Source organism: Rissa tridactyla, chromosome 12 (genome assembly GCF_028500815.1).
Source record: "Rissa tridactyla isolate bRisTri1 chromosome 12, bRisTri1.patW.cur.20221130, whole genome shotgun sequence".
NCBI classification, from domain to species: Eukaryota; Metazoa; Chordata; class Aves; order Charadriiformes; family Laridae; genus Rissa; species Rissa tridactyla.
In genome coordinates, this window is record NC_071477.1 from 18,962,898 (window position 1) to 19,032,875 (window position 69,978).

Consider the following 69,978-nt stretch of genomic DNA (forward strand, 5'->3'; position numbering starts at 1 on the left):
GCCCTGAAGCCCATGGGCTTGTAGCCCATGGCACCCCCTGCTCCCCGGGGAGGGCTCTGCGTCCCCCTGCTGCCAGGCAGGGCAGCGAGGGATCTGGGCAGGGTCAGACCCCCCAAGCAGAGCCCCGAACCCCTGTGCCTGGCACAGCGGGGCACTGCCAGCACCCATCGCCCCCCCGTCCCGCCCACAGCGCCAGGTGCTACTTACGGGCCAGGCACCGACATGTCGAGGGGCCGGTCGCAGGACAGGCAGTGGAAATGGGTCAGCAGCGGGCTGGAGTGGGGAGAAAAGGGCTGGGTGAGCTCCTGGGGGGGACACAGGCAGGCAGCTCGCAGGCAGCAGCGAGGTGTCCCTGAAGCCGCCGCCGTCCCCAGTGCACTCACTTCTTAATGCCAGCTGCATCATCAGCCCCTGCCTGTGAGCCCTTCTGGAGCTGCTTGAGGTTGCTCTCCCAGTGCCCCTCCAGCTGCTTCTGCAGAGCCCCCAGCTCCTGGCAGCCCAGCTGTGGACAGGTGCCCACCCTCAGCCAGCTGCCCCGGGATGGGACATGGTGGTCCCCGGCTGGGACAGCTGGCAGAGGGATCCTCGGAGGGATGCCAAGCCCTGAAGGAGCAGGTTTTGCGTGGCAGAGACGAGACACCCCTCACCTTGGAGACCACCTCTTCACTAAGCTCTTGCTGGACCTTCTCCTGGCCCGTCTGCCGGCTCAGCACCTCCTCGAGCATCTCAGTCAGCCGCTCCATCCTTGTGTCGAACTCGCTGCGGTTGACTTTGCCAGCCAGGCTGGTTTTGTCTGCTTTCTAGCAAGAGGGAAAGGCAGGAGAGCGGTTGGGAGAGGACGAAGGTAGCCTAGGCAGGGCCAGCTCGTGTTGGGAGGAGAGGGAGAAGTGGCTACGTGGCCCTGCTTGCCCCATCACCCCCATGGGGTTGGTGCCAGCAGCCAAAGGGACCCATGGGGAGACAGAGGGACCTGGCAAGGGACGCGCAGCCAGTCTGGAAATCTTCCCTCCCCCCAGCAGGTTCTGCCACCAAGCACCCAAGGGACAAGGGGTGATTGTCACTCTGCCTGGGACCCCCTTGGCTGGTGCTGGGGACCCTCGAGGCCATACCACATCGAGTCCCAGCATCAGGTCATTCTTGTCCGCTTTGCCCTTCACCAGCTTCTCCAGGGACTGGAACAGAGCCTGCCAACACAGAAAGCACCCCATGATGCCACGGCACCATCGGAGCTGCCTCCCGGCCAGCTCAGCACCCCCCATCCATCTCCCACCCCCCTTAAAAACCTGCGGGAAAGGGACAAATCCCTTGTGGTGCCCAGGCTCTGCCTGGAGGATGCTCTGACCCCGTGGGCCTTTCAGCCACCCACCTTGGTATCTTGCTGCTGCCGCTGACTGTCACGCAGGAGGTTCCCCACGATGGAGCTGAGCTTTTCGTAGCTGCCTTGCACCTGCACAAGGGTGGCCCGGACGCGCTTCAGCACCTCCTCATCCTGCTGCAGGGAGGAAGATGACAGGGCGGTGCTGTGCAAGGGGGGACTGGCTGCCCCGTGGGGACAGAGCCAGGTTACTTGGACGGTGGCCAAAGGCTCTCGGTGCCAGCGGGACATTTGCACCAAGGCTTTCATTTCCTTCCATGCTGCTGACTTGTACAAGGCAATGTGGGGAGCAGCGAGGGGTCCCCCATGTTACAGCACAGCACGACCAGCCAGGGGAGTCCCGGCAGCCCCCTCCCAAGCCCCCCATGCCGACATCTCCCTACCTGGCTCTGCCTCAGCAGCTGCCTCGGCACCTTGCCCACTGCCCGCCGGGACATCAGGGAGTCCACCACCTCCTGGAGCTTCTCATAGCGCTGCAGGAGCTGCCCCACCTGCACTCCTGTGTCCCCACAGCAGGCAGGGCATGCTGCCTGCGTCTCTGCCTGCTCCTGCCCTGCGCTCTCCATCGCCTTCAGCTTGTCCTGCTGCAGGAAGGGGAGAAGGGATCGGCTCTGAGATGGATTGGATGCAGCCAACAAGCCAAGGTGCTGTGGAGGCTCGATGTCTGGAGCCGGCCAGGGGCCGTGGCTGGGAACCCTGCCAGGACCCCCCCACCCAGCCGGCGGGCAGTGGGAGCACTCCCCCTAGACCTCACCTGAGCCTGCATCAGCTCGGCCACCTGTCACCAGCTGCTTCAGCGTGGCCTCGGGTCATGTCCTGGTGTTCCCCCAGCTCCTTCAGCTCACGCTTTATCTTCTGTAATTCCAGCTCCTTCAGCTCCAACACCTCTCGCTTTAACTCCTGCCCTCCCAGGTCCTTCAGCTCCAGCACCTCTTGCTTTAACTCCTGCAGTCCCAGGTCCTCCAGCTCCAGCACCTCTTGCTTTAACTCCTGCAGTCCCAGGTCCTTCAGCTCCAGCACCTCTCGCTTTAACTCTTCCAGTCCCAGGTCCTTCAGCTCCAACACCTCTTGCTTTGTCTCCTGCAGCATGGACCTGGCCAGCAAGATGGGCACACAGGCAGGCTTAGCCTCATCGGGGCCACTCAGGGGGGTGTCCCTCACGCGCCAGACTGGGATGCTCCCAGCCACTGGGCTCCCTTGAAGCCCCATGGGGTAGCAGACGCTCTCCCGTCCTTTTACCCCAGTTGCAGGGCGATCTGGTCGCTGCCATCTGCTCTCCAGTCTGCTCCAGCCACCCACGACTATCCAAGGGCATCCTCCAGCTGCCTGATCTGGGAACGGCGGTGGTGGCTGTGGAATAAATACTAAATTGGCTAAAAAATACAAAAGTACAGCATTGTTCACACCTTAAGGAAAAGTATAAAATCAAGAGGCTTCTGAGGTAGAAAATAGCCGCAGCTGGCATGAAGGACACAACATCTGTGGTTCCCTGATAAGCTACATGAGGTACAGGACGGGATGCAATTATTCCGTGGCTTTACCTTATGATGTATAGCGGATACAGGAATGGGATGATACCATGAAACAGATAAGCTGCCAATTAGCTGCCCGCTAGATGCTCAGAGCCAACATTTTGTCAAATTTTGATGAAATGCTGTCCTTTGTGCGAACTTTGCTCATTATAATGTCATTATAATACCAAAACACACCTCCATCCCGAAGTCTACCCGCCTCCAAGGTGCGACCACTACTTGACTCTGAGCCCTGAATTTCTTGTAAACTCTACCTTTAATTGTGAAGCAAGAGAAATTTACACCAATCATGATAAAAGTATGTATTACTAAAGTCACTCAAACTCCACCTTGAAGATAACAAATAGTATAAAAATAGCCCAAGAGAGGGGGGATACCCAGGGAAGACACCATCACAAAGAATTACATCACTGACTTCTGGGATCAGTCGACGGGCTGAGCCTCTCTTCCCCCCATAGGGACGCCTTTGGGTAAGACTTAGATTATACCGACTGCTTCCTCGGGAAACTTAGAAATTTCTCTAGAGACTCTTTTCTACATTTAGAGCCAGGCTGTATCGTTTATAACTTTGTCGCGCGTTTTGTATATGTAACAATACTTTCATTTGCACGTGCTTTGCAGACAGTGTATTTATCACCGGCAATCCTAAGAACCTGTATATCTGTTGTTTAAATAAACTGCACTTTTTTAAGTAGCTAGTCGTTTTGGTTTCTCACTGAACGCGACCAAAGACTCGAGAGTGGCCATGCTAGTTCATGAGCACGACTAGACTAGTGTATCCAAATCGTAATAGTTTAATACATATTAAACGCGATTGGACTGATAGTGCTGAATTGGGCATCACTCAGAATTTAAACCTAGCCGCACCTAGCCTCCCACCTCGGTGAGGAGTGTTAGAACGCAAGGGGGTTTATCTTCTGCTAAAACCGTTTTGCCCCTTTTCACGCAACAGTGGCAGAGTCAGGGCATGGCACCCTGTGCTGTCCCTTTTTGGGGGGGGCCCTTTGGCTGCCCCCTCCCTCTCCAAATCCCCCCTGGCATCCCTGCAGCCCCCTCGGGCACTGCCACCGGCTCACCTTCTCCTTCACTTCCTGCAGCTCGCTGGCAAGGCTCTGCAGGGAGGACACCTGACCCTGGAAGGCGATGCTGTTGTCATCTAGAGGGACATGGTCCAAGGAGACATGCTGTCAGTGAGGGGGTCTTGCCCTTGGGGCCAGGCTCTGAGCACGATGAGCCCCCAGCCCAGGGTGTTCCCACGCTAAACACCCCCCACCAGCCCCCTCAGGGTTCCTACCTCCCTCCGGGAAGAGCAGGTGCGTCTGCTCACGCTCGGTGTGGTCTGACTTGGTGGCTTCCAGGTGGGCCACCTGCTCCTTCGGGTGGCCAATCTGCCCAGACTGGCGGAGAGCCTCCACCGTCTCCATGCCAATGCAGTGGCACTGCCATGCAATGCCATGGCACTGCTGGAGGCTGAGGACCCCCAGGGCATTGCTGGCTCTTGCAAATGGGACATGCCGGGGGATCCTAGGTGCACCACTGGGATGGCGGTCCAGGTGCCAGGGGACCCTGGCTTCTCTCCTGGGCTGGTGGTCTTGATTACAGGCAATGCTGGCTGCATGCCCGGGGTGGTGATTTGGGTGCTGGAGGGTCCTGGCTGCGTCCCTGGGGTGGTGCTCTGGGCACCAGGGGACACTGGCTGTTTTCCAGGGCTGGTGGCCTTAATGCCAGGGAATGCTGCCTGCATCCCTGGGGTGGTTATTTGGGTGCCGGGGGAACCTGGCTCCATCCCCTGTGTGGTGTTCTGAGTGCCAGGGGACCCTGGCTCCATCACCTGTGTGGTGCTCTGAGTGCCAGGGGACCCTGGCTGCATCCTGGGGGCTGTGGCACTGGCATCAGAAATGCTCTTCCCATCTGAAGGAGCACCTGCCGCCTTCTCAGGGCTCACTGGTGCTCTGTGTGTCCCTGCTTGTGTCTCCTCGGAGCCAGGCTGTGTCCCGGGAGCCCCCCTGCTTGTGCTGGGCACAGGCTGTGCCCCTGGTTCCTCCGTCCCCGGCATGGAGCTTGCCCCGTGCTGGGTGTCCACGTCCGCCTGGGGGGACTCGGTGGGGGAAGAAAGGCTGCCACTGCCCTCCTGGGAAGAGGAGGCCAAGGGGAGCAGGGTTACAGGCAGCCATGCAGCGGCAAGGACAGAGCCCAGGCCCCCCCGCCATGTCCCCACTGCCTGTCTCCAAGGCACCGCCTCCCGGGGCCAAACTCAAGGACACCACGAGAGCCCCAAGGCAAAGGCTGCACCCCCCGCACAGAGCCCCAGGGCCCACGGCCACAGCCTCCCGCAACCTCCCCAGCCCCTTTAGTGCTTTGCTGGCCTCTGGGCCGGCAGCGTCTGAGCAGTCGAGCCTGGGGAGCGGCAAACCCTCCCTGACTCCCCGGGCCACAGCAGCGAGGCCTTTTGCTCTCCAGCAAGGGCATTCGGTGCTCCAGGCCTGCTGCCCAGACCCGCTTCCCAGCCCAAGGGGCTGCGCTGGTGTTTCAGGAGCAGCAGCCCCCAGCGGGATTTGGAAACCATCTCACAGTGCCAAATGCTGGGATCTGCCCCCTCCTCCTCCCCCTTCTGCTTCACTGCCCACCAGGCGAGCCACCCCCCAGCACCTCCCAGCCCACCATGCTGCGCACCTCCTCCGGGACTGGGCTGAGGCTCCGCATTTCCTTCAGGCTTTTCTGGGGAAGGAAGGGATCAAGGGCTCAGCCCGGCCATGTAGCTGGCAGGGACGGCCCCCTCGGGGACAGGACCCCCCAGCATCACTGCCCAGCACCCACCACCCATGGACCATGCCCCAGCACAGGAGGGATGGTCCCCCCAGGGGAGCTGGGGACACAGCTACCTCCTGTCTCAGTGCAGGATCCAGGACCCCCCGCGGCCATACTTCACCACGACACTTCTTGTGACGGGGGCCTGGCAGCTGGCTGGCGGTGTCCTGGAGTTTCCCCTGGAGCAGGGAGAGGACAGGGACACCAGTCTGGCTGTGGGAGCACATTTCAAAGGAGCATCCCCACATTGCCTTGGGCACAAGAGAGAGGGGCGCTGGGAAGGGCTGTGCCCAGGGGCTGTGGCTGTGTTGCCCGGGGCAGAGCTTTCTCGCCCTCCTTCCCAGCCCCCAGGTGTCTTTTTTGATGGCTCTTTGGTTCCAAAGCGCCTGAGCATCCCTTTGGGTGATGGCCACAGTTCCTTCTAGCCCCAGCCTGAGCTGCAGGCAGTGGTGCCCGTTTCTACCCTCCCTGGGGCCGTGCTGGCGGGCAGAGGGTGGGGAGCTCTGGGTGGGGGTGGCTGAGCTGCCCTGCTGCCCTCCTTGGTACATCCTTCCCACTCTGCCCTCCTGGTGCCCTTCCTGCTGGGGGACAGGGAGGGCTGATGGCTGCGGGGCAGGGGCTGGGGTGGTGATGGGGAGAGGGGCAGGGAGGGGGCGAGGGCCCAGCTCCCTCTCGGGGCACTGGTGGCAGCTCACCAAGCCGAGTGCCTCCTGCATGGCCCGGAGCTCCTCTTCCAGGTGGGACTGCGCCTCCTTCATTGCGCCCATCTCCTGGAGGAGCTCCTCGGAGAGAGCTGTGGCCTGGCAGAAAGGGGTGGTGGGGGTGAGCCCCAGGAGAGGGTCCCTGGGGACCAGGACCATTGCCGCCGCTGTGGCCTGCCCGGAGCCGGGGGGCAGTGCCAGGCTGGCAGGGCAGCGCGGGCAGCACGTCCCATCCATCACATCTTCAAGAGCTGAGATGGGGCAGCAGCTCCCAGAGACCCCCACCCCTGCCCGGGAGGGCCCATTGCACGGCCCGGCTCAGCAGGGACGCCCCCAGCCCTGCTGCCCCTGCCAGGCTCCCAGTGAGATCCCTGCAGCCCATCCAAAGGGCAAAGAGCCGCTGCAGCCCCCTCGAGCACAGCCTGGCCAGGGCAGCAGCAGCCACTGCTAACAAAGTGGCCACCATCATCTCCAGCTGCGCGGGGAACCCTCCCTGCCGCCATCTCCCGCGGTGTCCCAGCCCTGGCAGAACCTGGCCCGGCAGTGCTGACGGTGGCTCTTTCCTTCAGCCCGAGCTTAGTTCTCCCCACAGGGGATGCTCTGGCGATGCATGGTCACCAGTGGCTCAGCACCATGCAGGGTGAGGCCCCTCTCCGGTCCCCACCAGTGCCGGCTTTAGCCCGTGGGCAAGCAGTGGGAGATGAGGCCCATGAGGTGCTGATGGAGCCTCTCAGCTGCCCCAGGAGTGGATGCGGTACTGGCTGAAGGTCAGGAGCGGGCAAGAGAGGGCTGGAGAGGGTGGTGGGGCCGGACCTCCAGGGTGCCGAGCCTCCATCCAAGGGAGCCAAGGGCACCAGGGACTCGCTGGGTATCGGCCCCACCAGGACCGGCAGACGGCAACGTGGGGAAGACCCAGAGCAAGCGGAGCAGCATTTCAGCCCCAGCTTTTCCTCCCCAAGACTTCACCCCTTTCCTTCACTGAAGCCCCACGTGCCACCCTCAGCTCAGGCTTATACCAGCCCTTGGTCTAAGGGCAGCACAACGGCAGCTGGACCCTGGAGGATGGGGTGTCGGCAGCTCCCCCCTGGCCCTTGTGGGGGTGATTTGGGGTGATTGGGCAGCGCAGGGAGGCAAAGCCGGGTTGCGGATCCGCGGACGGGGGTGATTGTGCCAAGGCTTTGGGGGCTTTGCCCCGAGCCCTGTCCCCGCGGGAGGGGACGCTGGCCAGGGTCCAGCCGAAGGCCTGGCAGCCCTTGTGGTCGTGTGTGTCCATCCCCTCCCGCTCCCCAAGGTCTGTCCTTGTCCCGGGGGCTCTGTGCTGCTTTCTGCGTGGGGCTGTGTCCGTGGGTCCGGCGGGGACCCGTCTGTCCTGGCTGCCCCTGGGGAAGGGGACAGGGGAGTCCCCCCCCGCCACTGCCACCCCGCTGGTGGTGACTCGGCCCTGGGGGCAGCTCGGTGCTCTTCGGGGTCCCATGTGGGGCTGTGGCACCTGGTGGGGGCCGATTCCCGCTGTCCCCCACGCTCCCTCCCCTCCCAGACAGGCACGGAGCGGGGATGGAGGAACAACTTTTAATGGAAGAACACAGGAGAAAAGGTCCTATTGAAGCTACTCTAACCCCCCCTCCCTCAAACGCGACCCCCTCCCCTAAACACATCCCTCCCCCAAATACACTGCTCACCTCAACCTTTAATGGAAAAACATAGGAGAAAAGGTCCTATCGAAGCTACTCTAACCTCTCCCCTAAACCCACCCCCCCATCTCTCAAAATACACTACTCCCCCTTTAAATATACCTGCCTCCCCTAAACACACCCACCTCCCCAAACACACTGCCTGGTACAGCTTTTAATGGAAAAACAGGAGAGAAAAGGCCCTATCGAAGCTACTCTAACCCCCCCCTCCCCTAAACACGTCCCTCTCCCCACCACCCCCAAACACACCACCCCCCCAGATACAGTCCCCTCCCTTAAATCTGCCCCCCCACTCCCCTCCCCTAAATACAACCCTCCCCCCACCCCCCAAATGCACCCCCCCTCTGCCCCCCATCATCTGCGTCTCCTCGCTGGGGGCCGTCTCTTCCCCCCCGCCACCCCCGGCCTGTCCGCCAGAGCCCTGTGCTTCCTGGGTGGCAGCATCGGGGAGCTCGTCCCCCGCTTCATCCCCTGCTTCGTCCCCCGCTTCTCCGCCATGGTGGACTGGGCCGGCGGCAGCTCCATCCCTGTGTCCCCACATGGCTCCTGGGACTTTGTCCTGGAGAAGATATCTTCTAGGACAACAATGGCCTTCCGGGTCACCTCCACACCAAAGTACTTGACGGGCACCTCCTGGGGCACTACAAGGTGGCTGGCCGTGTCCCCGAGGGCTTGGCTGTGGGGGACAGCAGAGGAGCTGCTGGGGACGTCACTCTCTGTCCCGTAGAGGAATTCTTCCAGGATGCGGGCACCCTCCAGGAGCTCCTCCATGCTGCAATTGAGCATCAGCAGCTCCTCGGGCAGCGAGAGGGAGTCGATGTCGCAGACCGGGGTGGCTTCGCCAGTGTCACCGGGGTCACAGTCCAAGAGGCTCAGGGCCTCCTTGAGAGACTCCGCGTGGGGCACGGCAAGGTGGCCGGCCGCGTCCCCGAGGGCTTGGCTGTGGGGGACAGCAGAGGGGCTGGTGGGGACGTTGCTCTCCCAGGTGTTGTCGCTGCTCGAGGAGGTGTCACTCTTTAGGGAGATGGTGTCATACTCTGTGATGTCCTGCTCTGAGTAAGTGATGTTCTTTGGGGAGAAGGTGAGCTCTGGGAAGATGTCGCTCTCGAAAGAGATGTCACTCCAGGGAGAGATGTTGCTCTTTGGGGAGCTGATGGTGCTCCAGGGGATGACGCTGCCAAGTGGTGTCTGCGCGGGGGAGGCCCTGCTGGAGCTGTTGATCTCTGAAGACCATTCCTTGGTGTTCCCGAAGGTAGGGATGGATGTTGGCAGCTGGGTGGGTGCTGGGGCCACCACTCTCCCCTCTCTGATGGTGCCACCTGGGTCCCCAGGCGTGGTGATGCTGGTGTCAGGGTCCTGGGCGACCTCCACCGCGTCCAAGGTTGAACCAAAGAGCCAGAGGGGCTCTTGGAGGAGCATCTCCTCAGTCACGTCAGTGTTGGCACCCAGGCCGCCAGGAGCTTCTTTTTCGGGGACAGCAGTGGGTCTGGGGGGGACTCTGGGGGGGACACAGGTGCCCATGGGGACGCAGCTGGCAGGGGGTAGCCCCACGGGGGTGGCCGTGCCGGAGATGTTGGTGCCTGCAGGCTGTCCCTTGAGGTGCTGGCGTCTGGGGATGGAGGTGAGCAGCAGCGTGGGGGCTGTGGGCACCGCTGTGCCCTGGTGGCCGTAGGCTGGGAGCTGTGTCACTTGGGGTGGTGGGTGTTGTCCCTGGGGGGTGCCAGGGGCTGCCCAGGCCGGGAGGGTCCCGCAGCCCCTGGGGCCCCACAGGGCAGCGCCTGGTGGATCAGCGGCGCCGTGTCCAAGGATGGCAGTGGCTGGCGCAGGCCCGTTGGTGGTGGTCCACTCGACGTGGAAGAAGCTTGGGTCGAAGCAGCAGCAGCCGCATGGGGCCCTGTGCAGCCCTGTGTGGGTGGGAGGGAGCCGTGCTGGGCCGGGGCCACCCTCCAGGGCACCCTCTGAGCCACCCCCCATGGCCATCAGGGTGCTGATGGTGTCAGGGTGGCAGAGGGGACAGGGGTGCCATACCTGGTGGTGGGGCCTGTGGGGCTGCCCCCAGTGGGGGTGCCCAGGCTGCAGGGAATGGCTGCTGCTGCCCGGGCGGTGGCAACAGGGTGGCTGCGCCTGGAAGAGAGACAGGAGCCATGGTCACCTCCTGTGCTCTCGTCCCCAAGAGGTGGCCCCAAGTATTGGGGAAATTCTCAGGAACTGGGATTCACTGGGCAGGCGAGGGCAGGGACACTCAGCCGGGCTTGCTGAGCCCCCGTGCCAGAACTGCCGGGGGGGGAACAGGGGAGGTGGGATGGTGAAGGTGACCATGGAGAGGGGAGGGGGAGGCTGAAGGTGCCCAGGGTTCTTGGGTGCCAAAAGGTGTTGGGGTGGCCGAGGGGACAGGGGCGCCATACCTGGTGGTGGGGCCTGTGGGGCCGCCCCCACTCGGGGTGCCCAGGCCGTGGGGAAGAGCAGCTGCTGCCCGGGCGGTGGGAACAGGGTGGCTGCGCCTGGAAGAGAGACAGGAGCCATGGTCACCTCCTGCGCTCTTGGCCCCGAGAGCGTCCCCGGGCTGCGGGTCGGGGTCGTTCCCTGCCTTGGGGGTAGAAGGTTTGCGGGAGCACGAAAGCCTGAAGGCTCTGGGGCGCCGGGGGTGCACGGGGGCCGCGCAGTGGGAGCCACCGAGGTGGCAGCGCCATGGTGGGTCCCCTCAGTCTCTCCGCTGCTAAGGACTCTTTGGCGTCTCCAGGATGGAATGTTGGGGCTCCCTGTGCTCCGCCCCCTCCCAACGGCCCCCCCAACAGCCCCCCCAGCTCCTGCTGGGGAGGGAAGGGGCTCGGGGGGGCTGGGTGTCCCCGGATCCCACCAGGGGCTCTGTGTGCAAGTGCTTTTTGCTTTCAACAGTATTTTTCAGGGGGCGAAAGGACCAAGTTGGTTCAGCCGAGCTTTGTGGGGACGAAGCTGCACCCGCAGCCTCCTTGTGCCACACGGCAAATGCCTCTGTGACTGTCGCCTGTGCTGCGCTGCCTGGAGTGACGCAGAGACAGGAACAAGGACCTGGAGGGTGCGAGGGAAGGTCACGCAGCATCCCTCGGTGGCACGCTCCCCTGCCCAGCCCTCCCTCAAATCCTGCTCTCGGGTCTTTTAGTCTCCTCATTGGGAAACAAGCAGCTCTGGGTCCCCCTCGGAGGGGGCTGTACCTTCCCTGGGTGCGTGACACCGGGAGGAGACGGTACCCACCGCTGCATGCTCCCAGAAAAGGCCGGGATTCTGCACAACATCCGATGACGAGATGCTGGGTCTCTTTGTGCTCTGCAGGACCCCAGGGACTGGGTTAGTTCATCCCCTCCTGGCACTGGGGAGGATTTGGCACTACCAAGGACACCCCGGTAGGAACAGAGGCCTCTCGCTCCCGCTACGTGAACAGCGTGTGGCGTGGGGGAGCCGGGACAACTGGCGTGAGCTGGAGGCCAGAGATCCCTCCTGGCCTGTATCCTGTTCATTAAACAGATTGCTCTCTGTTAGCGAGGCACCTCTGGCTGCAAGATCGTGTGAGACCATCTGCTGTGTAACTTGTGGCAGGGACCGATGCTGGGGGCGTGAAGGCAACTTCTAAAAATGTAAAACTTTTATTTCATTTCAGAGCGCAGCTGAACAACCCTGTTCCTCGACACGCATCGTCCTAACGCCTCCTCTTGACCCGACGCCACGGGAAAGGGCTTCCTCAGCCCTATCTGTAGGAATTTGCCGTGTGTTTAGGCAGGAAGGTGAAGTTGGTAGGTACGGCTCCCAGAAGCAGCTCACTAGAAGAAAGAAAAGAACAAAAATGTCGTTTCAGTCGGGACGGACAAACGACAAGACTCTCCTTGAACAGTTCAGTTAAGCGCACTCTTTATTACAAACTTGGCTTTCTTATATATCTAATCTTTTGTTCACGCTCCGTTCACGCGTTCTTTCTACGGATTCAATTGGTTAGGTTACATAGCACAGGCGCTCGTAGCTACAATACGATTGGTTATTGAAATCCTGTTCACATTGCTCAAAATCTGGCTTTCTCACAGCCTAACTCTCCTTGTTCTCTGAAGCAATCTTCTTCTTTCTCCTTTTTGTTACGTTGTCCTTATACGACGCAACTCGCGGCCTTTTTATGAGTACGCTGCAATCTGTCTCTTCTGTGAAGGGGTCTACAGACCCACTGTATCCCCCAACAACTCCCCCTTTTTGTATTTGTGCTACAAATGCAGCCCCCATCACCTGCTGCAGGGCCCTTTGCAGTAGGGAGATGAGACATGGCACCATCATTAGCACAACTACAACTATCAACAATATTATTAATCCTGCTTTGACTATTGAAACCAGCCATCCCGAGAGTCCCCAATTTTGCAAAAGGTGATCAAGAGAGAAGAACCCATCCTCTTCTTTTAACTTTTTCGTTTGTTCCATCAACTCCTGTATGCGTGCATGAATAGATCGAGAGTGGTCTGATAAATTCATGCAGCACATCCCATCAAAATCTTGGCAGCCATGACTTTGAGCCAGCAACAAAAAATCTATTGCAGCTCATTTCTGCAGTGTGGCATGTCTAACTGAGTCTACATCTAACAGTAAACTACTCAAAACTAGAGAAGTAGCATTAGATTGCTCAGCCAGCCAACATCCAAGATTGTTAAGCACAGCGAGCGCTTTAGCTGACACCACCCCGGGGGCTAAAAATTATGCTGCGATTATTTCTCCAGGGGAGAGGGGATACCAGGCCATGCTCTGTCTCCGCAGATGAGAGAGATTCCTGCTGGCAAGCGAAGAGGGTGAGGAGTAGATGCAGAGACATTGGTTGATGTGGAGTTGCAGATCCTATGTTACAGGTATCTGGTTACAGATCTGGTGACTGTGTTACAGGTCCTGTGCAGGTTACTGTGTTGCAGACAGGGTACCCAACATCCCAGTTATCAACTACCTCACCCCCTTTTGTCAAGTGCTTCGGAAACTCCGGCGCAGGCCAGGCGTCTAAGGGCTGTCCCACCAGACAGGTTGAGAAGGGATTCTCCGGTGATGAGGCTGACAAACAAAGCGTGTCCTGGCCCGTTAAGTTAGCCAGGGTGACCCATACATTATTCTTTGGTTGAGGTGGAATCCAAACCCTTGAGGAGAGTGCAGTAAATATGTTAAGGCAGATGGTGAGCAAGATAGCCGGACTCATCCTGCCGGTTCACTTTGTTCCCCCGTCCCGGTTATCTTCAAATACAGGTGGACATATCTTGCGGGCACCCACCGTGGTCCATGATCTGTGGAAACACAAGCATAACCCCTTCCCCACGTGATTAAGTCATGCGGGCCCAACCACTGTCCTGTCCTGAGGTCCCGCATCAGCACTTTTGCTCCAGGACCCACCCGTTCCTGGGTCACCAGAGAACCAAAGTGCCAAAGGAGGGGTGGCATCGCAGCAGGAGTATCATCAGCAAGCTGCAAAAAATTCAAGACATATACAGCTTTAGCTAATCGTGCTTCAGGGGTTTCCCCTAGCATTCCCCCTTTTTGTTTTTGTAAAAGGCGTTTCAGGGTACCGTGCGCACGCTCAACAATACTCTGACCCGTGGGTGAGTGGGGAATGCCTGTGACATGTGTCACGCCCCAGAGTTGTAAAAAACAAGCTCCTTTTTGCGATACGTAAGCAGGACCATTATCAGTTTTGATCTGTGGTGGGACACCTAAAACAGAAAATGCACGCTGCCAACGGCGTAGGGTGTCCCGAGCTGATTCTCCAGCGTGAGCAGTGGCAACGAGGGCAGAAGAAAAAGTATCAATTGATACATGGATGTAGGAATGTGTCTGAGAGAAAATGGTCACGTGAGCCAGCCTCCCTACTATGAGAGATTAGATTAAGAGCAAAACAGGTGGTAGAAGATGGAATTAGTACATGGGAAAAACGGGAACTGAGAAGGTAGAAAACATGTTGTGCTAATGGCTAAGCAATTTACTATGTGAATTCTTGTAACCAATCTGATCTGTGAATGAACTGCATGGACAGCGCGTGAACAGAGACTGTAAGCCAATCATATAGCTGCCGCTAGCGCGTGCTCTTATTGCCTGTCTATATCTACTCTGTGAAAACTTGAATAAAGGGAGAACGATCATACTCATATTGAGACTCCATTGTTACTCCGGGTCCATCTCCCACTCCGACATCTGGTAGCAGAGGATGGTTCAGTGCGACTGAATTCTCCGAGACTGCGGTAAGCAGCTAGAGGAGGGGAGTGGGAAACTTCGGCTGGGAGACGTGCTGCTTGGGCGCATCAGCGGGAGCAGACAACGGCGTGAGGTCACTCCTCACCTCCCAGGCGCAGCTATGGAAACAGAAGCTGCGGCCACGCTACTCGCTGGGATCCTCTCTAAGAGAGGGATTGAAACACCAGCGAAACTGTTGCTTAAACTGATTAAATTGGGCAGGAGATGGGACAACAAGTAACAAAAGAAGAAGGGGCTATATTAAGACTTCTCCTGCATATCCTCTCTAAGAGAGGGGTGAAATACGATGAGCGTATGCTCCGAAGGTTGTTAACCTGGTGCAGAGAGAACAGATTCGCACCAGAGCCCCAGACAGCTTTTAAACCAGAAATATGGGAGGCTGTTGGGAAAAAACTGTGGGAAGTGATAAGTAAAGGAGACAAAGAGGCATCACCGTTAGCGACGACATGGTGGTTGGTGTTATCGACCTTACAAGATATGAACGCGGAGCAAGCCACGGCAGCCGGGGCTTTTGCAGCATTACAACCCACGGGAGGGGGATCGAACAGGCCAGGTCCGAAGGTCTGGGACAATCCCCTGCTGATCCCCTCTGCTCCACCTGAGGCTGATGGAGGAGGCAGAATGTCAGCAGAGACGGACAGAGCCGGAGCTGTTTGCTCCTGCCATTGCCCACCTCACCCCCTCCCCTCCCCAGTCGTCTCCCTGAGATAGAAGTGCTGTTTTTGTATGTCTGCTGTGTAAGTGTGTGTGGGCGCCAGCTTATACCTGCTGATCAGCATCTGTGCTACTGTTTGCTTTTTGTTGTGTGCAGTGTCGTTAGATGACTCCACTGGAGCAGGTATTCTGCCCGGTGTGGTACTGTTCTCGTATGCAACTAGGGCTGACACTCCGTCAAGTGAAGAAGTTTGTATATACACAGTGTTTAGATGTAAGGCGAGCGCGCCCCAGGTAGATACACCAGGATGGGCTGTAGAACCGATGGAAGTCCTGAAATATTGGGGGAGTTTTCCACAAACCGACACGTTTACACTCTCGGGAACAGCTCGCCCGTGCAGGGCGTATCACTGGTTGTTTGTTGTTTGTCTATAAGGTCATGGTTGATTGGGAAAAGGAGTTGAGACAAAGTCTATAGGATGCTCTGTAGGAAAATGAGAAACAAGGAAAAATGAGAAACTGAGCTCTTGTTGCAAAGGCAGACTTTTATGTCAGTCATAAGTGATGGAAAAAAAAAAGAAAAAAGAGGAAAAAAAAAGAGAAAAAATGAAAAAGAGAAAAAAAGGTAAAAAAAAAAGGGGAAAAAAAAAAGAGAAAAAAAAAGAAAAAAAAAAAAAAAAAGAAGAAACCAAACAGGAACAATTAGATGGGAAATGTGCCACGTTAGCACAAAAGTATGCCATACGCATTACGAGAAAGCATCAGAAAAAGAGAAATAGGACACCTGATTCAAAGCAGTACCATAGAGAGATGTTTTTGGGTTTTTTCCTATATGTGTATATGTTGTTGCATGCCTTAGTAGATTGCTCTGTGTTATACCCTGCGAGACTAAAATGAACCCAGCAGAAGCGGTCTCTTGAGCAAGGGGGTGGAATATGGGAAAGCAACGGAAAATCGGCGAGGAGGACTGTAAATACACTCAAGGGACTCGCACCTGGGTGCTGGAAAACACAGATATCACACCAATTGTTATTCAGTCTCGGGTGCTGGCAAGAAAAACATTTGGATGACATAAGCCTGTAATGGACTCACAGACACCTTATCCAGCTGCTTGAGAATCTTGGCCTGTTGTGGAAGAAGATCAAAGCACAGTACCAGCAAGAACAGGGAGTCCGCATGCGCTCTTGCTAACAAGGACTCTTTTGCTGCCAAGGATTTGTGATAACAAGGACTCTCTTGCTGCCAAGGATAAGTTTAACAATGCTACTAGTACCGCTATTTCTGAGTTATTGCTAGATGTAGATAGTATTCGATATGCGATGTTGCAAAACAGAGCTGCTACTGATTTTTTGCTTTCAGCTCACAGACATGGTTGTCAAGATTTTAAAGGACTGTATTGTATGAATCTAAGTGACCACTCCAAATCCATCCATGCCCAGCTGCAGGAACTGCACCGACCGAACCAGCAACTTGTGGAGACCACTGGGTGAAATCTCTTTGCTGGATGGACTTGGGGGTGGGGTTGGTTGAAGCAAATTATACTCATCGCCTGTGTGGAAGGAATTTGTCTGTTATGTTTAGTATGCTGTTTGACGTGTTTAATAAGCATTATACGATCAGCTGTAAATGCTGCTTTGCATCGTACCCTTGTACGAGTTGTAGAATATGTTGCTCTAAAAACTATGTGTGTATCCATGAGAACCTGACCTTCACAGAAAAAGATAACAAGAATGTTGTAAAAAGAATAACAAGATTACAACAATGTAGTCACATATCAGACAGCCGCTGTTAGCAGAGCTGGATCATGAGTTTGGTGAGACTCGCTGCATACACTGGCCACGTGTGCAGCGACTCTAGCCTGCACTTTTCTACTCGATCCAGTGCAGGAGAGTCTGGTGGGACTGGCTGCGTGCACTGGCCATGCGTGCAGCGACTCTAGCCTGTACTTCTCCACTCAATCCAGTGCAGGATATAAGGAGGCTGTCTCAGGTCAGAGAGGGGGAGAGAGACATGAGCACACTTTGAAGATACAGGGGATGCCCTGAAGCACTGTGTCTGCCCCCCCCATTAGTTCTATGTTCATTAACCCCCAACAGCTCTGAAGGCATTACAGTATGTTGCAAGATAAGATATAGTCTACTACTGCTGCAAGACGCATTGAACACCTTCCTACAAGAATTTCAACTTTATGCCCTGATAGGACAGTGGGATGATGCACTCGCAAAGAGCCTGACTGCGTTAGAGTGGGTATTTTTGACACATACCTTTTCAAAACCAGTAACTATGATGATCGAAATGTTACCACGATTGTTTTTCCAGGGTCGCTTATGCTGTCAGCAACCGCAATGTATTTGAAATATTACAAAAGGATTTCTCGTGGGTAAATCCAAAGAAATTGGCTTTCTGGGCTAAATTTAGGAATCTGGGTATTTATTGCCTCAGCAGGGTTCTTTTTGATTCTGTTTTTAATTGTGTTTAGTATATAACCTGCTAAGAGCGTCACAACAAGGATAACATGTCCAAATTAAAAGCGGTCAAAAATGGTTTCGATGATTGGTCAAACTCATGGGGTATAACGGGATGGTTACCAGACTTACTAAAGTAAGGGCTCATGCTACTGTTGGCTATATTATTATTGATTATGGTAGCCTCATGTGTTCTCCGCAAAGTGACTGACATGATAGAAAATGCCATGCATAAGGTCTGGCTGGCTCAAGAAGAAAAAGGGGGTATTGTAGGAATGTGTCTGAGAGAAAATGGTCATGTGAGCCAGCCTCCCTACTATGAGAGATTAGATTAAGAGCAAAACAGGTGGTAGAAGATGGAATTAGTACATGGGAAAAACGGGAACTGAGAAGGTAGAAAACATGTTGTGCTAATGACTAAGTAATTTACTATGTGAATTCTTGTAACCAATCTGATCTGTGAATGAACTGCATGGACAGCGCGTGAACAGAGACTGTAAGCCAATCATATAGCTGCCGCTAGCGCGTGCTCTTATTGCCTGTCTATATCTACTCTGTGAAAACTTGAATAAAGGGAGAACGATCATACTCATATTGAGACTCCATCGTTACTCCGGGTCCGTCTCCCACTCCGACACATGGATATCCCTCAAATGGCCGAATTCAGTAATATGTGTGACATCAGTTTGCCAAAGCTGTAAAGCACGTAATCCTCGTGGATTGGTGCCATAATATATAGGTACATGTTGATCTTGACAATCGGGGCAGGCTGCAATAATATTGCGAGCCTCAGCGTTACTAAGATTAAACTGATGTTTTAAAGCACGATATCCCTGATGATAAAAACTAGGCGATGCTATCGCTGGCTGTTTAACATTGGGCACAGGTCCCAGGGCCACTGCAGACACTAAAGCATCAGCTTGTGCATTGCCTTCTACAATAAATCCTGGCAACTGGGTATGACTTTTAATATGCATCATGTAATATTCTTGCTGTCGCTTTTGTATTGTTATCCGTAACAGTTTCAATACGCCAAACAGCAATTCATTGGTTACATTACCTAAAACAGCCTTATCTAAACGTTAGTACCAGTCCAGCCACATCAGCCGAATCTGTCACAATGTTGACAGGGCTGGGGAAGTTCTGAAACACCGTGGTCATCGCCCGTAATTCTACGACTTGGGGCAAACCTTCTTGATGTTCGATCTTATGTTGCCATTGTGTTCCTTGTCTCCAGACAATGGCAGCTTTTCCAGTTTTTCCTGATCCATCTGTGAACACCGTGGGGCCCTCCACTGGGTTTCTGCGACTGAGATTTTTCTGTGCAAAGGCCATTTGGGTGCCCAGTTTGATCAGTGGGTGTGAAGGTAAATGGGAGCTCACCTGCCCTGTATAATTGGTCACAGCTGCTCATTAGGGCAGTGCTGTTAGCTAAGCACCATTCAAAATAATCCCTCTGGACAGGGACTACAAGCTGTTCGGGGTCTCTTCCCATCAGTTCTGAACGTCGAGTTCTAATTTTTATAATAACTTTTGCTATTAGCTCAAACAGACCAGGGGCTGTTTTCTTCGTCTTGTTGGGCAAAAAAATCTATTTTAAAACATGTAAGGGATCATCCCATTGTTCACACCATTGAGCAATCATAGCAAATGGCACTAATTGATCTACTAACACAAAGGCCTGCACCGAAACCGCTAAGTCAAGTCTCCATACGTGTTTACTACTAATAGCTTGTTCTATTTCAGCTACCACTTTTTTTGCTTCCTCAGTTAACATTCGTGGGGCTAAAATATTAGTGTCACCTTTTAATAGCTCAGAGAGAGGTTGTAATTTGGAAGATGGAATACCAACATAGGGCCGAATCCAATTAATCATTCCTGCTCATTTTTGTACATCATTCAACGCTTTTACTTCTATTTGTAGTTGCATAGGTTGTGGCATGACTGTCTGAGCTGATACTGTCATTCCCAGGTATAACCACCGTCGTTGCCTTTGTACCTTTTCTGGGGCGATTATTAAGCCATATTCACACAATGATTCCCGTGTTTTCTGTTCCATTTTTTCTAACTCTTGCGGTGTTGCAGCCGCTAGCAGAATATCATCCATGTAATGGTGACAGTAATCAGATGGGAACAGGGCACGGATTGGACTCAACACTTTTGCTACAAACCATTGACAAATTGTAGGTGAGTTTTTCATACCTTGTGGCAACACTTTCCACTGATATCTTTTGGTAGGCTCCATGTTATTCACAGACGGAACAGTAAATGCAAATTTTTCTTTGTCTTGTTCTGCCAGAGGGATGGTAAAAAAGCAATCTTTTAAATCTATTACAACAATTTCCCACCCCATAGGTATCATAGTAGGCGAAGGTAATCTCGGTTGTAGTGCTCCCATTGTTGCCATGACATCATTAATCTTTCTCAGATCGTGCAACAATCTCCATTTCCCCGATTTCTTTTTGATAACAAATACCGGGGTATTCCAAGGGCTGTGTGAGGCCTCTATGTGTCCTGCAACAAGTTGTTCCGTTACCAGAGACTGCAGGCTGTTAATCTCCCTTGGCTAAGGGGCCGCTGATCAACCCACACTGGTTTTTCTGTTAGCCATTTTAGAGCTAAAGTGGGCTGAGAAACACCCTGCAAGACAGTGGCCCCGACTAAAAATCCGTAGTTATGCGAACTCCCCGTTGGCCTAAGCAGTCCCTTCCCCAGAGGTTTAAAGGAGTTGAGGTCACATATGGCCGCACTGTAGCCCTTTGCCCTTCTGAGTTTACAGTCACCATCGGGTTAGTGGACATAGAACTATTGGCAACCCCTCCGAGTCCTGCCACTCCCAAGGCACTGGAGGTTAATGGCCAAGCAGCAGGCCACTCCCTTAAAGAAATGATCGTCACATCTGCTCCAGTGTCTCATAATCCAGCCACTCGGACCTTCTTAGGAGTGGCATCACTAAGTTCAAGAACACAATGCATTTGTGGGCGTTGATCAGATATCGTCTGCACCCAATAGACTTGTGGCTTTCCTGTAGCACCAAAACCGCCATTACCACGTGTAACGTTGTCCCTTTGTGGAACACAACTTTGAAATGGGACTAACTGAGCAAGTCGAGTTCCTTTCTCAATAGTCACAGGTGGTGTAGCTGTCGATACCATGGCACATATTTGTCCTGTGTAATCAGCATCAATCGCTCCAACATGTACCATGAGGCCTTGTAAGGTGCTACTAGATCTTCCTATTAGGAAGGCACTTCAACCTTTGCCAATTGGCCCCCAAGCATCCAGGGGCACCTTGTGTACGATGGGGGTGGCTCCTCAGAGTCCACCACTTCAGTCCCTTCCTCACCCATTATAGGACTGCCCTCCTCATCGTCTGACTCAGGTGGCAAGGATGGAAAACCCAGACTCGAGATGGGGTTAGTAGAAATAGGAGGAGAAGGCCATGCCCCTGTTTCCCCCAAGGCTGGAGCGGGGGCGTGCGGAGGGATGCACCAGTCCTTCAGGGTGGATAACACCCAGCCCTCTTTGAGTCTCTTTTACAGTTGCTATTTAGTCACGAGGCAACACGTACTTATATTGTTTCTCTTTTGTGTTCACCGGGAGCAGTCCCTTATTTTCTTTAACAGCAATCCCCCGCCCCTTCATATCGTCAATGGGAGGTTTTAAGGCCAAGGGCTCAGGGGCTGCGGACGGCTGTTCCCTTCCTTCCACTAAATCTTTCTGCTCCTTAAAGTTCTTTAACGTGTCTAACAAAAGTCACCACGTAGTTAACAGTTCAATGGCTGGTTTTGAGCCACGCGTAGCTTTCTCAAATAATGTCTGCCCTGGGTTCGTCCATTGCGTTACACTAAATGCTGTAACCGACGTTACTTCTACTCCCTGTTCCTTTCCCCACAATAGCATTTTTCGCAAAGTCACTTCAGGGAGGATTACACCCTGCCGCTTCAACAGCAGCGTCCATGTGGAGAGTAGAGTCTGCTCTTCCTTAGTTAACTTCCCTCCCATGTCCCCAGTGGCTCACCTACTACAGGTGTCTTCTTAAATATGATCCGGATCCGTCAACAGCTCTGCCCGCTGTCTTCAGCTTCACTGGGCTCCGTCCCCACGACTATTTCCAGTCGTCTTCTTCCTCAGCATCACGTCGGGGTCACTAATTGTCATTTCAGTCGGGACGGACAAACGACAAGACTCTCCTTGAAGAGTTCAGTTAAGCGCACTCTTTATTACAAACTTGGCTTTCTTATATATCTAATCTTTTGTTCACGCTCCGTTCACGCGTTCTTTCTACGCGTTCAATTGGTTAGGTTACATAGCACAGGCGCTCGTAGCCACAATACGATTGGTTATTGAAATCCTGTTCACATTGCTCAAAATCTGGCTTTCTCACAGCCTAACTCTCCTTGTTCTCTGAAGCAATCTCCTTCTTTCTCCTTTTTGTTACATTGTCCTTATATGACGCAACTCGCGGCCTTCTTATGGGTACACTGCAATCTCTGTCAAGGGGTCTACGGACCCGCCGTATCCCCCAACAAAAACAAAGCAAAAAAAAACCAAGGAGAGGTTTGTGTCCAGTACAATAGAGCCACCGGTACCCTGTTGCGTCGCTCTGTGGCTCTACAGCGAAGGTGATGGCAGTCAGATGTGTCAAACCAAGCCTCTACCCTCCCGAAAATTTAGGGCTGCTGCACAAAACCGCCTCCGGTGCTGAGCTTTAACCTGCTCCTGTCATGAAATAATGACAGCCTGCGGAGGCATAATTTAGCCCAGACCTGAAGACGTCTGTTTTAAGGTTAAAAAGTCCTCCCAGCTAAACTTTATCCAACAGCAGCAAGGAAAAACTCAACTTGTCCGGTGTTCATTTCGGTTCCTCTCATTAATGAAGCCACGCAGGATCACAGCCCGGAGGGTCCATCTTTGCTTTATCCCAACTTCCCACATCCACTGCAAGATTTAATTGGTTTCATGGCACCGGATCCCAACAAGGATTTAAAATGATCCGGTTGCTAACAGACCTGGTTGCTTTAACCCTGAACCCCAGCACTGGAGGGACGCAGCCTCCCGATAAGGACAATGCCCCTATTGCTGGGCAGTCACCCAGAATCGGTGCCAAAACGGGTTCTGAAGTTTGGTGACCCGAAGACCAGCCTCACCCCTGGCAATGCCATGCCGAGAGTCAGCAGGAGCCACTGAAAAGCTCCTCCCCACCTCTCGCCATGCCTGTGCAGAGCCACATTTGGTCATCGTGTCTGGAAACGCTCCCTCCGGCTGCCAGAGGGGGACAGGTTGCATGAATTCAAGCAGCAGCTTTTCTCCTCAGAAGCGAGTTATCATTTCTTTGGTTCTCAAGATGATAGCACCCACCTGCACCCCAAAAATTACCTTTGGTGTGATGCCGTTTGAGGAGAGCCCACTGGGAGGTCTGGCCCTGAAGCAGGTTTGTGCACGCAGCCGTCTCTCCACAGGTGACGTCTGCCCCAAAGCGCTCGCATAGCCTTTGGAAAGGGAGGTTACCGCCCTGAAAGAGACAGCAGAGAGATGGTTTGTCAGGAGATTTGCTCTGTTCCAGATGTGGCAATGGCAAATTTGGACAAAAGGAGAGAATTATCCACCTACCGTGGTCAGCGGAGCCAAGTAGAGCTTGCCTTGGATTTCCAGCTGGAAAACAAGAAGGATGGAGGAGCACGTTAGGAGAGCTGAAGCAGCAGTGGTTAAACAGAAGGATATTCCAGGTAGCAATTGTAGCACTTGCCTTGGCTAAATGTCAGTGGGAAACCCAGGAAATCACTGGTTTTTCTTTGAGAACCCCAACTATTCCAAGAGAATGTATCACTTGGAGAAAAGAACCAGAAACTGGAACCGCTCCGTTTGTTTTCAGTGCTCAGCTTGGAGAAAACTCAAAGCAGTTACAGATCTAGAGGGATGCAAGACTGGCTAAAGGATGAACGTGGAGAGGGGCCAGAACTGCTCCAAGCACCCGTCGCTCCCCGGGTGATGTTGGGTGGCCCACAAAACGCTCCCAGGAAGCCGACTGCTGTAACGTGCCGCAGAAGGGTGGCGACGTACCCACTTGAGGGGACATTTTAGCACTAGCGCTTCAGGGAAGCTGACGCTTTACTTGTCCCGCTCAGCTCATCCTGCTTCACCCTCTCCCAGGCAGCCAACAGAGCTGGTTTTGCCGGCGCAGCCCCCTGCTACACGCTCCCTGCTGGGAGCCTGCCCTGGTGCGGCTCTCTCTTCAGTGTGCTTCCCTAGACTTCCAAATCAATGCAGCCCTGGAGGGATCACCGGGCTCCCAAATCCCCCACCCCAGAGCAGCGCAGAGCAGGGCCCCCGCACCCTACCTGCGTTATCCACGGGTACAGCCTGCTCTGCTCGTAGCGTTTGGGCTTCATACACGGCCTGCTCTTCTTCTGCCCCCGGGCCCGCTTCCGCTCCACGGGCTCCTTTGCTGCTCCACCATCCTCTTGGCTTTCCCCGTCCTGACCGAGGTCCTCTGACTTCACCCGTTTGGCGGGGGGCTCGCTCTGGCAGCTGCCAACCTTCTCCTCCTCCTTGACCTTCTCTTCCTCCTCCTCCTGCTCCTCGCCCCCGCCGCTGGGCTCGCCCCGGGCCCGCAGGTAGGCATGGAACTGCTCCTTGGAGGCGAGGAACCTACAGAAACATCACACCCCTGTCACCCCAGCCATGGGGGGAGCGGTGTGACAGGGCCATGGGGGTCAGGGGGCTGCTGGGGGGACAGCGGGGCCGGGCATGTACTGGGGGGGCAGTGCAGAGGCTTGGCATGTACCGGGAGGGGGTTATGGGGGGGCTGTACACATAGTGGGGGGGTTTTGGAGGGCCCTGGCCCCTACCAGGGGGCTTATGGAAGGGCCATACCTGTACCCGGGGGGTTATGGGGAGGTCTGCGCATGTACTGTGGGGGTTGGGGGGCAGCCTGGCACGTACCGAGGGGGGTTAGGAGGGGGCCCGGGCACATACCGGGGGGCCGGCGGGGCAGGGCCGGGGCCGGGGCCATCGTGGGCCCGCACTCAGCGGGGGCCGCCGCCGCCATGCTGCCGCACGCGGGGATGAGGGCAGGGGCCGGGCAGGCCACGTGACGGGGGCTCGTGTGCGGGGCGGGTATAAAAGGCCCGGCGGCGGCCAGGACGCCTCAGAGCGGCGGCGGGGCTGGGGTTTGTGTGTGCCCGGGCCAGGGGCGGCGGCCGGGCGGGCTGTGTGAGGGGTCGCAGCGCCGCTGAGGTCAGTGTACGTCCGGCTGTGGGAGGCTCTGAGCGCTCTGCGGGGGAGCAGGGCCTGTGGGCTGGGGGCGGCCCTCAGGAAGGGCCTGGCCGTGGGGGCAGGACCCCCGGGGGAGGGGCTGTCCGTGTGGGGAGGGGCGGCGCGGGGCGGCCGGTGTGTGGGCCTTGCACCGGGGAGAGGTGTCGTCCCACGTTGTGGCTCCTGAGGGCCTGTGTTTTGGGGCACCTCCTGGGTGCTGACCTGTGAGGCGTTCGGGATGAGCAGCAGCTGCTGTGCCGGGGGAGCAGGGCTCATCCTGGCTCGAGGGACAGAACAACTCCCCTAGAGGCCCCCATCTGGTGACCTCTGAGGGGTTCTGTGCTTTGGGGCTTTGGCTCTTCTGCCTCCTGCTGGCTGTCAGCTGGAGAAGGTGGAGCTCTCTGCAGAGATGCAGGGCGCTTGGTGTGGGCTTTTTTAATGTGGGGTTTTTGAAGCAGTAAATGCAAGGCCTGGTTGCTCAGGGCTCAGCCGTCTCCCATTGCACAGAGGTGTAAATCTGCTTGAAGCTGTCCTGTGGGCAGAATTCTGTTGGTGCTGCTCCGGCAACAGGGTTTTCCACATTACCCTTTGGAAGGATTTTCAAGCTCAACCTGGCTGAGGTGTGAGAGGGCTTTGTGTTTCGGCTGCTGGTGGCCCATGGGAGGAACTGTTTTTTGCTCCTCCTTTGCTGAGGCCGTTGTGCCTTCTTCCTGCTGTGGGCAGGCTGCAGGATGGATGGAGGAGCCATGGGACAAAGTCACCTTCCCTCTGGGGGCTGGGGTCGTTCTCTGACATGGGCTGTAGCCAGCACAAAGCTCGCTGCAGATGTTTGGTGCTGCCACACGTTCCTGGTGGGTGTATGAAGGAGGCTGTGCTGCTAATGCAGCGAGCAAGGGCTGGTGCTCATGAGAGTGGCCGGAGTGCAAAGTCTGTGCTTGTGTTTGGTGTGTGGGTGGGAGTTCAGACTGAAAGACAGAGTGATGTGACAAGTGTGGGGTGCTTGGTGTGAGATGGCACTCGCTGACCTCTGCTTCCTCCCCTATAGCTGCCACACCTTCCCCATGTGTTTGGGACCCTGGTTGCAGCCTCTCCAGCTCCATAGCCATAGAATCGGGTCATACGGAGGTTGGAAGCGTGTCCAGGGGAGCGAGGAGCTGTGAATCCTGTGAATCCTGTGTTGCGGCTGCCTGAGCTGGAAGGCTTTCATGGGCGAGTACAGTGCTTGGATCGCCAGAGCTGTCGCTTGAACATCCTTCAGCAGCACTAAAGCAGCTTTGAAGAAAACCACTACCCAAGAACTCGCTGGGAAAGGCCAAGTGAGGAGAAAAGGAAAGGCTGATTGCAGGAGAGTGTGATGTGTATACAGGGAGAAGTAAGTCAGAAAAAGTCGAGCTGCTTGAACGTCCAAGTTAAACAAGGGACAAGTATGAATGAAAATGCCCCTTCAGCGGGGCTGTGGCACCTGGTGGGGGCTGATTCCCACTGTCCCCCGCGCTCCCTCCCCTCCCAGACAGGCACAGAGCGGGGCTGGACAAACAACTTTTAATGGAAAAACATGAGAGAAAAGGTCCTATTGAAGCTACTCTAACCCCCGCTCCCTCAAACGCACTCCCCTCCTTTAAACACATCCCTACCCCCAACTACACTGCCCACCGCAAATTTAATGGAAAAACACAGGCGAAAAGGTCCTATCGAAGCTACTCTGACCCCCCCCCCCAAATGCACCCCTCTCCCCTAAACTCACCCCCCATTTCTCAAAATACACTACCCCCCCTTTAAACATACCTGCCTCCAGTAAACACACCCACCTCCCTAAACACAATTCCGTCGTGGCTCTTTAGGCGTGGGAGCTGTCGCCAGAGCCGCGGCCCTACCGGAAAATGCTTCGGCGGCTTGCGCGGAGGCGCCACGTGGGCGCCGGTGGCGCCGAGGCTGACGGCCGCCGGAAAGCCCGCAGTCACACGGGCTGTGGGGCCACGCGAGCGGCTGCCAAAGAGCTTTCCAAAGAGGCACGGCTTTCCCTCCTGGCTCTTCGGGCGTGGGAGCTGTCACCAGAGCCGCGGCCCTACTGTAAAATGCTTCGCAGGCTGGCGCGGCAGCGCCACGTGGGCGCCGGTGGCGCCAAGGTTAACGGCCGCCGGAAAGCCCGCAGTCCCACGGGCCGTGGGGCCACGCGAGCGGCTGCCAAAGAGCTTTCCAACGAGGCACGGCTTTCCCTCCTGGCTCTTCGGGCGTGGGAGCTGTCGCCAGAGCCGCGGCCCTACGGGAAAATGCTTCTCAGGCTGGTGCGGTGGCGCCACGTGGGTGCCGGTGGCGCCGAGGCTGACGGCCGCCCGAAAGCCCAAGCCCCACGGGCTGTGGGGCCACGCGAGCGGCTGCCAAAGAGCTTTCCAACGAGGCACGGCTTTCCCTCTTGGTTATTCGGGCGTGGGAGCTGTCACCAGAGCCGCGGCCCTACTGGAAAATGCTTCGCAGGCTGGCGCAGCGGCGCCACGTGGGCGCTGGTGGCCCCGAGGCTGACGGCCGCCGGAAAGCCCGCAGCCCCACGGGCCGTGGGGCCACGCGAGCGGCTGCCAAAGAGCTTTCCAACGAGGCACGGCTTTCCCTCCTGGCTCTTTGGGCGTGGGAGCTGTCGCCAGAGCCGCGGCCCTACCGGAAAATGCTTCGCAGGCTGGGGCGGCGGCGCCACGTGGGCTCCGGTGGCGCCAAGGCTGACGGCCGCCGGAAAGCCCGCAGCCCCATGGGCTGTGTGGCCACGCGAGCGGCTGCCTAAGAGCTTTCCAACGAGGCACGGCTTTCCCTCCTGGCTCTTCGGGCGTGGGAACTGTCGCCAGAGCCGCGGCCCTACCGGAAAATGCTTCGCAGGCTGGCGCAGCGGCGCCACGTGGGCGCTGGTTGCCCCGAGGCTGACGGCCGCCGGAAAGCCCGCAGCCCCACGGGATGTGGGGCCACGCGAGCGGCTGCCAAAGAGCTTTCCAACGAGGCACGGCTTTCCCTCCTGGCTCTTTGGGCGTGGGAGCTGTCGCCAGAGCCGCGGCCCTACCGGAAAATGCTTCGCAGGCTGGGGCGGCGGCGCCACGTGGGCTCCGGTGGCGCCAAGGCTGACGGCCGCCGGAAAGCCCGCACCCCACGGGCTGTGGGGCCACGCGAGCGGCTGCCTAAGAGCTTTCCAACGAGGCACGGCTTTCCCTCCCGGCTCTTCGGGCGTGGGAGCTGTCGCCAGAGCGGCAGCCCTACCGGAAAATGCTTCGCAGGCTGGCTCGGCAGTGCCACGTGGGCACCGGTGGCGCCGAGGCTGACGGCCGCCGGAAAGCCCAAAGCCCCACGGGCTGTGGGGCCACGCGATCGGCTGCCAAAGAGCTTTCCAACGAGGCACGGCTTTCCCTCCTGGCTCTTTGGGCGTGGGAGCTGTCGCCAGAGCCGTTGCCCTACCGGAAAATGCTTCGCAGGCTGCTGCAGTGGCACCACGTGGGCGCGGGTGGCAATGATACTGACGGCCGCCGGATAGCCTGCAGCCCCATGGGCTGTGGGGCCACGCGAGCGGCTGCCAAAGAGCTTTCCAACGAGGCACGGCTTTCCCTCCTGGCTCTTCGGGCGTGGGAGCTGTTGCCAGAGCTGCGGCCCTACCGGAAAATGCTTCGGGGGCTGCTGCGGTGGCGCCACGTGGGCACTGGTAGCGCTAGAGGCTAACGGCCGCTGGAAAGCCCGCAGCCCCACGGGCTGTGGGGCCACGCGAGCGGCTGCCAAAGAGCTTTCCAACGAGGCACGGCTTTCCCTCCTGGCTCTTCGGGCGTGGGAGCTGTCGCCAGAGCCGCGGCCCTGCCGGAATATGCTTCTCAGGCTGGCGCGGCGGCGCCACGTGGGCGCCGGTGGCGCCGAGGCTGACAGCTGCCGGAAAGCCCGCAGCCCCACGGGCTGTGGGGCCATGCGAGCGGCTGCCGAAGAGCTTTCCAACGAGGCACGGCTTTCCCTCCTGGCTCTTCGGGCGCGGGAGCTGTCGCCAGAGCCGCGGCCCTACTGGAAAATGCTTTGCAGGCTGGCACAGCGGCGCTACGTGGGCACTGGTTGCGCTGAGGCTGACGGCCGACGGATAGCCCGCAGCCCCACGGGCTGTGGGGCCACACGAGCGGCTGCCAAAGAGCTTTCCAATGAGGCACGGCTTTCCCTCCTGGGTCTTCGGGCGTGGGAGCTGTCGCCAGAGCTGCGGCCCTACCGGAAAATGCTTCGGGGGCTGCTGCGGTGGCGCCACGTGGGCGCTGGTGGCGCTGAGGCTGACGGCCGCCGGAAAGCACGCAGCCCCACGGGCTGTGGGGCCACGCGAGCGGCTGCCAAAGAGTTTTCCAACGAGGCACGGCTTTCCCTCCTGGCTCTTCGGGCATGGGAGCTGTCCCCAGAGCCGCGGCCCTACCGGAAAATGCTTCGCAGGCTGCTGCAGCGGCGCCACGTGGGTGCCGCTGGCGCCGAGTCTGACGGCCGCCGGAAAGCCCGCAGCCCCACGGGCTGTGGGGTCACGCGAGCGGCTGCCAAAGAGCTTTCCAACGAGGCACGGCATTCCCTCTTTGCTCTTCGGGCGTGGGAGCTGTCGCCAGAGCCGCGGCCCTACCGGAATATGCTTCTCAGGCTGGCACAGCGGCGCCACGTGGACGCCGGTGGCGCCGAGGCTGGCATCTGCCGGAAAGCCCGCAGCCCCACGGGCTGTGGGGCCACGCGAGCGGCTGCCAAAGAGCTTTCCAACGAGGCACGGCTTTCCCTCCTGGCTCTTCGGGCGTGGGAGCTGTCGCTAGAGCCGCGGCCCTACCAGAAAATTCTTCGCAGGCTGGCACAGCAGCGCTACGTGGGCACTGGTGGCGCTGAGGCTGACGGCCGCCGGATAGCCCGCAGCCCCACGGGCTGTGGGGCCACGCGAGCGGCTGCCAAAGAGCTTTCCAACGAGACACGGCTTTCCCTCCTGCCTCTTCGGGCGTGGGAGCTGTCGCCAAAGCTGCGGCCCTACCGGAAAATGCTTTGGGGGCTGCTGCACTGGCACCACGTGGGCGCTGGTGGCAATGATACTGACGGCCGCCGGAAAGCCCGCAGCCCCACGGGCTGTGGGGCCACGCGAGCGGCTGCCAAAGAGCTTTCCAACGAGGCACGGCTTTCCCTCCTGGCTCTTCGGGCGTGGGAGCTGTCGCCAGAGCCGCGGCCCTACCGGAATATGCTTCTCAGGCTGGCGCGGCGGCACCACGTGGGCACCGGTGGCGCCGAGGCTGACAGCTGCCGGAAAGCCCACAGCCCCACGGGCTATGGGGCCACGTGAGCGGCTGCCAAAGTGCTTTGCAATGAGGCACGGCTTTCCCTCCTGGCTCTTCGGGCGTGGGAGCTGTCGCCAGAGCTGTGGCCCTACTGGAAAATGCTTCGGGGGCTGCTGCGGTGGCGCCACGTGGGCGCTGGTGGCGCTGAGGCTGACAGCTGCCGGAAAGCCCGCAGCCCCACGGGCTGTGGGTCCACGCGAGCGGCTGCCAAAGAGCTTTCCAACGAGGCACGGCTTTCCCTCCTGGCTCTTTGGGCGTGGGAGCTGTCGCCAGAGCCACGGCCCTACCGGAAAATGCTTCGCAGGCTGGGGCGGCGGCGCCACGTGGGCTCCGGTGGCGCCAAGGCTGACGGCTGCCGGAAAGCCCGCACCCCACGGGCTGTGGGGCCACGCGAGCGGCTGCCTAAGAGCTTTCCAACGAGGCACGGCTTTCCCTCCTGGCTCTTCGGGCGTGGGAGCTGTCGCCAGAGCCGCAGCCCTACCGGAAAATGCTTCGCAGGATGGCGCGGCGGAGCCAGGTGGGCACCGGTGGCACCGAGGCTGATGGCCGCCGGAAAGCCTGCAGCCCCACGGGCTGTGGGGCCACGCGAGCGGCTGCCAAAGAGCTTTCCAACGAGGCACGGCTTTCCCTCCCGGCTCTTCGGGCGTGGGAGCTGTCGCCAGAGCGGCAGCCCTACCGGAAAATGCTTCGTAGGCTGGCTCGGCAGTGCCACGTGGGCGACTGTGGCGCCGAGGCTGACGGCCGCCGGAAAGCCCAAAGCCCCACGGGCTGTGGGGCCACGCGAGCGGCTGCCAAAGAGTTTTCCAATGAGGCATGGCTTTCCCTCCTGGCTCTTCGGGCATGGGAGCTGTCGCCAGAGCCGCGGCCCTACCAGAATATGCTTCTCAGGCTGGCACAGCTGCGCCACGTGGACGCCGGTGGCGCCGAGGCTGACATCTGCCGGAAAGCCCGCAGCCCCACGGGCTGTGGGGCCACGCGAGCGGCTGCCAAAGAGCTTGCCAACGAGGCACGGCTTTCCCTCCTGGCTCTTCGGGCGTGGGAGCTGTCGCCAGAGCCGCAGCCCTACCGCAAAATGCTTCGCGGGCTGGCGCGGCAGCGCCACGTGGACGCCGCTGGCCACGAGGCTGACGGCCGCCCGAAAGCCTGCAGCCCCACGGGCTGTGGGGCCACGCGAGCGGCTGCCAAAGAGCTTTACAACGAGGCACGGCTTTCCCTCCTGGCTCTTCGGGCGTGAGAGCTGTCGCCAGAGCCGCGGCCCTACCGGAAGATGCTTCGCAGGCTGGTACGGCGGTGCCACAAGAGTGCCGGTGGTGCCGAGGCTGACGGCCGCCTGAAAGCCCGCAGCCCCACGGGCCGTGGGTCCATGCGAGCGGCTGCCAAAGAGCTTTCCAACGAGGCACGGCTTTCCCTCCTGGCTCTTCGGCCGTGGGAGCTGTCGCCAGAGCCGTTGCCCTACCGGAAAATGCTTCGCAGGCTGCTGCAGTGGCACCACGTGGGCGCTGGTGGCAATGATACTGACGGCCGCCGGATAGCCTGCAGCCCCATGGGCTGTGGGGCCACGCGAGCGGCTGCCAAAGAGCTTTCCAACGAGACACGGCTTTCCCTCCTGGCTCTTTGGGCGTGGGAGCTGTCGCCAAAGCTACGGCCCTACCGGAAAATGCTTCGGGGGCTGCTGCAGTGGCACCACGTGGGCGCTGCTGGCAATGATACTGACGGCCGCCGGAAAGCCCGCAGCCCCATGGGCTGTGGGGCCACGCGAGCGGCTGCCAAAGAGCTTTCCAACGAGGCACGGCTTTCCCTCCTGGCTCTTCGGGCGTGGGAGCTGTCACAAGAGCTGCGGCCCTACCGGAAAATGCTTCTCAGGCTGGCGCGGCGGCGCCACGTGGGCGCCGGTGGCGCCGAGGCTGACAGCTGCCGGAAAGCCCGCAGCCCCACGGGCTGTGGGGCCACGCGAGCGGCTGCCAAAGAGCTTTCCAACGAGGCACGGCTTTCCCTCCTGGCTCTTCGGGCATGGGAGTTGTCGCCAGAGCTGCGGCCCTACCGGAAAATGCTTCGGGGGCTGCTGCGGTGGCGCCACGTGGGCACTGGTAGCGCTAGAGGCTAACGGCCGCTGGAAAGCCCGCAGCCCCACGGGCTGTGGGGCCACGCGAGCGGCTGCCAAAGAGCTTTCCAACGAGGCACGGCTTTCCCTCCTGGCTCTTCGGGCGTGGGAGCTGTCGCCAGAGCCGCGGCCCTACCGGAATATGCTTCTCAGGCTGGCGCGGCGGCGCCACGTGGGCGCCGGTGGCGCCGAGGCTGACAGCTGCCGGAAAGCCCGCAGCCCCACGGGCTGTGTGGCCATGCGAGCGGCTGCCAAAGAGCTTTCCAACGAGGCACGGCTTTCCCTCCTGGCTCTTCGGGCGCGGGAGCTGTCGCCAGAACAGCGGCCCTACTGGAAAATGCTTTGCAGGCTGGCACAGCGGCGCTACGTGGGCACTGGTTGCGCTGAGGCTGACGGCCGACGGATAGCCCGCAGCCCCACGGGCTGTGGGGCCACACGAGCGGCTGCCAAAGAGCTTTCCAATGAGGCACGGCTTTCCCTCCTGGCTCTTCGGGCGTGGGAGCTGTCGCCAGAGCTGCGGCCCTACCGGAAAATGCTTCGGGGGCTGCTGCGGTGGCGCCACGTGGGCGCTGGTGGCGCTGAGGCTGACGGCCGCCGGAAAGTCCGCAGCCCCACGGGCTGTGGGGCCACGCGAGCGGCTGCCAAAGAGTTTTCCAACGAGGCACGGCTTTCCCTCCTGGCTCTTCGGGCATGGGAGCTGTCCCCAGAGCCGCGGCCCTACCGGAAAATGCTTCGCAGGCTGCTGCAGCGGCGCCACGTGGGTGCCGCTGGCGCCGAGTCTGACGGCCGCCGGAAAGCCCGCAGCCCCACGGGCTGTGCGGCGACGCGAGCGGCTGGCAAAGAGCTTTCCAACGAGGCACGGCATTCCCTACTGGCTCTTCGGGCGTGGGAGCTGTCGCCAGAGCCGCGGCCCTACCGGAAAATGCTTCGCAGGCTGGCGCGGCGGTGCCACGTGGGCGCCGATGGCGCTGAGGGTGACGGCCGCCGGAAAGCCCGCAGCCCCACGGGCTGTGAGGCCACGCGAGCGGCTGTCAAAGAGCTTTCCAACGAGGCACGGCTTTCCCTCTTTGCTCTTCGGGCGTGGGAGTTGTCGCCAGAGCCGCGGCCCTACCGGAATATGCTTCTCAGGCTGGCACAGCGGCGCCACGTGGACGCCGGTGGCGCCGAGGCTGACAGCTGCCGGAAAGCCCGCAGACCCACGGGCTGTGGGGCCACGCGAGCGGCTGCCAAAGAGCTTTCCAACGAGACACGGCTTTCCCTCCTGCCTCTTCGGGCGTGGGAGCTGTCGCCAAAGCTGCGGCCCTACCGGAAAATGCTTTGGGGGCTGCTGCACTGGCACCACGTGGGCGCTGGTGGCAATGATACTGACGGCCGCCGGAAAGCCCGCAGCCCCACGGGCTGTGGGGCCACGCGAGCGGCTGCCAAAGAGCTTTCCAACGAGGCACGGCTTTCCCTCCTGGCTCTTCGGGCGTGGGAGCTGTCGCCAGAGCCGCGGCCCTACCGGAATATGCTTCTCAGGCTGGCGCGGCGGCACCACGTGGGCGCCGGTGGAGCCGAGGCTGACAGCTGCTGGAAAGCCCACAGCCGCACGGGCTGTGGGGCCACGTGAGCGGCTGCCAAAGAGCTTTGCAATGAGGCACGGCTTTCCCTCCTGGCTCTTTGGGCGTGGGAGCTGTCGCCAGAGCTGTGGCCCTACCGGAAAATGCTTCGGGGGCTGCTGCGGTGGCGCCACGTGGGCGCTGGTGGCGCTGAGGCTGACAGCTGCCAGAAAGCCCGCAGCCCCACGGGCTGTGGGTCCACGCGAGCGGCTGCCTAAGAGCTTTCCAACGAGGCACGGCTTTCCCTCCTGGCTCTTCGGGCGTGGGAGCTGTCGCCAGAGCCGCGGCCCTACTGGAAAATGCTTCGCAGGCTGGGGCGGCGGCGCCACGTGGGCTCCGGTGGCGCCAAGGCTGACGGCCGGCGTAAAGCCCGCAGCCCCGCCGGCTGTGGGGTCACGCGAGCGCCTGCCAAAGAGCTTTCCAACGAGGCACGGCTTTCCCTCTTTGCTCTTCGGGCGTGGGAGCTGTCGCCAGAGCCGCGGCCCTACCGGAAAATGCTTCGCAGGCAGCGCGGCGACGCCACGTGGGCACTGGTTGCGCTGAGGCTGATGGCCACCGGAAAGCCCGCAGCCCCACGGGCTGTGGGGCCACGCGAGCGGCTGCCAAAGAGCTTTCCAACGAGGCACGGCTTTCCCTCCTGGGTCTTCGTGCGTGGGAGCTGTCGCCAGAGCTGCGGCCCTACCGGAATATGCTTTGAAGGCTGCTGGGGTGGTGCTACGTGGGCGCTGGTGGCGCTGAGGCTGACGGCCGCCGGAAAGCCCGCAGCCCCACGGGCTGTGGGGCCACGCGAGCGGCTGCTAAACTGCTCTCCAACGAGGCACGGCTTTCAACCCTGGCTCTTCGGGCGTGGGAGCTGTCGCCAGAGCCGCGGCCCTACCGGAATATGATTCTCAGGCTGGCACGGCGACGCCACGTGGTCGCCCGTGGCCCCGAGGCTGACAGCCGCCGGAAAGCCCGCAGCCCCACGGGCTGTCGGGACAAGAGAGCGGCTGCCAAAGAGCTTTCCAACGAGGCACGGCTTTCCCTCTTTGCTCTTCGGGCGTGGGAGCTGTCACCAGAGCCGGGGCCCTACTGGAATATGCTTCTCAGGCTGGCGCGGCGGTGCCACGTGGGCGCCGGTGGCGCCGAGGCTGACAGCTGCCGGAAAGCCCGCAGCCCCACGGGCTGTGGGGCCACGCGAGCGGCTGCCAAAGAGCTTTCCAACGAGGCACGGCTTTCCCTCCTGGCTCTTCGGGCGTGGGAGCTGTCACAAGAGCTGCAGCCCTACCATAAAATGCTTTGCAGGCTGGTGCGGCGATGCCACGTCGGCGGCCGTGGCGCCGAGGCTGACGGCCGGCGTAGAGCCCGCAGCCCCACGGGCCGTGGGGCCACGTGAGCGGCTGCCAAAGAGCTTTCCAACGAGGCATGGCTTTCCCTCCTGTCTCTTCGGGCGTGGGAGGTGTCACCAGAGCCGCGGCCCTACCGGAAAATGCTTTGCAGGCTGGCGCGGCAGCGCCACTTGGGCGCCGGTGGCACTGAGGCTGACGGCCGCCGGAAAGCCCGCAGCCCCACGGGCTGTGGGGCCACGCGAGCGGCTGCCAAAGAGCTTTCCAACGAGGCACGGCTTTCCCTCCTGGCTCTTCGGGCGTGGGAGCTGTCGCCAAAGCTGCGGCCCTACCGGAAAATGCTTCGGGGTCTGCTGCAGTGGCGCCACGTGGGCGCTGCTGGCAATGATACTGACGGCCGCCGGAAAGCCCGCAGCCCCACGGGCTGTGGGTCCACGCGAGCGGCTGCCAAAGAGCTTTCCAACGAGGCACGGCTTTCCCTCTTTGCTCTTCGGGCGTGGGAGCTGTCACCAGAGCCGGGGCCCTACTGGAATATGCTTCTCAGGCTGGCGCGGCGGCGCCATGTGGGCGCCGGTGGCGCCGAGGCTGACAGCTGCCGGAAAGCCCGCAGCCCCACGGGCTGTGGGGCCACGCGAGCGGCTGCCAAAGAGCTTTCCAACGAGGCACGGCTTTCCCTCCTGGCTCTTCGGGCGTGGGAGCTGTCGCCAGAGCCGCGGCCCTACCGGAAAATGCTTCGCAGGCTGGCGCGGCGGTGCCACGTGGGCGCCGGTGGCGCCGAGGCTGACGGCCGCAGGAAAACCCGCAGCCCCACGGGCTGTGGGGCCACGCGAGCGGCTGCCAAAGAGCTTTCCAACGAGGCACGGCTTTCCCTCCTGGCTCTTCGGGCATGGGAGCTGTCGCCAGAGCCGCGGCCCTACCGGAAAATGCTTCGGGGGCTGGTGCGGCGGCGCCATGTGGGTGCCGGTGGCACCGAGGCTGACGGCCGCCGGAAAGCCCGCAGCCCCACGGGCTGTGAGGCCACGCGAGCGGCTGCCAAAGAGCTTTCCAACGAGGCACGGCTTTCCTTCTTGGCTCTTCGGGCGTGGGAGCTGTCGCCAGAGCCGCGGCCCTACCGGAAAATGCTTCGCAGGCTGGCGCGGCGGCGCCACGTGGGCGCCGGTGGCGCCGAAGCTGACGGCCGCCGGAAAGCCCGCAGCCCCACGGGCTGTGGGGCCATGCGAGCGGCTGCCAAAGAGCTTTCCAACGAGGCACGGCTTTCCCTCCTGGCTCTTTGGGCGTGGGAGCTGTCGCCAGAACCGCTGCCCTACCGGAAAATGCTTCGGGGGTTGGTGCGGCGATGCCACGTGGGCGCCGGTGGCGCTGAGGCTGACGGCCGCCGGAAAGCCCGCACCCCACGGGCTGTGGTGCCACGCGAGCGGCTGCCAAAGAGCTTTCCAACGAGGCACAGCTTTCCCTCCTGGCTCTTCGGGCGTGGGAGCTGTCGCCAGAGCCGCGGCCCTACCGGAAATTGCTTTGCGGTCTGGCACGGCGGCGACACGTGGGCGCCGGTGGCGCCAAGGCTGACAGCCGCAGGAAACCCGCAGCCCCACGGGCTGTGGGGCCACGCGAGCGGCTGCCAAAGAGCTTTCCAACGAGGCACGGCTTTCCCTCCTGGCTCTTCCGCCGTGGGAGCTGTCGCCAAAGCCGCGTCCCTACCGGAAAATGCTTCGCAGGCTGGCGCGGCGGCGCCACAAGAGCCCCGGTGGTGCCGAGGCTGACGGCCGCCAGAAAGCCCGCAGCCCCACGGGCCGTGGGTCCATGCGAGCGGCTGCCAAAGTGCTTTCCAACGAGGCACGGCTTTCCCTCCTGGCTATTCGGGCATGGGAGCTGTCGCCAGAGCCGCGGCCCTACCGGAAAATGCTTCGCAGGCTGGCGCGGCGGCGCCACGTGGGCCCCGGTGGCGCAGAGGCTGACGGCCGCCGGAAAGCCCGCAGCCCCACGGGCTGTGGGGCCCCGCGAGCGGCTGTCAAAGAGCTTTCCAAGGAGGCATGGCTTTCCCTCCTGGCTCTTCGGGCGTGGGAGCTGTCGCCAGAGCCGCGGCCCTACCGGAAAATGCTTCGCAGGCTGGCGCGGAGGCGCCACGTGGGCCCCGGTGGTGCCGAGGCTGACGGCCGCCGGAAAGCCCGCAGCCCCACGGGCTGTGGGGCCACGCGACCGGCTGCCAAAGAGCTTTCCAACGAGGCACGGCTTTCCCTCCTGGCTCTTTGGGAGTGGGAGCTGTCGCCAGAGCCGCGGCCCTACCGGAAAATGCTTCGGGGGTTGGTGCGGCGGCACCACGTTGGCGCTGGTGGCGCCGAGGCTGATGGCCGCCGGAAAGCCCGCAGCCCCACGGGCTGTGGGGCCACGCGAGCGGCTGCCAAAGAGCTTTGCAACGAGGCACGGATTTCCCTCTTGGCTCTTAGGGAGTGGGAGCTGTCGCCAGAGCCGCGGCCCTACCTGAAAATGCTTCGCAGGCTGGCAAGGCGGCGCCACGTGGGCGCCGGTGGCGCAGAGGTTGACGGCCGCCGGAAAGCCCGCAGCCCCACGGGCTGTGGGGCCACGCGAGCGGCTGCCAAAGAGCTTTCCAACGAGGCACGGCTTTCCCTCCTGGCTCTTCGGGCGTGGGAGCTGGCGCCAGAGCGTCAGCCCTACCGGAAAATGCTTCGCAGGCTGGTGCGGCGACGCCACGTGGGCGCCGGTGGCGCCGAGGCTGACGGCCGCCGGATAGCCCGCAGCCCCACGGGCCGTGGGGCCACGTGAGCGGCTGCCAAAGAGCTTTCCAACGAGGCACGGCTTTCCCTCCTGGCTCTTTGGGCGTGGGAGCTGTCGCCAGAGCCGCGGCCCTACCGGAAAATGCTTCGCAGGCTGGTGCGGCGGCGCCACGTGGGCGCCGGTGGTGCCGAGGCTGACGGCCGCCGGAAAGCCCGCAGCACCACGGGCTGTGGGGACACGCGAGCGGCTGCCAAAGAGCTTTCCAACGAGGCACGGCATTCCCTCCTGGCTCTTCGGGCATGGGAGCTGTCGCTAGAGCCGCGGCCCTACCGGAAAATGCTTTCCAGGCTGGTGCGGCGGCGCCACGTGGGCGCCGGTGGCGCCGAGGTTGACGGCCGCCGGAAAGGCAGTAGCCCCACGGGCTGTGGGGCCACGCGAGCGGCTGCCAAAGAGCTTTCCAACGAGGCACGGCTTTCCCTCCTGGCTCTTCGGGCGTGGGAGCTGTCGCCAGAGCCGCGGCCCTAACGGAAAATGCTTCGCAGGCTGGCGCGGCGGTGCCACCTGAGCGCCGGTGGCACTGAGGCTGACGGCCGACGGAAAGCCCGCAGCCCCACGGGCTGTGGGGCCACGCGAGCAGCAGCCAAAGAGCTTTCCAAGGAGGCATGGCTTTCCCTCCTGGCTCTTTGGTCGTGGGAGTTGTCGCCAGAGCCGCGGCCCTACCGGAAAATGCTTCGCAGGCTGGCGCGGCGGCGCCACGTGGGCGCCGGTGGCGCCGAGGCTGACGGCCGCCCGAAAGCCCGCAGCCCCACGGGCTTTGGGGCCAAGCGAGCGGCTGCCAAAGAGCTTTCCAACGAGGCATGGCTTTCCCTCCTGGCTCTTCGGGCATGGGAGCTGTCGCCAGAGCCACCGCCCTACCAGAAAATGCTTCGCAGGCTGGCACTGCGGCGCTACGTGGGCGCCGGTGGCGCCGAGACTGACGGCCACCGGAAAGCCTGCAGCCCCACGGGCCGTGGGGCCCCGCGAGCGGCTGCCAAAGAGCTTTCCAACGAGGCACGGCTTTCCCTCCTGGCTCTTCGAGCATGGGAGCTGTCGCCAGAGCCGCAGCCCTACCGGAAAATGCTTCGCAGGCTGGCACGGCGACGCCACGTGGGAGCCTGTGGCGCCGAGGCTGACGGCCGCCGGAAAGCCCGCAGCCCCATGGGCTGTGGGGCCACGCGAGCGGCTGCCAAAGAGCTTTCCAACGAGGCACGGCATTCCCTCCTGGCTCTTCGGGCGTGGGAGCTGTCGCTAGAGCCGCGGCCCTACCGGAAAATGCTTTGCAGACTGTTGCGGCGGCGCCACGTGGGCGCCGTTGGCACTGAGGCTGACAGCCGCAGGAAAGCCCGCAGCCGCACGGGCTGTTGGGCCACGCGAGCGGCTGCCAAAGAGCTTTCCAACGAGGCACGGCTTTCCCTCCTGGCTCTTCGGGCGTGGGAGCTGTCGCCAGAGCCGCGGCCCTACCGGAAAATGCTTCGCAGGCTGGCGCGGCGGCGCCACGTGGGCCCCGGTGGCGCAGAGGCTGACGGCCACCGGAAAGCCCGCAGCCCCACGGGCTGTGGGGCCACGCGAGCGGCTGCCAAAGAGCTTTCCAACGAGGCACGGCTTTCCCTCCTGGCTCTTCGGGCGTGGGAGCTGTCGCCAGAGCCGCGGCCCTACCGGAAAATGCTTCGCAGGCTGGCGCGGCGGTGCCACGTGGGCGCCGGTGGCGCCGAGGCTGACGGCCGCAGGAAAACCCGCAGCCCCACGGGCTGTGGGGCCACGCGAGCGGATGCCAAAGAGCTTTCCAACAAGGCATGGCTTTCCCTCCTAGCTCTTCGGGCATGGGAGCTGTCGCCAGAGCCGCGGCCCTACCAGAAAATGCTTCGCAGGCTGGCACTGCGGCGGCACGTGGGCGCCGGTGGCGCCGAGGCTGATGGCCGCCGGAAAGCCCGCAGCCCCACGGGCTGTGGGGCCACGCGAGCGGCTGCCAAAGAGCTTTCCAACGAGGCACGGCTTTCCCTCCTGGCTCTTCGGGCATGGGAGCTGTCGCCAGAGCCGCGGCCCTACCGGAAAATGCTTCGCAGGCTGGCGCGGCGGCGCCACGTGGGCCCCGGTGGCGCAGAGGCTGACGGCCGCCGGAAAGCCCGCAGCCCCACGGGCTGTGGGGCCCCGCGAGCGGCTGCCAAAGAGCTTTCCAACGAGGCACGGCTTTCCCTCCTGGCTCTTTGGGCGTGGGAGCTGTCGCCAGAGCCGCGGCCCTACCGGAAAATGCTTCGCAGGCTGGCGCGGCGGTGCCACCTGAGCGCCGGTGGCGCCGAAGCTGACGGCCGCCGGAAAGCCCGCAGCCCCACGGGCTGTGGGGCCACGCGAGCGGCTGCCAAAGAGCTTTCCAACGAGGCACGGCTTTCCCTCCTGGCTCTTCGGGCATGGGAGCTTTTGCCAGAGCCGCGGCCCTACTGGAAAGTGCTTCGCAGGCTGGCGCGGCGGCGCCACGTGGGCCCCGGTGGCGCAGAGGCTGACGGCCACCGGAAAGCCCGCAGCCCCACGGGCCGTGGGGCCACGCGAGCGGCTGCCAAAGAGCTTTCCAACGAGGCACGGCTTTCCCTCCTGGCTCTTCGGGCGTGGGAGCTGTCGCCAGAGCCGCGGCCCTACCAGAAAATGCTTCGCAGGCTGGCGCGGCGGTGCCACGTGGGCGCCGGTGGCGCCGAGGCTGACGGCCGCAGGAAAACCCGCAGCCCCACGGGCTGTGGGGCCACGCGAGCGGCTGCCAAAGAGCTTTCCAACAAGGCATGGCTTTCCCTCCTGGCTCTTCGGGCGTGGGAGCTGTCGCCAGAGCCGCGGCCCTACCAGAAAATGCTTCGCAGGCTGGCACTGCGGCGGCACGTGGGCGCCGGTGGCGCCGAGGCTGACGGCCGCCGGAAAGCCCGCAGCCCCACGGGCTGTGGGGCCACGCGAGCGGCTGCCAAAGAGCTTTCCAACGAGGCACGGCTTTCCCTCCTGGCTCTTCGGGCATGGGAGCTGTCGCCAGAGCCGCGGCCCTACCGGAAAATGCTTCGCAGGCTGGCGCGGCGACGCCACGTGGGCCCCGGTGGCGCAGAGGCTGATGGCCACCGGAAAGCCCGCAGCCCAACGGGCTGTGGGGCCACGCGAGCGGCTGCCAAAGAGCTTTCCAACGAGGCACGGCATTCCCTCCTGGCTCTTCGGGCATGGGAGCTGTCGCCAGAGCCGCGGCCCTACCGGAAAATGCTTTCCAGACTGGTGCGGCGGCGCCACGTGGGCGCCGGTAGCGCTGAGGCTGACGGCCGCCGGAAAGCCCGCAGCCCCACGACCTGTGGGGCCAGGCGAGCGGCTGCCAAAGAGCTTTCCAAGGAGGCACGGCTTTCCCTCCTGGCTCTTCGGGCGTGGGAGCTGTCGCTAGAGCCGCGGCCCTACCGGAAAATGCTTCGCAGGCTGGCACGGCGACGCCACGTGGGCGCCTGTGGCGCCGAGGCTGACGGCCGCCGGAAAGCCCGCAGCCCCACGGGCTGTGGGGCCACGCGAGCGGCTGCCAAAGAGCTTTCCAACGAGGCACGGCATTCCCTCCTGGCTCTTCGGGCGTGGGAGCTGTCGCCAGAGCCGCGGCCCTACCGGAAAATGCTTTGCAGGCTGTTTCGGCGGCGCCACGTGGGCGCCGTTGGCACCGAGGCTGACGGCCGCCAGATAGCCCGCAGCCCCACGTGCTTTCGGGCCACGCGAGCGGCTGCCAAAGAGCTTTCCAACGAGGCACGGCTTTCCCTCCTGGCTCTTCGGGCGTGGGAGCTGTCGCCAGAGCCGCGGCCCTACCGGAAAATGCTTCGCAGGCTGGTGCGGCGGCGCCACGTGGGCGCCGGTGGTGCCGAGGCTGACGGCCGCCGGAAGGCCCGCAGCCCCACGGGCCGTGGGGCCACGCGAGCGGCTGCCAAAGAGCTTTCCAAGGAGGCACGGCTTTCCCTCCTGGCTCTTCGGGCATGGGAGCTTTTGCCAGAGCCGCGGCCCTACTGGAAAATGCTTTCCAGGCTGGCGCAGCGGCGCCACCTGAGCGCCGGTTGCACTGAGGCTGACGGCCGCCAGAAAGCCCGCAGCGCCACGGGCCGTGGGGCCACGCGAGCGGCTGCCAAAGAGCTTTCCAACGAGGCACGGCTTTCCCTCCTGGCTCTTCGGGCGTGGGAGCTGTCGCCAGAGCCGCAGCCCTACCGGAAAATGCTTCGCAGGCTGGCACAGCGACGCCACGTAGGCGCCTGTGGCGCCAAGGCTGACGGCCGCCGGAAAGCCCGCAGCCCCACGGGCTGTGGGGCCACGCGAGCGGCTGCCAAAGAGCTTTCCAACGAGGCACGGCATTCCCTCCTGGCTCTTCGGGCGTGGGAGCTGTCGCCAGAGCCGCGGCCCTACCGGAAAATGCTTCGCAGGCTGGCACTGCGGCGCCACGTGGGCGCCGGTGGCGCCGAGGATGACGGCCACCGGAAAGCCCACAGCCCCACGGGGTGTGGGGCCACGCGAGCGGCTGCCAAAGAGCTTTCCAACGAGGCACGGCATTCCCTCCTGGCTCTTCGGGCGTGGGAGCTGTCGCCAGAGCCGCGGCCCTACCGGAAAATGCTTCGGGGGTTGGTGCGGCGGCACCACGTGGACGCCGGTGGCGCCGAGGCTGACGGCCGCCGGAAAGCCCGCAGCCCCACGGGCTGTGGGGCCACGCGAGCGGCTGCGAAAGAGCTTTCCAACGAGGCACGGCTTTCCCTCCTGGCTCTTCGGGCGTGGGATCGGTCGCCAGAGCCGCGGCCCTACCGGAAGATGCTTCGCAGGCTGGCACGGCGGCCCCACGTGGGCGCCGGTGGCGCCGTGGCTGACGGCCGCCGGAAAGCCCGCAGCGCCACGGGCTGTGGGGCCACGCGAGCGGCTGCCAAAGAGCTTTCCAACGAGGCACGGCTTTCCCTCCTGGCTCTTCGGGCATGGGAGCTGTCGCTAGAGCCGCGGCCCTACCGGAAAATGCTTTCCAGGCTGGCGCAGCGGCGCCACCTGAGCGCCGGTGCCGCCGAGGCTGACGGCCGCCGGAAAGCCCGCAGCCCCACGGGCTGTGTGGCCACGCGAGCGGCTGCCAAAGAGCTTTCCAAGGAGGCACGGCTTTCCCTCCTGGCTCTTCGGGTCTGGGAGCTGTCGCTAGAGCCGCGGCCCTACCGGAAAATGCTTTGCAGGCTGTTGCGGCGGCGCCACGTGGGCGCCGTTGGCACCGAGGCTGAAGGCCGCCAGATAGCCCTCAGCCCCACGGGCTTTGGGGCCACGCGAGCGGCTGCCAAAGAGCTTTCCAATGAGGCACGGCTTTCCCTCCTGGCTCTTCGGGCGTAGGAGCTGTCCCCAGAGCCATGGCCCTACCGGAAAATGCTTCGCAGGCTGGTGCGGCGGCGCCACGTGTGCGCCGGAGGTGACGAGGCTGACGGCCTCCGGAAAGCCCGCAGCCCCACGGGCTGTGGGGCCACGCGAGTGGCTGCCAAAGAGCTTTCCAACGAGGCACGGCATTCCCTCCTGGCTCTTCGGGCGTGGGAGCTGTCGCCAGAGCCGCGGCCCCACCAGAAAATGCTTCGGGGGCTGGTGCGGCGGCGCCACGTGGGCGCCGGTGGCGCCGAGGCTGACGGCCGCCGGAAAGCCCGCAGCCCCACGGGCCGTGGGGCCACGCGAGCGGCTGCCAAAGAGCTTTCCAACGAGGCACGGCTTTCCCTCCTGGCTCTTCGGGCATGGGAGCTTTTGCCAGAGCCGCGGCCCTACTGGAAAATGCTTTCCAGGCTGGCGCAGCGGCGCCACCTGAGCGCCGGTTGCACTGAGGCTGACGGCCGCCAGAAAGCCCGCAGCGCCACGGGCCGTGGGGCCACGCGAGCGGCTGCCAAAGAGCTTTCCAACGAGGCACGGCTTTCCCTCCTGGCTCTTCGGGCGTGGGAGCTGTCGCCAGAGCCGCAGCCCTACCGGAAAATGCTTCGCAGGCTGGCACAGCGACGCCACGTAGGCGCCTGTGGCGCCAAGGCTGACGGCCGCCGGAAAGCCCGCAGCCCCACGGGCTGTGGGGCCACGCGAGCGGCTGCCAAAGAGCTTTCCAACGAGGCACGGCATTCCCTCCTGGCTCTTCGGGCGTGGGAGCTGTCGCCAGAGCCGCGGCCCTACCGGAAAATGCTTCGCAGGCTGGCACTGCGGCGCCACGTGGGCGCCGGTGGCGCCGAGGATGACGGCCACCGGAAAGCCCACAGCCCCACGGGGTGTGGGGCCACGCGAGCGGCTGCCAAAGAGCTTTCCAACGAGGCACGGCATTCCCTCCTGGCTCTTCGGGCGTGGGAGCTGTCGCCAGAGCCGCGGCCCTACCGGAAAATGCTTCGGGGGTTGGTGCGGCGGCACCACGTGGACGCTGGTGGCGCCGAGGCTGACGGCCGCCGGAAAGCCCGCAGCCCCACGGGCTGTGGGGCCACGCGAGCGGCTGCGAAAGAGCTTTCCAACGAGGCACGGCTTTCCCTCCTGGCTCTTCGGGCGTGGGATCGGTCGCCAGAGCCGCGGCCCTACCGGAAGATGCTTCGCAGGCTGGCACGGCGGCCCCACGTGGGCGCCGGTGGCGCCGTGGCTGACGGCCGCCGGAAAGCCCGCAGCGCCACGGGCTGTGGGGCCACGCGAGCGGCTGCCAAAGAGCTTTCCAACGAGGCACGGCTTTCCCTCCTGGCTCTTCGGGCATGGGAGCTGTCGCTAGAGCCGCGGCCCTACCGGAAAATGCTTTCCAGGCTGGCGCAGCGGCGCCACCTGAGCGCCGGTGCCGCCGAGGCTGACGGCCGCCGGAAAGCCCGCAGCCCCACGGGCTGTGTGGCCACGCGAGCGGCTGCCAAAGAGCTTTCCAAGGAGGCACGGCTTTCCCTCCTGGCTCTTCGGGTCTGGGAGCTGTCGCTAGAGCCGCGGCCCTACCGGAAAATGCTTTGCAGGCTGTTGCGGCGGCGCCACGTGGGCGCCGTTGGCACCGAGGCTGAAGGCCGCCAGATAGCCCTCAGCCCCACGGGCTTTGGGGCCACGCGAGCGGCTGCCAAAGAGCTTTCCAATGAGGCACGGCTTTCCCTCCTGGCTCTTCGGGCGTAGGAGCTGTCCCCAGAGCCATGGCCCTACCGGAAAATGCTTCGCAGGCTGGTGCGGCGGCGCCACGTGTGCGCCGGAGGTGACGAGGCTGACGGCCTCCGGAAAGCCCGCAGCCCCACGGGCTGTGGGGCCACGCGAGTGGCTGCCAAAGAGCTTTCCAACGAGGCACGGCATTCCCTCCTGGCTCTTCGGGCGTGGGAGCTGTCGCCAGAGCCGCGGCCCCACCAGAAAATGCTTCGGGGGCTGGTGCGGCGGCGCCACGTGGGCGCCGGTGGCGCCGAGGCTGACGGCCGCCGGAAAGCCCGCAGCCCCACGGGCCGTGGGGCCACGCGAGCGGCTGCCAAAGAGCTTTCCAAGGAGGCACGGCTTTCCCTCCTGGCTCTTCGGGCATGGGAGCTGTCGCCAGAGCCGCGGCCCTACCGGAAAATGCTTCGCAGGCTGGCACGGCGACGCCACGTGGGCGACTGTGGCGCCAAGGCTGACGGCCGCCAGAAAGCCCGCAGCGCCACGGGCCGTGGGGCCACGCGAGCGGCTGCCAAAGAGCTTTCCAACGAGGCACGGCTTTCCCTCCTGGCTCTTCGGGCGTGGGAGCTGTCGCCAGAGCCGCGGCCCTACCGGAAAATGCTTCGCAGGCTGGCACGGCGACGCCACGTGGGCGCCTGTGGCGCCGAGGCTTACGGCCGCCGGAAAGCCCGCAGCCCCACGGGCTGTGGGGACACGCGAGCGGCTGCCAAAGAGCTTTCCAAGGAGGCACGGCTTTCCCTCCTGGCTCTTCGGGCGTGGGAGCTGTCGCCAGAGCCGCGGCCCTACCGGAAAATGCTTCGCAGGCTGGCGCGGCGGTGCCACCTGAGCGCCGGTGGCACTGAGGCTGACGGCCGCCGGAAATCCCGCAGCCCCACGGGCTGTGGGGCCACGCGAGCGGCTGCCAAAGAGCTTTCCAAGGAGGCATGGCTTTCCCTCCTCGCTCTTTGGGCGTGGGAGCTGTCGCCAGAGCCGCGGCCCTACCGGAAAATGCTTTCCAGGCTGGTGCGGCGGCGCCACGTGCGCGCTGGTGGCGCCGAGGCTGACGGCCGCCGGAAAGCCCGCAGCCCCACGGGCCGTGGGGCCACGCGAGCGGCTGCCAAAGAGCTTTCCAACGAGGCATGGCATTCCCTCCTGGCTCTTCGGGCATGGGAGCTGTCGCTAGAGCCGCGGCCCTACCGGAAAATGCTTCGGGGGCTGGTGCGGCGGCACCACGTGGACGCCGGTGGCGCCGAGGCTGACGGCCGCCGGAAAGCCCGCAGCCCCATGGGCTGTGGGGCCACGCGAGCGGCTGCCAAAGAGCTTTCCAACGAGGCACGGCTTTCCCTCCTGGCTCTTCGGGCGTGGGATCGGTCGCCAGAGCCGCGGCCCTACCGGAAGATGCTTCGCAGGCTGGCACGGCGGCCCCACGTGGGCGCCGGTGGCGCCGTGGCTGACGGCCGCCGGAAAGCCCGCAGCGCCACGGGCTGTGGGGCCACGCGAGCGGCTGCCAAAGAGCTTTGCAACGAGGCACGGCTTTCCCTCCTGGCTCTTCGGGCATGGGAGCTGTCGCTAGAGCCGCGGCCCTACCGGAAAATGCTTTCCAGGCTGGTGCGGCGGCGCCACGTGGGCGCCGGTGCCGCCGAGGCTGACGGCCGCCGGAAAGCCCGCAGCCCCACGGGCTGTGTGGCCACGCGAGCGGCTGCCAAAGAGCTTTCCAACGAGGCACGGCTTTCCCTCCTGGCTCTTCGGGTCTGGGAGCTGTCGCTAGAGCCGCGGCCCTACCGGAAAATGCTTTGCAGGCTGTTGCGGCGGCGCCACGTGGGCGCCGTTGGCACCGAGGCTGAAGGCCGCCAGATAGCCCTCAGCCCCACGGGCTTTGGGGCCACGCGAGCGGCTGCCAAAGAGCTTTCCAATGAGGCACGGCTTTCCCTCCTGGCTCTTCGGGCGTAGGAGCTGTCCCCAGAGCCATGGCCCTACCGGAAAATGCTTCGCAGGCTGGTGCGGCGGCGCCACGTGTGCGCCGGAGGTGACGAGGCTGACGGCCGCCGGAAAGCCCGCAGCCCCACGGGCTGTGGGGCCACGCGAGTGGCTGCCAAAGAGCTTTCCAACGAGGCACGGCATTCCCTCCTGGCTCTTCGGGCGTGGGAGCTGTCGCCAGAGCCGCGGCCCTACCAGAAAATGCTTCGGGGGCTGGTGCGGCGGCGCCACGTGGGCGCCGGTGGCGCCGAGGCTGACGGCCGCCGGAAAGCCCGCAGCCCCACGGGCCGTGGGGCCACGCGAGCGGCTGCCAAAGAGCTTTCCAACGAGGCACGGCTTTCCCTCCTGGCTCTTCGGGCATGGGAGCTGTCGCCAGAGCCGCGGCCCTACCGGAAAATGCTTCGCAGGCTGGCACGGCGACGCCACGTGGGCGACTGTGGCGCCAAGGCTGACGGCCGCCGGAAAGCCCGCAGCCCCACGGGCTGTGGGGCCACGCGAGCGGCTGCCAAAGAGCTTTCCAACGAGGCACGGCTTTCCCTCCTGGCTCTTCGGGCGTGGGAGCTGTCGCCAGAGCCGCGGCCCTACCGGAAAATGCTTCGCAGGCTGGCACGGCGACGCCACGTGGGCGCCTGTGGCGCCGAGGCTGACGGCCGCCGGAAAGCCCGCAGCCCCACGGGCTGTGGGGACACGCGAGCGGCTGCCAAAGAGCTTTCCAAGGAGGCACGGCTTTCCCTCCTGGCTCTTCGGGCGTGGGAGCTGTCGCCAGAGCCGCGGCCCTACCGGAAAATGCTTCGCAGGCTGGCGCGGCGGTGCCACCTGAGCGCCGGTGGCACTGAGGCTGACGGCCGCCGGAAAGCCCGCAGCCCCACGGGCTGTGGGGCCACGCGAGCGACTGCCAAAGAGCTTTCCAACGAGGCATGGCTTTCCCTCCTGGCTCTTCGGGCGTGTGAGCTGTCGCCAGAGCCACGGCCCTACCGGAAAATGCTTCGCAGGCTGGCGCGGCGGCGCCACGTGGGCCCCGGTGGCGCAGAGGCTGACGGCCACCGGAAAGCCCGCAGCCCCACGGGCTGTGGGGCCACGCGAGCGGCTGCCAAAGAGCTTGCCAACGAGGCACGGCTTTCCCTCCTGGCTCTTCGGGCGTGGGAGCTGTCGCCAGAGCCGCGGCCCTACCGGAAAATGCTTCGCAGGCTGGCGCGGCGGTGCCACCTGAGCGCCGGTGGCACTGAGGCTGACGGCCGCCGGAAATCCCGCAGCCCCACGGGCTGTGGGGCCACGCGAGCGGCTGCCAAAGAGCTTTCCAAGGAGGCATGGCTTTCCCTCCTCGCTCTTTGGGCGTGGGAGCTGTCGCCAGAGCCGCGGCCCTACCGGAAAATGCTTTCCAGGCTGGTGCGGCGGCGCCACGTGCGCGCTGGTGGCGCCGAGGCTGACGGCCGCCGGAAAGCCCGCAGCCCCACGGGCCGTGGGGCCACGCGAGCGGCTGCCAAAGAGCTTTCCAACGAGGCATGGCATTCCCTCCTGGCTCTTCGGGCATGGGAGCTGTCGCTAGAGCCGCGGCCCTACCGGAAAATGCTTCGGGGGCTGGTGCGGCGGCACCACGTGGACGCCGGTGGCGCCGAGGCTGACGGCCGCCGGAAAGCCCGCAGCCCCATGGGCTGTGGGGCCACGCGAGCGGCTGCCAAAGAGCTTTCCAACGAGGCACGGCTTTCCCTCCTGGCTCTTCGGGCGTGGGATCGGTCGCCAGAGCCGCGGCCCTACCGGAAGATGCTTCGCAGGCTGGCACGGCGGCCCCACGTGGGCGCCGGTGGCGCCGTGGCTGACGGCCGCCGGAAAGCCCGCAGCGCCACGGGCTGTGGGGCCACGCGAGCGGCTGCCAAAGAGCTTTGCAACGAGGCACGGCTTTCCCTCCTGGCTCTTCGGGCATGGGAGCTGTCGCTAGAGCCGCGGCCCTACCGGAAAATGCTTTCCAGGCTGGTGCGGCGGCGCCACGTGGGCGCCGGTGCCGCCGAGGCTGACGGCCGCCGGAAAGCCCGCAGCCCCACGGGCTGTGTGGCCACGCGAGCGGCTGCCAAAGAGCTTTCCAACGAGGCACGGCTTTCCCTCCTGGCTCTTCGGGTCTGGGAGCTGTCGCTAGAGCCGCGGCCCTACCGGAAAATGCTTTGCAGGCTGTTGCGGCGGCGCCACGTGGGCGCCGTTGGCACCGAGGCTGAAGGCCGCCAGATAGCCCTCAGCCCCACGGGCTTTGGGGCCACGCGAGCGGCTGCCAAAGAGCTTTCCAATGAGGCACGGCTTTCCCTCCTGGCTCTTCGGGCGTAGGAGCTGTCCCCAGAGCCATGGCCCTACCGGAAAATGCTTCGCAGGCTGGTGCGGCGGCGCCACGTGTGCGCCGGAGGTGACGAGGCTGACGGCCGCCGGAAAGCCCGCAGCCCCACGGGCTGTGGGGCCACGCGAGTGGCTGCCAAAGAGCTTTCCAACGAGGCACGGCATTCCCTCCTGGCTCTTCGGGCGTGGGAGCTGTCGCCAGAGCCGCGGCCCTACCAGAAAATGCTTCGGGGGCTGGTGCGGCGGCGCCACGTGGGCGCCGGTGGCGCCGAGGCTGACGGCCGCCGGAAAGCCCGCAGCCCCACGGGCCGTGGGGCCACGCGAGCGGCTGCCAAAGAGCTTTCCAACGAGGCACGGCTTTCCCTCCTGGCTCTTCGGGCATGGGAGCTGTCGCCAGAGCCGCGGCCCTACCGGAAAATGCTTCGCAGGCTGGCACGGCGACGCCACGTGGGCGACTGTGGCGCCAAGGCTGACGGCCGCCGGAAAGCCCGCAGCCCCACGGGCTGTGGGGCCACGCGAGCGGCTGCCAAAGAGCTTTCCAACGAGGCACGGCTTTCCCTCCTGGCTCTTCGGGCGTGGGAGCTGTCGCCAGAGCCGCGGCCCTACCGGAAAATGCTTCGCAGGCTGGCACGGCGACGCCACGTGGGCGCCTGTGGCGCCGAGGCTGACGGCCGCCGGAAAGCCCGCAGCCCCACGGGCTGTGGGGACACGCGAGCGGCTGCCAAAGAGCTTTCCAAGGAGGCACGGCTTTCCCTCCTGGCTCTTCGGGCGTGGGAGCTGTCGCCAGAGCCGCGGCCCTACCGGAAAATGCTTCGCAGGCTGGCGCGGCGGTGCCACCTGAGCGCCGGTGGCACTGAGGCTGACGGCCGCCGGAAAGCCCGCAGCCCCACGGGCTGTGGGGCCACGCGAGCGACTGCCAAAGAGCTTTCCAACGAGGCATGGCTTTCCCTCCTGGCTCTTCGGGCGTGTGAGCTGTCGCCAGAGCCACGGCCCTACCGGAAAATGCTTCGCAGGCTGGCGCGGCGGCGCCACGTGGGCCCCGGTGGCGCAGAGGCTGACGGCCACCGGAAAGCCCGCAGCCCCACGGGCTGTGGGGCCACGCGAGCGGCTGCCAAAGAGCTTGCCAACGAGGCACGGCTTTCCCTCCTGGCTCTTCGGGCGTGGGAGCTGTCGCCAGAGCCGCGGCCCTACCAGAAAATGCTTCGCAGGCTGGCACTGCGGCGCCACGTGGGCGCCGGTGGCGCCGAGGCTGACGGCCGCCGGAAAGCCCGCAGCCCCACGGGCCGTGGGGCCACGCGAGCGGCTGCCAAAGAGCTTTCCAACGAGGCACGGCTTTCCCTCCTGGCTCTTCGGGCATGGGAGCTGTCGCCAGAGCCGCGGCCCTACTGGAAAATGCTTTCCAGGCTGTTGCAGCGGCGCCACCTGAGCGCCGGTGGCACTGAGGCTGACGGCCGCCAGAAAGCCCGCAGCCCCACGGGCTGTGGGGCCACGCGAGCGGCTGCCAAAGAGCTTTCCAACGAGGCACGGCTTTCCCTCCTGGCTCTTCGGGCGTGGGAGCTGTCGCCAGAGCCGCAGCCCTACCGGAAAATGCTTCGCAGGCTGGTGCGTCGGCGCCACGTGGGCGACTGTGGCGCCAAGGCTGACGGCCGCCGGAAAGCCCGCAGCCCCACGGGCTGTGGGGCCACGCGAGCGGCTGCCAAAGAGCTTTCCAATGAGGCACGGCTTTCCCTCCTGGGTCTTCGGGCGTAGGAGCTGTCCCCAGAGCCGCAGCCCTACCGGAAAATGCTTCGCAGGCTGGCGCGGCGGCGCCACGTGGGCGTCGTTGGCGCCGAGGCTGACGGCCGCCGTATAGCCCGCAGCCCCACGGGCTGTTGGGCCACGCGAGCGGCTGCCAAAGAGCTTTCCAACGAGGCACAGCTTTCTCTCCTGGCTCTACGGGCATGGGAGCTGTCGCCAGAGCCGCGGCCCTACCGGAAAATGCTTCGCAGGCTGGCGCGGCGGTGCCACCTGAGCGCCGGTGGCACTGAGGCTGACGGCCGCCGGAAATCCCGCAGCCCCACGGGCTGTGGGGCCACGCGAGCGGCTGCCAAAGAGCTTTCCAAGGAGGCATGGCTTTCCCTCCTCGCTCTTCGGGCGTGGGAGCTGTCGCCAGAGCCGCGGCCCTACCGGAAAATGCTTTCCAGGCTGGTGCGGCGGCGCCACGTGGGCGCCGGTGGCGCCGAGGCTGACGACCACCGGAAAGCCCGCAGCCCCACGGGGTGTGGGGCCACGCGAGCGGCTGCCAAAGAGCTTTCCATCGAGGCACGGCTTTCCCTCCTGGCTCTTCGGGCGTGGGACCTGTCGCTAGAGCCGCGGCCCTAACGGAAAATGCTTAGCAGGCTGTTGCGGCTGCGCCACGTGGGCGCCGTTGGCACCGAGGCTGACGGCCGCCAGATAGCCCGCAGCCCCACGGGCTTTGGGGCCACGCGAGCGGCTGCCAAAGAGCTTTCCAAGGAGGCATGGCTTTCCCTCCTGGCTCTTTAGGCGTAGGAGCTGTCCCTAGAGCCGCGGCCCTACCGGAAAATGCTTCGCAGGCTGGTGCGGCGGCGCCACGTGGGCGCCGGTGGAGCCGCGTCTGACGGCCGCCGGAAAGCCCGCAGCCCCACCGGCTGTGGGGCCACGCAGCGGCTGCCAAAGAGCTTTCCAACGAGGCACGGCTTTCCCTCGTGGCTCTTCGGGCGTGGGAGCTGTCGCCAGAGCCGCGGCCCTACTGGAAAATGCTTCGCAGGCTGGCACGGCGATCCCACGTGGGCGCCGGTGGCGCCGAGGCTGACGGCCGCCGGAAAGCCCGCAGCCCCACGGGCTGTGGGGCCACGCGAGCGGCTGCCAAAGAGCTTTCCAACGAGGCATGGCATTCCCTCCTGGCTCTTCGGGCATGGGAGCTGTCGCTAGAGCCGCGGCCCTACCGGAAAATGCTTCTCAGGCTGGCACGGCGACGCCACGTGCGCGCTGGTGGCGCCGAGGCTGACGGCCGCCGGAAAGCCCGCAGCCCCACGGGCCGTGGGGCCACGCGAGCGGCTGCGAAAGAGCTTTCCAACGAGGCACGGCTTTCCCTCCTGGCTCTTCGGGCGTGGGATCGGTCGCCAGAGCCGCGGCCCTACCGGAAGATGCTTCGCAGGCTGGCACGGCGGCCCCACGTGGGCGCCGGTGGCGCCGTGGCTGACGGCCGCCGGAAAGCCCGCAGCGCCACGGGCTGTGGGGCCACGCGAGCGGCTGCCAAAGAGCTTTGCAACGAGGCACGGCTTTCCCTCCTGGCTCTTCGGGCATGGGAGCTGTCGCTAGAGCCGCGGCCCTACCGGAAAATGCTTTCCAGGCTGGTGCGGCGGCGCCACGTGGGCGCTGGTGCCGCCGAGGCTGACGGCCGCCGGAAAGCCCGCAGCCCCACGGGCTGTGTGGCCACGCGAGCGGCTGCCAAAGAGCTTTCCAAGGAGGCACGGCTTTCCCTCCTGGCTCTTCGGGTCTGGGAGCTGTCGCTAGAGCCGCGGCCCTACCGGAAAATGCTTTGCAGGCTGTTGCGGCGGCGCCACGTGGGCGCCGTTGGCACCGAGGCTGAAGGCCGCCAGATAGCCCTCAGCCCCACGGGCTTTGGGGCCACGCGAGCGGCTGCCAAAGAGCTTTCCAATGAGGCACGGCATTCCCTCCTGGCTCTTCGGGCGTGGGAGCTGTCGCCAGAGCCGCGGCCCTACCGGAAAATGCTTCGCAGGCTGGCGCGGCGGTGCCACCTGAGCGCCGGTGGCACTGAGGATGACGGCCGCCGGAAAGCCCGCAGCCCCACGGGCTGTGGGGCCACGCGAGCGACTGCCAAAGAGCTTTCCAAGGAGGCACGGCTTTCCCTCCTGGCTCTTCGGGCATGGGAGTTGTAGCCAGAGCCGCGGCCCTACCGGAAAATGCTTCGCAGGCTGGCACTGCGGCGCCACGTGGGCGCCTGTGGCGCCGAGGCTGACGGCCGCCGGAAAGCCCGCAGCCCCACGGGCCGTGGGGCCACGCGAGCGGCTGCCAAAGAGCTTTCCAACGAGGCACGGCTTTCCCTCCTGGCTCTTCGGGCATGGGAGCTGTCGCCAGAGCCGCGGCCCCACCGGAAAATGCTTCGGGGGCTGGTGCGGTGGCGCCACGTGGGCGCCGTTGGCGCCGAGGCTGACGGCCGCCGGATAGCCCGCAGCCCCACGGGCTGTTGGGCCACGCGAGCGGCTGCCAAAGAGCTTTCCAACGAGGCACGGCTTTCCCTCCTGGCTCTTCGGGCGTGGGAGCTGTCGCCAGAGCCGCGGCCCTACCGGAAAATGCTTCTCAGGCTGGCACGGCGACGCCACGTGGGCGCTGGTGGCGCCGAGGCTGACGGCCGCCGGAAAGCCCGCAGCCCCATGGGCTGTGGGGCCACGCGAGCGGCTGCCAAAGAGCTTTCCAACGAGGCACGGCTTTCCCTCGTGGCTCTTCGGGCGTGGGATCGGTCGCCAGAGCCGCGGCCCTACCGGAAGATGCTTCGCAGTCTGGCACGGCGGCCCCACGTGAGCGCCGGTGGCGCCGTGGCTGACAGCAGCAGGAAAGACCGCAGCCCCACGGGCTTTGGGGCCACGCGAGCGGCTGCCAAAGAGCTTTCCAATGAGGCACGGCTTTCCCTCCTGGCTCTTCGGGCGTAGGAGCTGTCCCCAGAGCCGCGGCCCTACCGGAAAATGCTTCGCAGGCTGGTGCGGCGGCGCCACGTGGGCGCCGGTGGTGCCGAGGCTGGCGGCCGCCGGAAAGCCCGCAGCGCCACGGGCTGTGGGGCCACGCGAGCGGCTGCCAAAGAGCTTTGCAACGAGGCACGGCTTTCCCTCCTGGCTCTTCGGGCATGGGAGCTGTCGCTAGAGCCGCGGCCCTACCGGAAAATGCTTTCCAGGCTGGTGCGGCGGCGCCACGTGGGCGCCGGTGCCGCCGAGGCTGAGGGCCGCCGGAAAGCCCGCAGCCCCACGGGCTGTGGGGACACGCGAGCGGCTGCCAAAGATCTTTCCAAGGAGGCACGGCTTTCCCTCCTGGCTCTTCGGGCGTGGGAGCTGTCGCCAGAGCCGCGGCCCTACCAGAAAATGCTTCGCAGGCTGGCGCGGCGGTGCCACCTGAGCGCCGGTGGCACTGAGGCTGACGGCCGCCGGAAAGCCCGCAGCCCCACGGGCTGTGGGGCCACGCGAGCGACTGCCAAAGAGCTTTCCAAGGAGGCATGGCTTTCCCTCCTGGCTCTTCGGGCGTGGGAGCTGTCGCCAGAGCCACGGCCCTACCGGAAAATGCTTCGCAGGCTGGCGCGGCGGCGCCACGTGGGCCCCGGTGGCGCAGAGGCTGACGGCCACCGGAAAGCCCGCAGCCCCACGGGCTGTAGGGCCACGCGAGCGGCTGCCAAAGAGCTTTCCAAGGAGGCACGGCTTTCCCTCCTGGCTCTTCGGGCGTGGGAGCTGTCGCCAGAGCCGCGGCCCTACCGGAAAATGCTTCACAGGCTGGCGCGGCGGTGCCACCTGAGCGCCGGTGGCACTGAGGCTGACGGCCGCCGGAAAGCCCGCAGCCCCACGGGCTGTGGGGCCACGCGAGCGACTGCCAAAGAGCTTTCCAAGGAGGCATGGCTTTCCCTCCTGGCTCTTCGGGCATGGGAGTTGTAGCCAGAGCCGCTGCCCTACTGGAAAATGCTTTCCAGGCTGGCACTGCGGCACCACGTGGGCGCCGGTGGCGCCGAGGCTGACGGCCGCCGGAAAGCCCGCAGCCCCACGGGCCGTGGGGCCACGCGAGCGGCTGCCAAAGAGCTTTCCAACGAGGCACGGCTTTCCCTCCTGGCTCTTCGGGCATGGGAGCTGTCGCCAGAGCCGCGGCCCTACCGGAAAATGCTTCGCAGGCTGGTGCGGCGGCGCCAAGTGGGCGCCGGTGGTGCCGAGGCTGACGGCCGCCGGAAAGCCCGCAGTGCCACGGGCTGTGGGGCCACGCGAGCGGCTGCCAAAGAGCTTTCCAACGAGGCACGGCTTTCCCTCCTGGCTCTTCGGGCATGGGAGCTGTCGCCAGCGCCACGGCCCTCCCGGAAAATGCTTCGGGGACTGGTGCCGCGGCGCCACGTGGGCGCCGTTGGCGCCAAGGCTGACGGCCGCCGGATAGCCTGCAGCCCCACGGGCTGTGGGGCCACGCGAGCGGCTGCCAAAGAGCTTTCCAACGAGGCACGGCATTCCCTCCTGGCTATTCGGGCAAGGGAGCTGTCGCTAGAGCCGCGGCCCTACCGGAAAATGCTTCGCAGGCTGGTGCGGCGGCGCCACGTGGGCGCCGGTGGCGCCGAGGCTGACGGCCGCAGGAAAGCCCGCAGCCCCATGGGCTGTGGGGCCACGCGAGCGGCTGCGAAAGAGCTTTCCAACGAGGCACGGCTTTCCCTCCTGGCTCTTCGGGCGTGGGAGCGGTCGCCAGAGCCACGGCCCTACCGGAAGATGCTTCGCAGGCTGGCACTGCGGCCCCACGTGGGCGCCGGTGGCACTGAGGCTGACGGCCGCCAGAAAGCCCGCAGCCCCACGGGCTGTGGGGACACGCGAGCGGCTGCCAAAGAGCTTTCCAACGAGGCACGGCTTTCCCTCCTGGCTCTTCGGGCGTGGCAGCTGTCGCTAGAGCCGTGGCTCTACCGGAAAATGCTTCGCAGGCTGGCACAGCGGCGTCACAAGAGCGCCGGTGGTGCCGAGGCTGACGGCCGCCAGAAAGCCCGCAGCCCCACGGGCTGTGGGGACACGCGAGCGGCTGCCAAAGACCTTTCCAACGAGGCACGGCTTTCCCTCCTGGCTCTTCGGGCATGGGAGCTGTCGCTAGAGCCGCGACCCTACCGGAAAATGCTTTCCAGGCTGGTGCGGCGGCGCCACGTGGGCGCCGGTGCCGCCGAGGCTGACGGCCGCCGGAAAGCCCGCAGCCCCACGGGCTGTGTGGCCACGCGAGCGGCTGCCAAAGAGCTTTCCAAGGAGGCACGGCTTTCCCTCCTGGCTCTTCGGGTCTGGGAGCTGTCGCTAGAGCCGCGGCCCTACCGGAAAATGCTTTGCAGGCTGTTGCGGCGGCGCCACGTGGGCGCCGTTGGCACCGAGGCTGAAGGCCGCCAGATAGCCCGCAGCCCCACGGGCTTTGGGGCCACGCGAGCGGCTGCCAAAGAGCTTTCCAATGAGGCACGGCTTTCCCTCCTGGCTCTTCGGGCGTAGGAGCTGTCCCCAGAGCCACGGCCCTACCGGAAAATGCTTCGCAGGCTGGTGCGGCGGCGCCACGTGGGCGCCGGAGGTGACGAGGCTGACGGCCGCCGGAAAGCCCGCAGCCCCACGGGCTGTGGGGCCACGCGAGTGGCTGCCAAAGAGCTTTCCAATGAGGCACGGCATTCCCTCCTGGCTCTTCGGGCGTGGGAGGTGTCGCCAGAGCCACGGCCCTACCGGAAAATGCTTCGGGGGCTGGTGCGGCGGTGCCACATGGACGCCGGTGGCGCCGAGGCTGACGGCCGCCGGAAAGCCCGCAGCCCCACGGGCCGTGCGGCCACGCGAGCGGCTGCCAAAGAGCTTTCCAATGAGGCACGGCTTTCCCTCCTGGCTCTTCGGGCGTGGGAGCTGTCGCTAGAGCCGCGGCCCTACCGGAAAATGCTTTGCAGGCTGTTGCGGCGGCGCCACGTGGGCGCCGTTGGCACTGAGGCTGACGGCCGCCGGAAAGCCCGCAGCCCCACGGGCTGTGGGGCCGCGCGAGCGGCTGCCAAAGAGCTTTCCAATGAGGCACGGCTTTCCCTCCTGGCTCTTCGGGCGTGGGAGCTGTCGCCAGAGCCGCGGCCCTACCGGAAAATGCTTCGGGGGCTGGTGCGGCGGCGCCACGTGGGCGCCGGTGGCGCCGAGGCTGATGGCCGCCGGAAAGCCCGCAGCCCCACGGGCTGTGGGGCCACGCGAGCGGCTGCCAAAGAGCTTTCCAACGAGGCACGGCTTTCCCTCCTGGCTCTTCGGGCGTGGGAGCTGTCGCCAGAGCCGCGGCCCTACCGGAAAATGCTTCGCAGGCTGGCGCGGCGGCGCCACGTGGGCCCCGGTGGCGCAGAGGCTGACGGCCACCTGAAAGCCCGCAGCCCCACGGGCTGTGGGGCCACGCGAGCGGCTGCCAAAGAGCTTTCCAACGAGGCACGCCTTTCCCTCCTGGCTCTTCGGGCGTGGGAGCTGTCGCCAGAGCCGCGGCCCTACCGGAAAATGCTTCGCAGGCTGGCGCTGCGGTGCCACCTGAGCGCCGGTGGCACTGAGGCTGACGGCCGCCGGAAAGCCCGCAGCCCCACGGGCTGTGGGGCCACGCGAGCGGCTGCCAACGAGCTTTCCAACGAGGCATGGCTTTCCCTCCTGGCTCTTTGGGCATGGGAGCTGTCGCCAGAGCCGCGGCCCTACCGGAAAATGCTTCGCAGGCTGGCACGGCGGCGCCACGTGGGCGCCGGTGGCGCCGAGGCTGACGGCCGCAGGAAAACCCGCAGCCCACGGGCCATGGGGCCACGCGAGCGGCTGCCAAAGAGCTTTCCAATGAGGCACGGCCTTCCCTCGTAGCCCTACATACCTGGGGGCTGCAGGCTTTCCTGCTGCCTTCAGCCTCAAAGCCACCCTTTCCCACTTGGCGCCGCGCCAGGCACAATAATGGCCATATGGCTGGAGATGGGTCCCCTACCCAAGGAACCAGCAGGGAAAACTATGCCGTGTTCTAAAGCTCTTTGGGAACTGTTTGCATAGCTCCACGGACCTGGGGGCTGCAGGCTTTCCTGCTGCCTTCAGACTCAGAGCCACCCTTTCCCACTTGGCGCCGCATCAGGCACAAAAATGGCGTATGGCTGGAGATGGGTCCCATGCCCAAAGAGCCATCAGGAAAGCTATGCCTCGTTCTAAAGCTCTTTGGGAACAGCTTGCATGGCCCCACAGACCTGGGGGCTGCAGGCTTTCCTGCTGCCTTCAGCCTCGACACCACCCTTTCCCACTTGGCACCGCATCAGGCACAAAAATGGCCATACGGCTGGAGATGGGTCTCACGCCCAAAGAGCCAGCAGGAAAAACTATGCCTTGTTCTAAAGCTCTTTGGGAACCGCTTGCTTGGCCCCACAGACCTGGGGGCTGCAGGCTTTGCTGCTGCCTTCAGCCTCAAAACCACCCTTTCCCACTTGGCGTCGCACCAGGCACAAAAATGGCCGTACGGCTAGAGATGGGTCCCACGCCCAAAGAGCCATCAGGGAAAACTATGCCTTGTTCTAAAGCTCTTTGGGAACCGCTTGCTTGGCCCCACAGACCTGGGGGCTGCAGGCTTTGCTGCTGCCTTCAGCCTCAAAGCCACCCTTTCCCACTTGGCGCCGCGCCAGGCACAAACATGGCCATATGGCTGGAGATGGGTCCCCCGCCCAAAGAGCCAGCAGGGAAAACTATGCCTTGTTCTAAAGCTCTTTGGGAACCGCTTGCGTAGCCCCACAGACCTGGGGGCTGCGGGCTTTGCTGCTGCCTTCAGCCTCAACAACACCCTTTCCCACTTGGCGCCGCGCCAGGCACAAAAAGGGCCTATGGCTAGAGATGGGTCCCCCGCCCAAAGAGCCATCAGGGAAAACTATGCCTTGTTCTAAAGCTCTTTGGGAACCGCTTCCTTGGCCCCACAGACCTGGGGGCTGCAGGCTTTGCTGCTGCCTTCAGCCTCAAAGCCACCCTTTCCCACTTGACGTCGCACCAGGCACAAAAATGGCCGTACGGCTGGAGATGGGTCCCCCGCCCAAAGAGCCAGCAGGGAAAACTATGCCTTGTTCTAAAGCTCTTTGGGAACCGCTTGCGTAGCCCCACAGACCTGGGGGCTGCGGGCTTTCCTGCTGCCTTCAGCCTCGACACCACCCTTTCCCACTTGGCGCCGCGCCATGCACAAAAATGGCCATATGGCTGGAGATGGGTCCCCCGCCCAAAGAGCCAGCAGGGAAAACTCTGCCTTGTTCTAAAGCTCTTTGGGAACCGCTTGCGTAGCCCCACAGACCTGGGGGCTGCAGGCTTTCCTGCTGCCTTCAGCCTCGACACCACCCTTTCCCACTTGGCACTGCGCCAGGCACAAAAATGGCCATACGGCTGGAGATGGGTCCCCCGCCCAAAGAGCCAGCAGGGAAAACTATGCCTTGTTCTAAAGCTCTTTGGGAACCGCTTGCTTGGCACCACAGACCTGGGGGCTGCAGGCTTTGCTGCTGCCTTCAGCCTCAAAGCCACCCTTTCCCACTTGGCACTGTGCCAGGCACAAAAATGGCCGTACGGCTGGAGATGGGTCCCCCGCCCAAAGAGCCAACAGGGAAAACTATGCCTTGTTCTAAAGCTCTTTGGGAACCGCTTGCGTAGCCCCACAGACCTGGGGGCTGCAGGCTTTGCTGCTGCCTTCAGCCTCGACACCACCCTTTCCCACTTGGCGCCGCGCCAGGCACAAAAATGGCCATACGGCTGGAGATGGGTCCCCCGCCTAAAGAGCCAGCAGGGAAAACTATGCCTTGTTCTAAAGCTCTTTGGGAACCGCTTGCGTAGCCCCACAGACGTGGGGGCTGCGGGCTTTCCTGCTGCCTTCAGCCTCAAAGACACCTTTTCCCACTTGGCGCCGCGCCAGGCACAAAAATGGCCTATGGCTAGAGATGGGTCCCACGCCCAAAGAGCCATCAGGGAAAGCTATGCCTTGTTCTAAAGCTCTTTGGGAACCGCTTGCTTGGCCCCACAGACCTGGGGGCTGCAGGCTTTGCTGCTGCCTTCAGCCTCAAAGCCACCCTTTCCCACTTGACGTCGCACCAGGCACAAAAATGGCCATATGGCTGGAGATGGGTCCCCCGCCCAAGGAGCCAGCAGCGAAAACTATGCCTTTTTCTAAAGGTCTTTGGGAACCGCTTGCGTAGCCCCACAGACCTGGGGGCTGCAGGCTTTCCTGCTGCCTTCAGCCTCAAAACCACCCTTTCCCAATTGGCACTGCGCCAGGCACAAAAATGGCCATATGGCTGGAGATGGGTCCCCCGCCGAAAGAGCCAGCAGGGAAAACTATGCCTTGTTCTAAAGCTCTTTGGGAACCGCTTGCGTAGCCCCACAGACCTGGGGGCTGCAGGCTTTGCTGCTGCCTTCAGCCTCAAAACCACCCTTTCCCACTTGGCGCCGCATCAGGCTCAAAAATGGCCATACGGCTGGAGATGGGTCCCCTGCCCTAAGAGCCAGCAGGGAAAACTATGCCTGTTCTGAAGCTCTTTGGGAACCGCTTGCGTAGCCCCACAGACCTGGGGGCTACGGGCTTTGCTGCTGCCTTCAGCCTCAACACCACCCTTTCCCACTTGGCGTCGCACCAGGCACAAAAATGGCCGTACGGCTGGAGATGGGTCCCCCGCTCAAAGAGCCAGCAGGGAAAACTATGCCTTGTTCTAAAGCTCTTTGGGAACCGCTTGCGTAGCCCCACAGACCTGGGGGCTGCAGGCTTTCCTGCTGCCTTCAGCCTCAAAGCCACCCTTTCCCACTTGGCGCCGCGCCAGGCACAAAAATGGCCGTACGGCTGGAGATGGGTCCCCTGCCCTAAGAGCCAGCAGGGAAAACTATGCCTTGTTCTAAAGCTCTTTGGGAACCGCTTGCTTGGCCCCACATACCTGGGGTCTGCGGGCTTTGCTGCTGCCTTCAGCCTTGACACCACCCTTTCCCACTTGGCGCCGCGCCAGGCACAAAAATGGCCATACGGCTGGAGATGGTTCCCCCGCCCAAGGAGCCAGCAGGGAAAACTATGCCTTGTTGTAAAGCTCTTTGGGAAACGCTTGCGTAGCCCCACAGACATGGGGGCTGCAGGCTTTCCTGTGCCTTCAGCCTCGACAGCACCCTTTCCCACTTGGCGCCGCGCCAGGCACAAAAATGGCCATCTGTCTGGAGATTGGTCCCACGCCCAAAGAGCCAGCAGGGAAAACTATGCCTTGTTCTAAAGCTCTTTGGGAACCGCTTGCGTAGCCCCACAGACCTGGGGGCTGCAGGATTTCCTGCTGCCTTCAGCCTCGACACCACCCTTTCCCATTTGGCACCGCGCCAGGCACAAAAATGGCCATACGGCTGCTTATGGGTCCCCCGCCCAAAGAGCCTGCAGGGAAAACTTTGTCTACAGTCAGTCAAGGTCGACGTACTCAACACTGATAAGAAAGATCACATGTGTTCTTTTGGTGAGGGATATCAAGTGGAAATCCTTCTCGTGGAGTGATCAAGGGATTTAAACTTTTCATCATAATCCAAAGTCTAACATGCAAAACAATTGTCTAAGCAAAGCACAATACAGTGAGTATTAGTAAAACAGCAACAGAGTGAAGCATCTTGTTATAAAGTCCTGTAACTGTCAGTGACCATCCAAAAAGAGTATCTCCCCATCTATGTCCTCCGCCTCTCTTCACTCTTTCCAACGCTTGGTGTATTTCTTCAACCTGATGATGGACGGTAATCAAAGTTGTCTGTCTATTTTCTTGGGCCTCTTTCAAGAGTCGCTTCAATTCATTGTGTTTTAGCAGCTTCTTCACCAGGGAGAGATTCATTCCGATAGGGGTAGGCAACAATCTCGAATCAACGTGTAATTAGGTTGTAGCAATTGAAAAGACGTAACAGGAGCTTAATAATTGAAGTCGCATCCCGTAAGTTTGTGTTAGTAAAGTTCAAACACAAAGATTTGAGTGATTACTATGTCATCTCTGAATACAAGACTACAGGGAGACCTCATGCTAACGCACCCTTTCCCAATCTAGACAAGCACAGTCTCTGGGGTTTCATCGGGATGTGTCTCAAAGTGACAAGCATTCTGGTTGGTGTCAAGACAAAGGTCTTGTGCTTTGAGAGTATTACTCTCACAAATGAATCCTTGTTGGTCTCGTGAAACGCATGCGTCAACATCAGCAGTTTGCCATTTAGTCTCATTTTGTCGTGCCCAACCTCTGTGCTGTGTTGGATAGAGTAGAGCTCCTTGGTGATTCAACCCCAGTGCGATGATTGGGTATATGGTGTATACTGAGGCATTGCGTATCGTTAAGACAAAAGCTGTGGCTTTGCTCTCAGTGGGATCGTAGGTGAAATTAACCAGATACCACCTGGACTGAAATCTTTTCTCAAATTCAATTGCGTTATCCCATATTACTTTTCGAATTTCGGTGGGCAAGGTGCATTCTTCACCTTCCCTTATGATTGCGGCTGTCATAGATTGCATCCACAATTCGGCTTGGATACAACTAAAAGCCAAGGAAACATTGGTTTGGGTTGTACCAAGTGCATCTGTGATCAGCTGATGGTCTTTTTCACCCGTTTCTTCCCATTGAGGCAATATATTCGATAAAAGCCCTTGGTGGTTTCCCAATGCTAATAGAGAGGACCGTAGGGGATGTCTTAATTTGTCCAGATCAGTAGTGGTTGTGACTAGTTTGTTGGCAAGTATCTCAGCATCTATACTATTCAAGACTCCCAGGCCTGTTCCTAAGATACCAGTCGCATCCCTCTTCCGTCCGTGTGAAGTGGCAAGAGTTCGTTTGCGTAACCATGCTGACCATTCTGCATAAGATGTACTCAGGAACGGTAAGCAGGTGGGTTTGATCGCAGAGATTTTAATCTGCATTGACAATTCTGCTCGTTTGAGGGAATATGTGGGATTAAACAGTACCTGTTGTTGACCTGTGTGTGTTTAATAACGTAAGGGCCAATGTTGAAAATGTAAGGAGTTAGTCTAATGGAGGGCTTAGAAAAGAGAGAGGTGGTTTTTTTCTCTTAGAAGAGCGAGCCTTTGAGAGTTTGTGGGGTGTAGGTTCTGGATTCATTTCAGCAAGTTCAGGTGTATTTGAGTCAATCATAAATGCAAATAACAATTCTGTGCCCTTGTAGCCCCAAATACAGTACACTACTGTAGGTTTGATGAAAGTGAAATTGTGCCAGCAATCTGAATTTGGCGCCATAATTTTGTAACAATCAGTGTTGTATTTGTCCGCTTTGGTAGAGTCTACATAGATGGTTTTAATTACAGTTGGCCTGTGGTGATTAGACCCGTCGATAAATCGGCAACCAATGTGTGTTCTTGTGGAATAATTACTAAATTGGCCAAGAATACAAAAATACAGCATTGTTCACACATTAAGGAAAGTCATAAAATCAAGAGGCTTCTGAGGTAGAATACAGCCGCAGCTAGCACACGAAGAATGCAACAGCTGTGATTCCCTGTACAAGGTTGTTTGCGAAACTACACGAGGGATGGAACGGAACGCGCTTGTTCGTTGTGACGAATAGCAGATATGGGGACGAGATGGTACTACGGAACTGATAAGCGGCCTACACACTACCCGAGCCAACATTTCATCAAATGTTGATGAAATGCTGTCCTTTTGTGTGAACTTTGCTCACCACAATGTACCAAAACACACCTCCATCCCGGAGGCTATCCGCCCCCGAGGTGTGAACACTCCTCCTTGAGTACATTAATCATAATAAAAGTACATATGACTAAAGTCACTCAAACTCCACTTTGAAGTTAAAAAAATAATATAAAAATAACCCAAGAGAGGGGGGATGTCTGGGAAGACACCATCACGAAGAATCCCACCGCTGTTTTCTGGGATCAGTAGACGGGCTGAGCCTTTCTTCCCCCCCATAAGGACGCCTTTGGGTAAGACTTTGATTACACCGAGTGCTTTCTCGGGGACTCTAGAAATTTCTCTAGAGAATCTCTACCCTACATTTATAGCCAGGCTGTATCATTTATAATTTTGTCGCGCGTTTATATATTTAACAATGTCTTTATTTGCACGTGCTTTGCAGACAGTGTGTTTATCACCGGCAATCCTAAAGAACCTGTATATCTGTTGTTTAAATAAACTGCACTGTTTCAGTAGCTAGTCGTTTCGCTTTCTCACTGAACGCGACCAAAACTTGAGAGAGGCCGTGCTGGTTCAGGAGCACGACTAGACTGAAGGTGCAGCCCACTATTAGTGTCTCCAAATCGTACTAGTTTAACACATATTAAACGCGATTGGCCTGATAGTGCTGAATTGGGCATCACTCAGAATTGAAACCCAGCCGCACCTGGCCTCCCACCTCGGTGAGGAGTGTTAGAACGCAAGGGGGGTTTATCTTCTGCCAAAACCGCTTGGCCCCGTTTCACGCAACAGAATTTGGCGTAGTCGGCAGGATTGCCATGGATAAACTGCTGCAAAAATATGATTGTGCCCCTTCCCAGGCTGGGAAGGAGTGGGCCCAAAAATTTTGGAAGGATGAAGAGAAAGTGGTGGAACGTATTGAAGAACGTCGGGTTTCACAGAAGCTCAGAGCGGGGAAAGGCAAGGGTGTGATTTGTGCTGTGTTAGGCGCCTGTTTATCTTGTGCACAACAAGAAGCTAGAGAAACCCCCGCTCCTAATCTGATTTCAGCTGTAGAATATGCAACCCTGAAATCGGAGAATGAGGTGCTGAAGTCATCATTAGCCTTGCAAAAGGAGACAGGAGAAAAATTAAGAACTCAAGTCGATAAGCTTGTGAGTGAGAATGAATGTTTAGAAACCGGAATGCTCAACTTGGGAGTGAAAAATCGCCAACTTAAAATGTTATTGAAAGGGTGACCGGGCTCTTAGATAAAATGCAGCCCTCGACTCAGGTCCAACAGATTCGTAAGTTACTGTGTTATCCAAATTCCGGAACCCAGACCGGAGATTTTTTTGTCTAATAGTGAGGATGACGAAGAAGATGAGGAGGAAAGGACTTTTACTTTGAAATCCCAAGTTTTTCCTTTACGTCCTCTGGTTAAAACTGAAACTGCAGTTGATGATGGTGATGAAATTCACACCACTGTGCGTACCGTTCCATGGACACCAACCGAGTTAACAAAAATAAGGGAGAAATATTCGAGGCGACCAGAAGAGTCAGCTGTTGAGTACGTGTGGCGAGTTTCTTCTGAAGGGGGGCACAGAATTATGCTGAGTGAGGAAGAAGCAGGAGACTCTTGGGGACCAGGAGTGTTTTTAACCACTATGCCTGGGGATCATAATTATTCCCTAACCGCTCGAGCAGCCTATTGGGCAGGGGGTATGGATCCGCGAGAGAGGGGGGAGCCGTTAGAGATTAGAGCTACAAGCTACTCTGATCTGTTTGCGGCTGTACGGAAAGCAGCTTGTCTGCAAGCCATGTATGACAGAGAGGAATTTTGGAAATCCCCAATGTCAGCCCCTATTGACCCGGATCGATTAGCCCCTCTCATCCGTGGTCTTCCCGATTGCCTGAAACCGTTCCTTGTTCGCACTCAAGATCGTATACGGGATGCTGGGGGTGCTCATGGGCGGGGCCGTCGTCACTACATGCCCACCTGGAATGTACAGGAAATAGATCAATATGGGCGCCGAATGGGCTGGGCCAGCCAAACTAGTGAGAAATCCTCCGAACACCCGCGAAAGGTTCGCCAAGTCCAAACTCACACTCAAAACCCTAAATCAGAGGGAAGGTTTAAGCCTGATAAGGACCGAAATGAGTTGTGGCGTAAAGCCCTACAATTAGGGGTGCCCCGACAATTCTTGCACGGTGACCCTACGGGAGATCTCCGTACGCTAGTCCAATCTCTAACTAGAAAGACTAATGCGGCTGGGGAGAAAAGTCTAACCAGAGAATCGCCAAGCCGTGAGAAAATTGTGCCTTCTGCACCGGAACGTAACTTGATTGATTTGACAGAGTCCCAGCCAAAACACTCCTATCCCCGGGGAGGGCAGTGAGCCACCCTGTCCGGCAGGTACTAGCAATCCAATGGCGCTCTCATAAAGACTCCGAACCCGTTATTGTCATTCCTGTTGGACCCCGGAAGATATTGGTAAATTTTATTATTGATACCAGAGCCCAAATGTCTGCAATCACTAACGAAACAGCACAACTTCTAGGTATAAATCCCACCCGACGCAGAGTCAACTTCACGGGAATTGATGGTGTGGTAAAAACATGCCCCACTGCAAAAATTAACCTCTGGTTGCCGGGAGAGCAGCGAATGACTAGGGCAGAAGCGTTAGTGGGTGCCTCACGTACTAACCTCCTAGGATTTGACGTACTGCGTGGGCGAATGTGGAAACTCCCAGATGGAACTGTGTGGAGTTTTGCAGGACGCAAAAAAGGATTAGACACAGTTAAATTGGGGCTATTAGAAACATCTATACTTTTGCCTCCTTCTAAAATTACCAACGTCTGACAGTACCCACTGCCTGCAGCTGCACTTGCAGGAGCAGACGGGGTGGTATCAGATTTAGAAAAAAGAAACATCATTAAGAGGACTCACGCGCCTTATAATTCACCAGTGTGGCCAGTAAAGAAACCAAAAAGGCAATGGCGTTTCACAGTAGATTACGGAAAATTAAACGCCAACACTGCACCCCTGACCGCTGCGGTTCCGAATATCGCGGAAATTGTGGCAATGATAAAAGGAGCTGCCCATGCTTGGGTGGCTGCCTTAGATGTTAAAGACATATTTTTTTTATGATTCTCCTCCTTGAGCAGGACAAAGCGCAGTTTGCATTCACATGGAAAGGAGTCCAATATACCTTTAACCGCTTTCCGCAAGGATACAAACATTCCCCCACTATTGCCCATAATGCTTTGGCTAAAGTGCTATCAGAGATTCCTGTTTCACAGGGATGTACAGTATACCAATATATTGACGACATCTTAATAGGGGGAGAGAGCCAAGAAAGTGTACAAGACATGATGGAAAACATCCGAAAAACATTATCAGATTTGGGATTGGAAATTCCCGACTCAAAGTGTCAGGGACCCGCACAGGAAGTTAAATTCCTGGGGGTCTGGTGGATTAAGGGAGCTGCTTCTGTCCCTCAGGATACCCTGAAAAAATAGAACATGGACAGAATCCTTCCAGCACGAAGGAGTTACAGCAAGTCCTGGGAACTTTAAGTTATTGGCGTAAACACATCCCTGGCTTTTCCATCATTGCTCGCCCCCTTCATAGCTTGCCAAAAAAGGGTAAATCCTGGGAGTGGACTGAACAACATACTAATGCACTAGAATTGCTAATAAAAGAGCTAAGGTTATTCCAACAACTTGGCCCCATACATCCAACTGACCCTGTCCATGTAGAATGGGGGTTCAGTGAACATGGTTCCCGTTGTAATTTATGGCAAAAGGGACCAGCAGGACCGGAGAGACCATTAGAATTTAGCTCTCACGCCTTTAATGATACTGAGAGCAGCTATTCAGACCTGGAGAAGGGTTTACTGTCCCTGGTGCGAGCATGGCAACGAGCAGAGCAGATAAGGAGAGAACAGAGCGTGATTGTTCGGGGCCCTTTTCGACTCCTAGATGTGGTCCGTAAAGGGACAGCACCGCCAGCCGGCATTGCCCAGAGACCTACAGTTCGAAAGTGGTATGCTTATTTAGAAGGCATTAATGATATCATGCCAGTCTCTGAAGGTAGTATCAAAGTATCCATGCTCCAGAAGGATAGAGATGGTGCCCTATTGTTCCAATCCCCACCAAACAGACCATCTCCAATCCAAGAAGCACCTCCTCTGAAAGCAGGCAGTGATATTACAGGAGTGTGGTTTACTGGTGTGTCATCTCACCGTGAGAACAGCAAGTGGAAATACAAGGCCGTAGCACTGGAAGTAGCACGGGGGAAAGAGCAATTGAAACAGGAGAAGGTAGGGCACAAGTAGGGGAACTCAGAGCCGTCCTACTAGCTGCACAACATGGAGCTACTTACATTTACACTGACTCATATGCTGTTTTTAAAGGAGCCACTGAATGGCTAGGACACTGGGCAGCCAATGATTGGCAGGTGAATAGAGTCCCAATCTGGGAGACAGACAGTTGGAAGCAACTGTTGGAAACAGGAGGACAGAGACCATTGCACATTGCTTGGGTAAAAGGCCACGATCGTTCAAACTCGATCACTGCTCAGTTCAACCAACAGGTAGATAGCCTCATGCGGCTACAACAAATTGACATTGTAGATGATGGTCGGGAATGGGAACGCTTACTCGAATGGTTACATATTAAGCCTGGCCATACAGGCCGTACTGATCTGTATCAGGAAGGTCTAGCCCGGGGGTGGCCTGTGTCGGTTAAGCTGTGCGAACAAGTAGTAACTGCCTGGTCACAATGTCGCCTACGACTCAGCAAAGATCATCCGAGTAAGGCGCCTCCCTTACACATGCGGGACAAGAAAGCGTTGTGGCATTCATAGCAGCTTGATTATATTGGGCGCTTGAGATCATCAGGTGGGAAAAGATATGTCCTGGTAGGAGTGGAGATTATCTCCAGCCTCAGTATGGCCACCGGCTTCAAACCAGCTACCAGGGACAACACAGTGAAAGGCCTAAAAGGGTGGTTCAGCACACTTCCCCTTCCCGAGGAAATCCAAAGTGATAACGGTTCACACTTTACCGCTACAGTGGTACAAGATTGGGCCAAAGAAGAAGGGATTCGATGGGTATTTCATACTCCGTATTATCCTCAGGCTAATGGCATTGTTGAATGCACCAACGGATTGGTTAAGCGTTTTGCAAAAACTCATAAATCATAAGGGAAGGTGAAGAAGGCACCTTGCCCACCGAAATTCGAAAAGTAATATGGGATAATGCAATTGAGTTTGAGAGAAAATTTCAGTCCAGGTGGTATCTGGTTAATTTCACCTACGATCCCACTGAGAGCAAAGCCACAGCTTTTGTCTTAACGATACGCAATGCCTCAGTATACACCATATACCAAATCATCGCACTGGGGTTGAATCACCAAGGAGCTCTACTCTATCCAACACAGCACAGAGGTTGGGCATGACAAAACGAGACTAAATGGCAAACTGCTGATGTTGACGCATGCGTTTCACGAGACCAACAAGGATTCATTTGTGAGAGTAATACTCTCAAAGCACAAGACCTTTGTCTTGACACCAACCAGAATGTTTGTCACTTTGAGACACATCCCGATGAAACCCCAGAGACTGTGCTTGACTATATTGGGAAAGGGTGCGTTAGCATGAGGTCTCCCTGTAGTCTTGTATTATAGACGACAAAGGCTTGAGACCATGGCCACTCTGGGTCTCTTTGACTACAAACAACAGGGAATAAAAAGGTGAAACTGAATAGCATCAATTCCATCTGCCAATTCGTCATTTTAGAATTTGGGCCTCCAAATAGCCATACATCATAAAAGTAGTATTATTGCCAGGTTCAATGTCAGGATTCCCTGGAGACATTCAAAGGTAGCGTAGGCCAATCCGTCTGTACAGCTCATCCAAGGTTCCTGTAAGACATAAAGGAAAGAAAATCTGCTCGGTCTTATTCGACCGACGGGGTTAAAAAGAAGGTGCGATCCACCGGGTGCTGATCCGGTGTAGCTTCCCTGAACAATCCTTGGCTTCCCATGCATAGGGATTTTTGGGAGTAGCTAGCACCATTGGCACCGTCCTATTTTGAGGCATTTTCACTAGCACAGGTAGTCCAGGGTGAAATCTTCCGGGGTATTTTCCCGGTTCATTGGCAGCCTTTGGAGAGATAATATTGGCAGGTACACAGAAAGCTTTCATTTTAGGACAGCCGTCTCCACTCCATTTGTTATTTAGTTGATAGATGGCATCATCCGATCGCAAATGCCAACCAGGTTCATGACTTTTTGCAAAACGCTTAACCAATCTATTGGTGCGTTCAACAATGCCATTAGCCTGGGGATAATAGGGAGTATGAAATACCCATCGAATCCCTTCTTCCTTGGCCCAATCTTGTACCACCGAAGCCGTAAAGTGTGAAACGTTATCACTCTGGATTTCCTCGGGAAGG